Genomic DNA, 72,089 nt, shown 5'->3' on the forward strand with positions numbered 1-72,089 from the left:
GGAATTCTTAACTTGGGAAGAGATCAGGACTGACCCTCCTTTCATCCTTGGAATGGTAACTATGAACACACAGTACTGGCAACCTAATTACTGACCTGATGGATGATTAAGAAGTTCCATAGATGTATAGTATCTGGCTTGGTGTGCTGATGGCAATGTTTTTATTATACACAAGCACAGTCATCTGATATGCTTTGATTAAAATAGACAATTTTTAGATGGAGAGGTTAACATTTATTATTATTATCTCCATTTCTAAAGCAGGCATTTAGTAGCTCTCCACTGGAGTAGGAAGTGACTCCTAGATGGAGGATGTCTTTGTTAACAAGGTCAACACCATTATTTTGTATTGTTTGCATTAATGCTTGTTGGTTTGCATGCAGTGCAGGGTACGCTGCATATTTTAACTTCAAAACAGTGGTGTGGCACTGTGTCAGAGAAAAGCAGAGGGACTAGGAGAGCATGGGGGTGCCTGAATGTGAATATTACCACTATAAAACCACAGTTTTCATAGCAAACTACTGATACTATGAGCAAACGGTCCCCATACCATGAACCAGCGCAAGGTCACTTTGAGTCTGTGTTTTAGCTTCCTTCAGAGGGCATCTGCTCCATAAATAAATCTCTTTGCATAGTGCATTAAATTAAAATGTAGTGCAGCGTGCTGAATGCAGGAAATATGGTTTTCAATTAAAAACCTCTTCACAGTGCAAAGATGCTGAGTGCTGGGATAGGGACTTACCAAACAATTTGTGAGATCATCCTACCAACTGTATATTATCCCCTTGATGCGCACACCTCCTGTTAGCTGCAGTGGGTGCAACAAGACTGTGCTAGTGGAGAGAATTGACAAACTGAGATGCTTCCCATTGAAAGTAAGGTGCTTTTAAGAATGTGGGGTTAACAAAAATACAGTCTACACAAAGAAAGTGAATCAAATGTTTATATTATATAATTGCTTTTGCTTGCTTTGACAAGGAAAATTATCTCTGTAAAGTGCCAGTTCTAAAATGCATACTTGCATACACTTGATGAGCGTAAGATCTCTGCACACCTAAGGCTAGATTGATTTTTTTAAAATCACATATGCAATTGAGCTGAATATTTTCCCCCCTTGCAGTTGCTGTCAGGAGCCTTTGAGATGAGGCGTTAACTCTGTCAATTGTGAAAGAAAGCATCAAATGAAAGCTAGTATGTTTTAGTATGTGAACAGGGTGCATCCAGCAAGAGGTTTATTGGAGGAAATAATTTAGGGAACTCAGAAGACAGGTCTCCCTCCTTTCCACCTCCCCCCGCCCTCCACACCCCAACTCCCAACATTTGTCTGGTCAAATCACAGTTCATAGATCACAGAAAGAACCACTGTGTTCATCTAGTCTGGCCTCCTGCATAATACAGGCCCTAAGACTTCCATGACTTAATTCCTGCTTCACATCTAAGAGCTCTGGGTTGAACTACAGCATCTCTTTCAGGAAAAAAAAATCCAATCTTAATTTAAAGATTTATAGTGATGGAGAAACCACCACAGCCATTCGTAAATTGTTCCAATGGTTAATTATTGTTAAAATTCTGCACCATATTTCTAGTTGGAATTTGTCTGGTTTCAACTTCCAGCCACTGGATCTTGTTCTATCTTTGCACACAGCTATAAATCTGTTAATAGAGGACTCTTTAATCAAGCATACTGGATGGTATTGTGGTATTTAGGTAACCCCGAACATAATCTGTTTGGTGGTAAAACCTGGATTAGAGACCAAAACACAAGAGCAACCTTCTGCACTTCCGAGTATGCTGACCTTGTTCAAATCATTTACAACAAGTAACTTGGGACCTAAGAACAAACAGAAAATAACAGAAGCAAGAAGACTTAGATTAACTCTCTGAGACAGATTCTGAGCTAGTGTAAAGTGATGTAGCTTGTTTAAAGTTAATGGAGCTATGCCAATTCACACCATTGCCTCATATCTTATTACCTCCTTATTGGTCAGACTCATCATCCCTTCCCCATCTCTCTTCTCTTGGGTACCCATTTTACAAGCATCTTTTAGAAGTGTCATCAGGCTGATGGGGGAAAAAAATCACATTTCAAAACTGTCATGAAAATTTTCCACATTTTTCAACCGGTTCTCCTGGCAGTCATGTCAACTCTTCAGGAGCAGGGAAAATGCTAGTCCTGAAAGGTGTAAGGTTCAAGTTTCAGCTCAGGTATTGATTTGTAATAAACTTTGATCAGATGAAAATAGACACCACAATTGTCAGCAAGGATTGAACCTGACAATATCAGAAAAGAAAATGTTCCTGTAATTTAAGCTAATGGGATAACAATTTCCTGACAGAAGAGCTCATTAAAACCCCCCAAAAAATTTGACTGAATTTTGTCTCAAAAATGTTTAGGGGGTTTTTTTTGGTCAAAAAATCAAATTTTCAATGAACATTTTCATCAAAAAGTCAATATTCAGAATTTTTTTCACTAATTCTAGCTGTCAGTAATAACCGGTTCTTACCCTTGCAGGATCCAGCCACTAAGGGAGACGTGATCGTACTAAGGCCTAGTCTACACTACCACGGTAAATCAATCTAACTTACTCAATTTCCGTTAGATGACAAACGTAATTGAAGTCGACATAGTTAGATCTACTTACTGCGGTGGCTACACTGCACTGTCTCAACAGGAGAGCATCTCCCATCGACTTCCCTTATGCTTCTCGGGGAGGTGGAGTACACAGATCTATGGGAGAGTGCTCTCCCATTGATTTAGTGTGTCTTCACCAGACCTGCTAAATCGACACTCACTGCATCAATTGCAGCAGTGTCGATCTACCGCTAAGTGTAGACATGCCCTAAGCCAATGCATTGTAAAACCATCCACTGTCAGATGGAGACAACTTCCGCAACAATTAAGGTTTTCAGTGGTAGTTGTTTCTGTTGATAAGCTACAGGCTAGGTGGGGAGATTTGCTATTGACTTCAGTGAGGGCTAGGTCCTTTCCCAAAAATCTTCCTTTCTTTGCTTAAGGTAAGTTTTGTAAAAAGAAAAGGAGTACTTGTGGCACCTTAGAGACTAACCAATTTATTTGAGCATAAGTTTTCGTGAGCTACAGCTCACTGCATCCGATGAAGTGAGCTGTAGCTCACGAAAGCTTATGCTCAAATAAATTGGTTAGTCTCTAAGGTGCCACAAGTACTCCTTTTCTTTTTGCGAATACAGACTAACACGGCTGTTACTCTGAAACCGGTAAGTTTTGTGTTTCCTTTTCTTTTTCCTTTTTGTCTTTTATTTCCCCAGCCTTACCAACCACCAATCATCTCTCTTTATGTCTCCTTAATTTATCTGCTTCCTCCCCCACTCCCTGCAATCTTTCTTTCTCTGCTTCTCTCTCACACTTTACCTGCATTCCTATAATCTCCCCATTATGGCTCTCACACTATCTCTATCCCGTCTCCTGTGTCTTCCTGCTTGCGCCATCTTTTACTCTCTTCCAAGTTACCCTATTTGGTAACACACTCTTTTCCCTCCCACATATCTTCCTCTCCACTGTCACTTTTCCTCTGTTGGTCCCTCTCTCACATCATCTTTCCTCTGTCTTTCACTGAGTTCTCCACACCGCACACCATTTCTCTCCTTTTCCCAACACCTCACAGACCTCTCAAGTGGGAAGGGTTTTCAGGACTCAGAGCCCCATTTCCCTCTCCTGCAAACTCTTAAATATTCAAGGCTGACCACCTCACCCCCCTCCAGTTTGGCCCCTCTCAGGATCTGTTGCCAAGTAAGCAATGGAATGTGTAAGGTCCATTAACCCTTTCTGCTGTCCTATGCCTTTCTCCTTCAGGTCACCTCTCTTTCCACACTCCCCACGCTATTGATACTACCCCTAACCCTTCTTGATTCTGACAGCATAGACCTTATAATAAATCTGTCCTGGTATAACAATATTGCATTTTAAATCATCTTTATTTTTATAACTCTATCCCTGCCCTCTTTTTGTGACACACAAACCACATGCGCACTACTCAGATGACTAGTAAAGAGAACACGTTAAAGACTGCTAAACAGAAACTCACTGCATGTAATAAATGCATTTGGACCTGATCCTGAGTGGGCCCAATTTATATAATAAATGCATTTGGGCTTGATCCCGTTGATTTGACAATATGTTTTGGAAGGTACTCAGCACCATGCAGGAATGGGTCTTCTCAGAACAGAACATGAAAATCATGCACTGACAAACTAAACTCTCTTTGTCTTATATGTGCAATTGTATTCTAAATTGGACAAGCTTTTTCAACAAACCAAAGCTGAGGGGAGGGAAAAAAATGTGAAATGAGTTCTTTAAAATTTCACTATGAGGGTTTTGTTTCACATTCATGCAGTGTCTTGATTTCTAGGGCATCCTACAACTTCTGACACAAACAGTAAAAACTGAAAACAATGAGTGGGAGAAGTGTACACACAACCTACTGTATTTTCTTCACAGGTTTTGTGTGTGCACTTCCCTCCCCCCCCCCACAGTGTTGTGTGAAAGCGCTTGCTGAGGTGCTACAACCTGAATATTAGCTGTAGCTTTGTTTCAATATATTTCCTGAGAAACATTGGAAGTGATTTTAAATAAAAATAGTAAATAATAAATAGATAGACAGATAAATAAATAAATAAGGAGGTTGGCTGGGCCAAACAACTCTCTTAGACCCACAGTCCAAAATATTGAACTGTGATGCCTGCGAAACTCATTTGCATTTGAGATTGCACTGATGCAAATGAGATAAGAAGTGAGCCATACAGCATTTGTTTAATTTTTGGTAGATACTGTTTGCCTAGTACCTTGTAACTGCAGCAAGATACACTCATGCCACTTTTCTTATCAAATTATGGTCAGCGTTATTTCCAACATGGATATTGAAAGTTGGTAATTAAATAAGTGGTGTGATTTCCAGAGTGACTTCATACCTATAGCTGCCTTTGCCTATTTTTTGTATGCGTAAAATTTAAAACTCATTGGGTTTCACTGAAATACAGAGATAAATTAACTCTCTATATCATAACATTCATCAGTAGTCCACGTCTCCGAAATAAGGAGTAGTAGCTCTTATCTATTAACAATTCAGCAGCCACAGAGTGGTCAAGAATAAGGATGGGGAGGTCAGAGTTGTGTTGCACAATAATGAGGCTCTTTGAGTGACCAAGAAACTCAACAGACCACAAGAAGCTGCACAGGAGGCTTTCAGCTGGGTCAGGCCAACAGCAAAGGAGAGACCCAAAGAGTCTTCATAGCTGGGGGGAGAGGAGGGAGGGAGGGAGGAAGGAACAGATCCCAGATAGGGGACATACAGTCCCAAGGCATTTCAGCAGAAACAAGAATTCACGTACACAGTAGATGTCATGAGACGTAGAGCAGGGCAAAACATGTTGAGGCAATGATATATGAGACTTCAAGGCATTAGAGTGCATGGACAGTAGGGGGCATGAAGGAAGGGTTGAGATCACTATGTAGTTGAAACACAAAGTAAAAGAAAACCCGAAAGCAAAAGACAAAACCCTGAACCCCTGAAGCTTGAGTAAGTATGCACACAAAAAATTCACAATAAAGTGAAGGCATAAAAACCAAACGTTACCAAGCCCACCCCAGTCAGCATAGGTGCCGACTCTGTGGGTGCTCCAGGGCTGGAGCACCCACACAAAAAAATTATCAGGTGCTTATTACCCACTGGCAGCAAGCTCCCCCCTTCCTGCCCCAGCAACTCCCGTGCATTGGTGTCTCCGACGATCAACTCCTCCCCCTCCCAGGTCATCTGTGGGGACTGGATTTCTGGATCTAATAGCATTGTTCTCTATTGTTCCAGCTAAGAACTAGGTTCATGAGCTCAATGGCAATAGCAGACACCTAAGCATCTATTATGTGATTTGATCACTGATGAGGACAAAAGAATGTGGATTACACACTCTTGGTAGCCAAGGGAGCTTCAGAGGTTCACAGTCTCTCAAATACCTGCAGACAACCAAACTAGGGATGTCATAACACCAACACAATTATAAATCCTGAAAAATATGAAGGAATAAACCCCCACAAGGGATGGACAATGAAAGAATCATTATAGTAAATCAGACTTGAGAAAGGAACAAAAATCCATATGGAAAGAAAAGACTGGAAAGACAGATTTTAAAAGCTATTGGTCATTCCATGTAGATATGTGAATGTCTACAGACTAGGGACCGAATGGCTAGGCAGCAGTTCTGCGGAAAAGGACCTAGGGGTGACAGTGGACGAGAAGCTGGATATGAGTCAGCAGTGTGCCCTTGTTGCCAAGAAGGCCAATGGCATTTTGGGATGTATACGTAGGGGCATCACCAGCAGATCGAGGGACGTGATCGTCCCCCTCTATTCGACATTGGTGAGGCCTCATCTGGAGTACTGTGTCCAGTTTTGGGCCCCACACTACAAGAAGGATGTGGATAAATTGGAGAGAGTCCAGCGAAGGGCAACATGACTTATGAGGAGAGGCTGAGGGGACTGGGATTGTTTAGTCTGCAGAAGAGAAGAATGAGGGGGGATTTGATAGCTGCTCTCAACTACCTGAGAGGTGGTTCCAGAGATCTGTTTTAGAAACTATTTTGGGGAAGTTATATGGTCTGTGTTATATAGGAGGTCAGACTAGGTGATCACAATGCTCCCTTCTGGCCTTGGATTCTATGAATCTGTGAACAGTCATGCAAATAGGGCAACTGATGCATAAAGGTTAATATTTCTGCAGCTCTGTACTATATATGGTATTTCAGTATTTACACTGATAACTCATATTTGCTAAATCTGAGTCCAACGCATATTTTACAGTGACTTCTTTTCATTATAAATTTACTGCATGAAACACCAACACTGAAAGCCTGCAGACACAGGTACAGTTTTCCTTTGAGGATGCTGTGGGTGTTAAAACATTACATTTCGGGTATGTACCTTTGAAAGATCTGAACTCAATTTTACATTACCCTAGAACTTTCACAAAGACTAGAAGTCATGGCAGGAATAAGGGAGAAGTAATGGACTCCCCTTTACTTTAGATTTCTGTGGAAACTTCTTTTCATTGCCAGACCAGGTCCTGGTCTTGCACTCTTTTGCTAAGATACCAAGGTCAAACCACAATTAAAGTTTAATCATCTGTGCTGTTCTTTTTATTTTAAAATATAATCCCTATGGTTAAAAAGAGAGAGAGTAAAGAGTTGACTAACATATATTTATGAGTATTTAATACCTTCAGATCTAACACAATAATGACAATTTCTATTTGGCAAAGTTATGCATGCTAAATACATTACTGATCCAGTCCATACTGCTGACATGTTACAATTATTTCTATATCCGAGCATATTTGAAATGTAAACCTGGAAGAATTTGAAATATTAAGCATGCATAATCAAGCTTTAATGCATCAGGCATTTGTGGTGAAGGCATTTTTTTCTTCTCCAAACTCTCCTGTAACACTGTTAAATAATTCTTTTACTAGGTGTATTCTGTTTGGCTTCATACAACTGATGGATAAAATAATCAACATACTTTAAAGCCCCGGACACATTTGATTCACAGATACATTTCATTATCTTTCCCCTACAGGTAGGCCACTTTTATATCTCTCTTTTCACAAAATAATGGTACACTAGGCATTATTCAATTTAACATGTTGTTCTACCTGGTTCAAAAACTAATTAGCTCTGCCTTCACAAATAGGTGCCTCAGTGAAAAACAAATAGGCTAGGTCTGTTCTCTTCTGAAGAACTAATTAAAAGTTAAATTAAACATACTGTAATCAAAGAAAGAACATGTCAGGTCTCTTCAAGGACTGAGTAGTTTGTGGGTTTGTTTGGATTTTTTTATATTGGGAGATTGTTTTGTTTTGGGGGGGTTTCAATTCTAATTTTTAATAGCTTCAGCTTTTAAACACAGAAAATGTGACTTCTTCTGCTAGCTGAAAAAAAATGGGCAGGATTCTCAACTGGTGTAAATCAGCATAGCTTCTTTAAAATCAGTAGAGATATGCTGATTTATACCTGCTGAGGATCTAGCCCAACTTGTATGTAATCTAGCCAGGGAACCTTCATGGTTTCGCAAATTATGCAGTCTTGTATCTAATGTCTTTCATGATTAACAAAGTTGTCTCATATTGTAAATGTTGCTGTTTTTCTTGTCTAAGAATATATTGGTTAAAGTCATCATATGGAAAAAAACCCAATATCTTGATATAAAAGAGTTCACTTAATTTCCTTCATGGCTATTAAAGAATCCAGCGGTGGTACAGTGCTCAGAAGCCACAGAGTCCAAATGCTATTACTATGCAGAGGTGGGAAATGAACATCAAGTTACCCAAAATCAACACTGTCCAGGCAGAAAACTTGCATCTCACAAAATAAATTACTTGTAACACTAAATGTCTATATGAAATATTAAAGTTTTAAACTGTTCTGTGTTACCCATTTTAAATACAGTCACCCAACTTATGCTGCTACTTCTCCAACCATATCTGAAAGTGAACAGGCACACTGCATCAATCAGATGAAGACTGCAGTGAGAAAAATAATCTGCCATCAAAGCAAAACACATAAATACATAAATAAGGACAGTGTTACATAAAATATCAGCAGTACTGGAAAGTATGTAAACGAGTAGTTAAATACGTAAAGGTATTTTCCTCTTCCCCCTTGCCAACCTGTGCTTGGTTTTATTTGGTAATTTAAGAGTCTGGTTCATTAGGCAAATATTTATGAACTTGTTTTTAACCAAAATCCCATCCATAGCTGCACCTGAGAGTTACTCCAACCTCAAATTGGAGTAACTCTCGGGGATCAGCAAATTGTTTGCATAGCCATGGAGGGGGAATTAAAAATCTTTTTGAATCAGGATTAACAGTCCACAGGAGGAGGTAGAAGAAAGCTCATTTCCATAAACTCTGCATCTCCCAGGCTGCTTCTCAACTCTCCATGGCCTCCAGACATGTGTGATGCCACACCACACACACACCCCACCCCATACACACTAAGAAAGCATTACTAGAGACTGCAAGAACTGGATCCTTGCTAAATCTGCTGGGATGGGGCACAGCCGGCTTCAGCATCAACTCCAGCCTCATGGAAGGTGGCACCTAATATTGACAAGACACATCCTTTCATCACAGCTCACCTTTGCCTGTGTCATAAACGACATTGTCAAACAGGCTGAATGTTGCTGAGAAAACATGCCACCTTTATTTTCTCCTCCTGATTAAAGGTAGAGCACATGATTTTCATACTGTGCATCGGCATTGAGCCATCTACCTGCACTTATTGTGGTCTACGCAAACCTTCTCATCAATGACACACAAACTTTGCAACTCCAAGAACTTCACTGGCAAGTGAGTTAAGCACATCTAATTTTCATACTCGTGGACTTAAATCTCCCCCAAAACGTTCACAGCCACAATATCTGCTTGTGTTTGTGTTTGTCTTCCATGCTAGATGAATGGATAAAGCTGGTTGGGTTCAAAAGCAATTAATACTGTAAGGTGACCCTCACAGCACTGTAACTTCCGAGGAAAGACAGACTAGGGCTGCATTAACTTTGCCGCAGAGTCCTTTTGGATTGTGAATCACCAACCCACACCCACTGAGAGGATTCCAGAGCAGCTACAGACATAATGTGTCCCCAGCAGCATGGCTGCAATACAGCTGCATTGCCAGGGGCACCAGAGCCAAGGTAGAGATACAGGGTCTAAGCCTCCACCAGATCCCCAAGAACCTGGTCTTCCGGGAACAAACTACATGACTCTTTGATGGGGAGAGGAGGGGGAAAAAAATCAAACAGCCCACTCTTAACTGGAGTACTTGGAAGAAACGCCTTGTTGGGAAGCTTGTCATGGCTCCATCACTCCCTTAAGGCTCTCTTCTTCCAGGTTTTACTGTAGAAGGGACCAACCAATCTGGGTCTTATTTTAACTTGTGAAAAATAAACCTACCACCCAGTTGCAAGTGTTGTGAGTACTGCCTGGGTCCTATCCCCAGATTTATTACTCTGGTGCTGGATTCTACACCTTACTCACACTGAGTAGTATCCTGGTATGTAAGTAGTCCTATTGAGTTCAGAAGGACTGCTCACAAAGTAGTACAGGGAAGCATGGCAGAATCAGGTCCAAGTGACTGGAGATCCAGGGGATGGAAGCTAGTATTGTATTGTATAGTACATGTTTCTGGTAATTGTATTTATGATCTTTGGGGAATCAGGAGCACAACATCCATCAGCATTAATTGTGGTTATACAGCTAAATCTCTACAGCACCGTGTAGAGATGTCCCATACTGTACTTCCCTGTGTACTTGCATCTGTTATAAGATCTGTTGATGGATGGATTATAAATGGAATCAGGTGTAGAAATCAATGTTTGAAATGCTCAAAAAAACAAAAATGCAGAACACAGCTGTGGGTGTCTCATTTGAGACTCTGGCTAAAAGTTAACCAGCTTGAGTTCATTTCTCTTGGCGATCCTGTGATTATTCACCAGAGCACCTTTCAAATTTTTGGAATGAAAAATGTATGAGAAAATCTGGCCCGTTTTCAAAAAATGGAAATTTGCTGCTAACATGTTCTAATTTTCTTGCAATTTTTCACAGAAATTTTAAATAAAAAAAAAGATTAGTTCTGTGAAATCTTTGAGGGGTGCTGGTTTTTCATTTTTCTGTATTGCCAATGGTGGTTGATATATCAGTCATTTGGGCCTCAAGAGTGCCAACATTTACACAGGTGTTTTATTTTAAGCACCTGTGTAGTCTGTTGGGTGTTCCTTTACCCTCCAAGTAGAACACCTTGGATGAGATTCTGTGATGCACTTTTTAGAGACTTTAAGCTCCCTTTGTACCCTCTGGATTCTGGGCTGCTCCAGAGAGTGGAGAGGCTCTTAGTGTAATTTAGATAAATAACCCTCAAGGCCTATCTAAACTACAGCACATCCTCAGACTTATGGATGTCTGCCATATCATCTGCATTTGGGGAGTTCTTCCTGAGCCAAATCTGCAGCTTTTATGCCCCTTCATGCCAATCTAGCCCTTTTACCAGTCATAAAGAGGATGAAGCTGGGATGACGATCTCACCGCTTGTGTTTATTGTACCTGTCCCCCAGGCCCATCTCCTCCTTCAGTTTCCTTCCTAAAACCCACCTCTGTAAGCTTGTTTATTAAGAAGGGGCGAGATCCTTGGGCCCTGCTCCATTGCATTTCCATCCCCCCCGCCCTTATACGGCCCTTGCATTGGGATGAAGGATGGCCAGATTCACACAGACCCTCCCAGTCCTTCCATAGACTCCTCATACCCAGAACCCACCTGTTTTTTGCTTGGTGCTTCTCAGGGAGGTCCTATGGAGGTGAGCTTGATGCTGAGCAAAGAATGTGCACCGCTATATATCCTATACAATCTCTGCTCCCCACTCCCTTGCAGCAAATGCAGGAAGGGCAACTGTGTAATTTCAGAAGAACGGTCATATTCGGTCAGACCAATGGTCCATCTAGCCCATCATGTCTTCCGGCAGTGGACAATGCCAAATGCTTCAAGAGGGAATGAACAGAACAGGGCAGCTATCGAGTGATCCATCCCCTGTCATCCACTCCCAGAACCAATGAATATAAGTCTATGAGCCCAAATGTCATTCAGCAGCCTACATTACCTTCCCGGCATTAGCACCATGATACCAGGGTGACTGGTTCTCACCATATATATCTAAAATTGCTAGACTGATGATGATGTGTAATAGGTTATATGCACTTCATAGCACCAGTCTTTTAGGACATTTTTTGCAGATATTTCCTTTGTTATCTTTAGAAACTGTGCAGTGGCATATGGCATCAGTGCAAACTGGTGCTGATACTCAGAGGCCATGCCCACTGTGTCAGGATTTTAAATATTACCACAATCAGCAAGTAAGAAATAAGATATGACAAGGAGTGTGATACTGTAACATAACAATGTACCTCGAAGGACATCTGTGAGGAAGGAGGTGAAACTGAGTGTATTCAACTGCCCAAGGTGTGATTTTTATCTCAAACTATAATGTAATAAGATGTGATAATAAAAAGGCACAAGACTGAAACAAACCAGGTCTTTTTTAAAAATGTCAACATGTTTATGCTGTAAGAAATGTTGTGCAGTTTCCTGCCTCCTAAACAGAATAGTTTTAAAGATAGTGGCTGTAATTTAACATCTCTCTCTTTCTTAACAAATCCATTAGCAGTTGATTCCATTTTCCTTAGCAGGGTTGTGGATCCAACATTCTTTTAGCACCAAAACCTGCCTTGTTGACCTCCAAGATTGCAGGACTGTGTCTGATTTGGGGTGTTTTGTTTGTTTAAAGCATCAAATATTAAGAAATGATTAAAAGAACAAATACAGTATACAGCTAGCTACATATTCTCATGACCCCTTACCTCAGATATGTTCATAGGTGAATTATTAACAATCCCCTAAGCTTCCCTGACCATACAAAATCTAAACAGATTGAAACAAAAACAAAACAATATTTACTAGACTTTAAAAAGCACTGTCACTTTGTTACATGTGTGTACAATAAAATAGGGTCTCTGTCTCACTACCATAGAAACAATATGCAACAATTTTAAACATATGAAAAACACAACAGATACTTAATGAATTGAAGAAAGAATACCCATCATGGCCCTAATTCTGAACGTGCTGAGCACCCTCTATTCCCAGAGACTTTAATTTAACCTCATAGGAGATGTCTGAACATTTGATGATCAGGCCATTAAAATCAAATCTTCCTTCTTTAGCAGTTCTTCCAACAAACCTCATAGTGTTGCTTATTTTCATACGTTCAGTCAAGACTCCTCAATATAATCCATTCATGTCTTATAAAATATGTTTGGAGAATATGAACAAGCATGATATAGATATTGTCACAAATGGCTTTCAAGAACATGCTCAGTTCCGATGTCCACTTTTGGTGCAGACTGGAAACTCTCTATTTCAGTGTTATGAATAGAAAAACCAGGCAAACCCTGATCCTTGTTTTCCCTGAAGCATGCCATAAGTGTCTCCTAGGTCATGTAGACAAGATAACGAGTCGTAACAATTTTGGCACATACAGTCCAATTAGCACCAAATGAAAAAACTGAAGCAAGAGGACAGAAGGATGTGGAAACAAACAAATGCTAAATGCCATGCTATGATTATTGCATTATTTATTTAACTATTCACATCCCATTGAGATGACACATCTCAGTTCTAAAGCCATTCTGCTACTCTCATCAGCTGTGCTTGAGCAAGGGTCTTAGCACATGCTTAACTTTAAGCATGTGAATAGTTCCACAATGGGACTATTCACATAGTTAAAGTTAGACACATGCTTAAATATGTTGCTGAATTGGGGCCATAGTCTTTAAGCTACACATTAAATCCTGCCTGTTTATTTAAGCTTGTGATGGACTCTGAAGCCTGCTCAACATGAGGCATTCTTCCATCAGCACCTTTTTGTGGCTAGCATGCAAAAACGTTAATTTACACCTTTACTCCTTATCATTTCAGCTTAATTTATTTTCCTTGTCTCTCTCCCACATTGGGTTGCCTTACTTCATGTCTTGTCTGTGTAAGATTCACTGAACCTGAAGCTCTGTAAGGCATTATTTCCCTGCTTTCCTTCCCTTTATAAAGCATTCAGTTATCAGGATTCATAAGCTGGGTTTGATCAGTGCTTAGATGGAAGACCTTTACTAGAAAAAACAGGAAGATATGTTTGTGACCCAGTAAGTGGTACTATTCCTTCTGGATCAATATTAAACTCATGCTCCAACTAGGTAGTCAGAAGGGACTGTGCTGTTGGAGGTGCTGTATTTTGGATGAAGCATAAACCTGAATTTCTGACTACTCGACTTCCTTAAAGATCACATAGTAAAATTCACAATAGAAAGATTATTGTCCCCAGTGTTCTACTTTCCAATTTGGATAATTAAATCCTGTGTACCTACATTTCCTCTGTAGTTTCAACTGGATACATTTATTTCTTGCTTCCTGACTGTTTGAATTTTTGTGGCACAATGCACTGTTAAACAATTGTCATACTCCTCTCCAGAGACAGGTGCATAGGAGTTTAGATACTACAATGGTGAGAATTGTAACATTATATATATATAAATAAATTTCAGTCATGGGTGAAGTGATTCATAGATACATATGGGACACTTCAGGATGAGAGGCAGTTAAACATAAGACAGTGATGTTATCATGCTTTGTATGAAGGATGCTATGTAAGATATTAATGTATTTCATTAAAATGACTCTTAATGTCAATACATACTGTGACAGCTCCATGATTTCTTACTTTAGTAGGTGCTTTACTAGAAGTTATAACTTTACATTATTCAGCCACAATATTCTCCATAGTAAATGTTTTGTCTCTGTTGTCAACATACTTATGCCCCATGAAAAACCATTGCTATGGTGATGAGTATTTTATGGTACAGTATTCGCTTAATTATAAAACTGTTCTTGAGCAGATGAACTAATGTTGCTTTCAACTGCAGAATTCATTTTTGAAATTAAAATATATGCAAATAATTGTGCCATAACCCATTCTCAACAGACATCATCTCAAATTGATAATTATTTTTGTGTATTAAAAATGTTAGAGGTAAATGTAAAAGTTATTGCAGTTGATATTTAAGAGGGCTTATTTTTATAACTCTAAGGTAATATATACCTTTGTTATATGCTGAAGTACTGTGTGGTGTTAAAATGCAAAAGTTACAATAGAAATAAAATGCTTTCTATTTCTAGACTGAGCATAAGATCATGCAGAAGAAAAATGTAAGATGCGGCTTTATTAAGCATTTATTTGTAAATAGCATCATCCTAGGAAAAATGACATATTTAGTTTTCTCACTTTATTACCACTTCCACGGAGTTCAATGTTTTCTTCAAATCATTATGATTATTATACTCAGCCTGAGCATTTGACACCTGCTGTTTCTAAACTTGATCATAAATGTTTCTGCATATATATCAGTACACATAAGAGGGAAAAAATCCTGACTACAATAATGAAAGGAGATTATTTGTTAAAAAATGCTTTTCCCAATAAGCAAAATCAGCTAAACCAGAGGGATCTGGAATCTGGAAAGAACAGGGTATGTGCATTCAAATTAGTAACAAGAAAATTATGCTTGTTAAAAAGAGACAAAAAAATCCTGCTACCAGAGGAAGTGAGAGTGGTTGAATCACCTCAATTAACTCTCTGCAGTCTGAAAGAAAAGCAATGAGACTAACACGAAGAAGACTGATAGTAAAATTGTAAAAAAGTTCAGAAATGCTTGAGTGAAAAAGGCTGGGGCAGCTTTACATAACGTGAGTAAGAACAATATGTGTAATGTTGTAGTTTAATTTTTATTCATTATTTCAATAGGAAAAAGAAAAGGGATCAGATACTGTTTAATATCTACTAGGTTCTAACCACCAGAGCTTTGCATTTAAAATCATCTGAAAGCTCTTCTCTCTTGCCTATTCCTCTTAATTTGCCTCTCCTTTTCCTCTTTATTTATAATTGGATAATATAATATTGGAACTGTACGATTAACTCTGTAAGGCCTTTTGAGATACATGCTTTATGGAAGATGCTATAGTATATAAAAGAAGGCAGTATGGTGCCTGTTCTGATCACTAATTAAAATAGACAGTGTGATCTTTTTTTTGGTCTGTGTTTCTTAAAAGTGAGAGTCTGTGTTTCCTTTAAGTTAACGATGGACTCCATTCAGCAAAGCTTGTAAGCACAAGCTTAACTCCAATCATGCTCTCAAGTCCATCGCTATTAGCGAAACACTTAAGCACATGCTTAGTTAAATAGGTGGCATGCTGAATCAGGGCCACAGATCCCAAGACTATGGGCCTGGTCTTCTGAGTTACTGAGGGCTCTCAACTCCCACTGGATTTCAGCACTTTTGTACTGAGACCAGAAGTGCAATAATAAATGATGCGGTAACATACCCAGGGAGGTTTAGATAAGTTCCCTAAAATTGATTGCTATTCATTGGGCCTAGGGTAAGACACATCTGTTGCTTTGATTAGAGGCAGGAGAAAATTAATCTCTTGAATTTGCCAAAATTTGGGGGCAAGGAAGAGGAGGTCAATTTTTGGTGCCTGGATCTGGAAAGGGCACCAGTGGTTCATCCATTTCCATAGCCAATCCCCAATTTCTGTTTCCTGTCTTGGGTTAATGGATGTGGCTTACTGCAGGTAAGTGTTGGTAGAATGAGGCAAGGTTTACTGCATGCTTATATAGAATTTTGCTTTGTGGAGGACAGTTGCCTTCATGTTTTCATACGTTTGCCTGCAATATGAATGCTGTTGTTTGCATTTTATTTTATATTATCCCCCTGACATGGGAAAAAGCATGGGCATGAATTATTTAGAAGAGAAAGGGAAGTTATGTTAGTAAAAATCTGTTACAAGGAAGCAGGGGAAATTTGGAAAGTTACCAAAGAGAAACTTGACACCCCTCACCCCATTTTTCAAAAAGAGGAGATACTCTGCATGCATGAGGCCTCTCCCTTCTCTACATGCAGAACCCAAGGGTATGTTTTGTCTCAAATGTTTTAATTTGATATTACATTTTAAATATATTACATTTTTTAAACCTCCAATTAAAACTAATATGATTCTTTATTAAGATTTCTAGTAAAACAAAAACCCCTATTGAAATTTCAGAACATCCAAACTATAAGGTGAGGCTAACACCCCTTACATTTTAACTCACATTTGTTATTTTGATTTAAAACTTCTCAAATGTGTTCTTTTAAAAAAATTATTCCTCAAAAGATTTTGAGGAGCTTCAGCACTATGGGCAGAAGGTGATATTAAAAGATAAAATATTTGTGTTTTCACTGGTACCGTCCTGAAAAATAAATAGAGGGTAATAAAAAAAATGCAATATATCAACTTGAAACACTCAGTAGGAAGTTAACCTGCAGGTTTACTAAGCCAGGTTTCCTATAGGTGCACACTGCAAGCTGGAAAGATATTTGCATCCAACTTTGTTCAAGTAATGATCACAGAAATACACTGTTATAAAAGCCTAAAGCTCCTGATAGGATGCTGCCAATCTTTAAGGATATCTACCAGATAAATAAGCTTGTCACTCTGAAATCTTATCTTTTTATCAGATTGTTGGTGAATACTATAGAGTTGTTTCTACTTCTGAAACATAGGGAAGGGGGGAAAATCCCATAAATAATAAACATTAAATATGCCTAATACTATTGATTTCAGTTGGAGTTGAGAGCACTCAGCCCCATGCAGGAGGCTCTTGGAATGGCAGAATATGCCCTTAAGCAAAAGGAGATATCTCATTGCTCTTAATTATAAATGCTATCATTTCAGGGGACATAGCATAGAATGTCAAATATGTCCAATTCAAACCCCCATTCTTGCAAACACTTATGTATGTGAGTAAATTTATGCAGGTGAGTAGCCCTATTGAATTCAATGGAGCTACTTGTGTGAATAAAGCTACTCGTGTGTGTAGGTTTTTGCAGGGATGGATCTTTAGTGTGAATATTTTCCTCAAGCCCTTGTTTCCCTGCACTAGCCACTTTCAGGCATGTGAACTAGATGCACAGACATATTCCCTCACTAGCAAGCTTGCAAATGTTCCCACTCCGTGCCTTTCTAAGTCATTTTCACTTTATTTCCTTTTAGTAGCATGAACTTTTCAGTACGCCCAGCACCTGTCCCTTTAATATAGCACACAGGGTTCTTTGCTCCATACTGTACATTATCCTCATTAACACATATCAGTCAAAAGCACTGTTAATTAAACTGGCAAGATGATTACACACGCCTCCATGTGCCCCCTCAGAGCATCCGCTTGCCAAGATTTTTTCCTCCCTCATCTAAAGTGGGTGGAGAAGGCCCTGAGTACAGCAGGATGTAATGTTTAAAAAATATCGAAGCACATTGTTTTCTTTGAGCAAAATGCCCTACACTTCATTACCACTGCCCCAAATAAATAAATGCAACACTGACACCAATCTGTAAAACTAACACATGCATATTTGATCTGTACAAACACTGCATATGATATGACATTTCCTTTCAAAACGCCCTTACAGATACAAAATTCAAATTAGAATGCACTATCCTTGGACTAATGAGTGTGTCATAAATAATTGATTAAAACTGGGCAAAACCCTATGGGATTTTGCTTTTTCAAAAATTTCATGGCAAAAAGCTCAGTCATTGTCCAAATTTTCTGCCCAATTTCATTTCATTGGGCAATTTGGGCTGGAAACTTCATTGGCATCCATCCAACTTTTCCATCGGTTTTCAAAAGTTATAGTTATTTCTGCAACAGTTGTAGGAAACCTGTAAGGAATCTTGCCATTTCAATGGGCTTTGGATTCCTAAACAAGTATTGGGAAAGCAGAGCTGGAGGCTGGGGAAATGGATGTTTCCGCACTGGAGGATAAAAAAAGGCAGGCAGTGGTGAGCCCTGAAGTAATGCTAACTTATTTTTCTGGAACACACACAGTGGTCTGATAGCTACAAGATAAAACATCCAACAATCTTGCTAGCAGAGTGCAATTCAAAGGAGCGACAAGAAAATACTAGCTTCTGGGGAAAGCAATGAATTTACAGGAATCCCACACCAAGATTAAAAATATGTTTGTTTACTTCATAGAGAACATGCATGCTTAAACTCATGGGAAATTGGACCAGTATTCAAGTGATGGCTAATAGCCATAGTCTTAGACAATAGAGACATCTTTGAACACTGAAGAGGCAAATTATCAGCAAACTCCTAAAAATTAGAACTGTGTAGGAAAATGGTTTTGCAGGTCAGCAGGAATTTGAGATTTTGAAAATTTTCCCATCCCAAATCAAGACGGAAAATCAAAAATCTCAGTAATTGTTGTGACTCGATAAGCTGAAATTTTGGGGGAACTGAAATGAAACATTGCAATTGATCCTATCATTTTGAAAGAATTCATTTCAGTTTACTTTTTTAGGGTTTTTTGGGGGGAAAGGGATGTTTGTTTTTAGTATAAATTAAAGAAAAATCATTTCAAACCAAAAAATGAAATGTTACATTTCAAAAACATTAAAATGGAACATTTTTTAAACATTTTAACTTTTTTTCTAATAGGGAGATTTGTTGAAATCCATCCTTTCATTTCAGCTAGCCAGCATTTTCTGATGAAAAATGTTTTGTTGGAGAATTCCCAACCTGCTCTACTGAGAATGTTTTAAAAAGCTACCAGTTCATTGGAGATAATCACTCTCATCTCATTACAGAATAACAGCAGATCTGATGCCTTAACTAATTTCAGAATGGGGAAAAGAATTTTGGCAGAAGGCAAAAAAAACCCTCTACCCCCAAAAATTTCTAAAATTGAGCCTTTTTTTGTGCCGGTTTCATTTTTTTAAACTTCAGAGATGCTCAGTTCAAGGAACAGGCATAGCAGCTCTCAGATTGAAAGAACCAGATTCCTCAGCTCTAGGGCCAACATAGGCTGCTAGGAAGGATTGCATCATCCTCATGTTGTACACATTCCTTCATAATATTTAACAAAAGCAATATCATTATTAGTAATAGTTATTATTATTATTTGTATTATCATAGCACATGGGAGCCCCAGTCATGGACCAGGACCCCATTGTGCTAGGCACTGTACAGAGACAGATTAAAAAAGACACTCCCTGGCCCTAAAGGATTACAGTCTAAGGCCTTGTCTACCCTACAGGGAAAAATCGATCTAAGCTACGCAATATGAGTTACTTGAATAGCGTAACTCAAGTTGACATAGCTTAGATCTACTTACCGCGGGGTCCACATGACGCAATGTCAGCAGGAGACGCTCTTCTGTCGACTCCCCTTACTCTTCTCGATCCGGTGGAATATAGGAGTCAACAGGAAAGCGATCTGCAGCCTTCTTCACTAGCGCTAAATCGCCTGCTGATACATCGATTGCCGTGCATCAATCCCCCGGTAAGTGTAGACAAGCCTTCAGTAGAAGACAAGACACAACAGACTGACAGGGGAGTACAAGGAAATAATGAAACAATATTGATCAGCATGATAGGCTGTGATCTCAGCAAACCAGCAGCCGAGTAATACTGGGCTAAATCCTCAGCTGATGTAAATCAGTGGAGCTCCACTTAAGTCAATTTACACCTGCTGAGGATCTGGCCCACTGGCTTTTGTATTTTAATATTAGATATCTATAAAATGCAGCATTGAGGATTGACTGTTAATTTCCTTTTTAAAGATAAAATTTACTGGACTTTTAATTATTTGAAATTTAGTTGAGAGCTCAGTTTACATGATCAGTTTTAAACAGTGGAGCTCTGCCAGGTTTGAATAATCTGTGTGAGAGAAAAAAACCCAGCATGTGTGTGCACACACACACACATACAACTATTAAAAGGCGGTATCACGTGTGATGAAGATAATGAAAGCTACTTGCAAAATGGATCACAGTTTTGCATCAGTGCAAAATTTATCACTTGACTTTTGTACTGCTTTAAACCTATATGCCTGGCTCAAAGGATAGATTGTAGCAGGGACACCTTCTCAAGGTGATCTTGGGTTATTTTTATAATGCAGGCAGAGGCCGCTAACCATGCCTTTCAGTTTTGTTCTTAAAATTACTATCTTAATATTTTCAACATATTTGCAAGTAGTGAGCGAGACCAAAGCTGTCCTATGTACTAAAATCACTGCTGGGCCTGATTCTATCCCCTTTGCAAGCAATAATAATTTTGACACTGAATTAAACAGAAGCAGACCTATTGTCTAAGGCAGGGGTAGTCAATCGGCAGATAGAGGGCCAAATCTGGACCACCATGTGCTTTTGGACAGACCATAAAATCTTTTTATTTACTGATTATTATTATTGTTTATTATTAATTATTATTATTATTTTCTCTGGAGTCTGCACCTTGATGAAGAAATATGGACTTTGACAAAAAATAATTGACTACCCCTGAGCTACTGGCCGAATTCTGCAATTGACTACAAGCTAGTACAGTGCTGCACCCACACAGAGTTGCAGACTCAAAGCCCAATTCAACACTAAATTCTGAGAGAAGGGTTTAAACTCTTTTCACTAAATCAATCCCCTTCACTCCCCACAACTCCTACAAAGTCTGGATGTTGGAGCATCTATATTATAAATTCTGTAAATCTATTGAAAAATTAGAAAGCCGCAATATATAATGATGAGTAAGCAGCAAGGGATATTGTTAGTTACCTGCCTTTTTAAAGCACTTTGAGGACTATGATTAAAAAGTGCTCCGTCAGAGTTCGGTGTTAAATAATAGATAGTGGTACAATTTGTGTTAGACTTTTTTTTTTTTAATGATCACAGATTAAACTCAAAAACCTTGCCCTTCAGAAATATCTTTATGGAAGAGAATAAAATCTTCCTTGGTAGAGCTATTTTACCAGTAGCCAGAAAAAGGGGGGAGCTGTACCAGAAGTAGGGAAATACTGCCACCCCTACACACACCCACACTTTCATTTGTACACTGGAGATCTGGATCTGTTAATCTTCAGTGCAAGGTGTTTGTGTGTGTATATTTCTTTGAATAAAAACAAACCAAACCAAAAAACAACTTTATTTCAAGTCAAGAAATATTAGGAAGCAGTGAGCTACTATTTTTCTTAACTGTTTAAGCTGGCAAAGAGTGCAGAGAGTGCAGTGAGCTGTGCTGCCATAACCTATTACAGTATTAATATGCACTGTAGTTTTCTCTAGTTATTAGTTCTTTAGTGACTTTTGGTAGCTTTCAGTCTTTATACCAGAGCTCAGATTCATTAACCTACCAGTCAACATCTTTTCCTGGGTAATTAGGGAACGGAAAGTACAAGAGACGAAGGGTCAGATGTATGATCTAGCTTCTTTGCACTAGCCAGATAGCACAACAGAGGTGGATTCTGGCTGAATATGGCCAGCAGAGAATTCCACTTGCAGAAAGGAACTCTCTGCTTGCATAAACCCTGGCAGAGGTGGCTCTGTTACTCCAATGTGTCTGGGATGAGTTGGGCGCAGCATGGAGTTGACATTGGGTGAAATTATTTGTGCAAAACCTTTTTTTCAACAAAAAATGCAGATTTAGGTTTACTGAAACAATCCACAAATTTAGGTCAATACTGGTGAATTGTTTCCGGCAAGATAGACAGATAGACATAGAAAAGAGTGGAAATGTCGTAGCAATTCATTTTAGCATTTCTGAAACAAAACATTTCAACTTTTCAGTTGGAAAGAGATTTTATTTTGGAATTTCCCTCAATTTTATTTTTAAAATAATTTTAAAATGCTAAAAAATTCCCCAAAACAACATGAAATGAATTTTAATGACTTTTTCAAATTTCCTGATTTCTTCAAATTTTATTTTATTTTTGGTTCAGCTACCAAATTGGTTCTTCACACAGTTCTAGGTGCAATTGAGCTCTGCTTCACCAATCCTCCACTTGTGCAAGGTCTCCTACCTAGGCACTTTACACCAGTTGCATATGGTCCAGTAGATCCTAGGCTGCCCTTACTGAGGTTAGGGTCAAGCCAGCACAGGCAGAACTGTCTCCTTGATGGCTCCTCCTCACACCATATGTGTAGAACCATGTGCGTGGACTTCAGACACAACGGATAATTGAGGCCAAAGCATATGAATAATAATAGCTACGTCTTATGTTGTGTTTTTTATCTTTAGATCTGAAACGCTCTGCAAAGGAAGTCACTATCATTATCTCAATTTACAGATGGGGAAACTGAAGTACAGAGCATGACTTGCCCTGGGTCAACCAGCAGGCCAGTGCCAGAACTGAGAATTGAACCAGATCTCCTAAAGTCCAGCCCATGGCTTTATCTGCTAGTCAACACTGCTTGAACATGCATCTTTGTCATTATCGGTGAGTAATAATTAGTTATCGTTATAGAGATTATTATTACATTAGTGAATGTTTTGAATATTGTGTTTTATATCACTGTGAAAGTGCTTAAAGCATCAAAAGCCATAAAAATGGCTAAGGAAACAAATGATATTATGTAGCACTAGGCTGTGTGATGTAATGGAAGCAATAGGTTTGATAGAAGCACAGATCACATTGAAAATGATTTATAATTCTCTGAAGTGTACTGCCAGGGATACAAGTCTTAGCAAGACCTGTTATTCTTCCTTTGAAACCTACTATAAATATATGTCTACATGGACATAGAAAGTCTTAATTTCTCTAAATTACAACTGAGAAAAAGCAAGCTGGAGAAGGCAATGTAGCAAGCCAACCCAATGGGAATTTTCCAATGAATTCCAAGGGAAAGCACATTGGAATAGTAGTGATGGAAAACAGAGCAGAGTGGTGTGAAGGGACTTCAGGCACAGAGGCCATATCTGCCATCTGTTAGTTTTTCCATTTTTACAGGGCTTGAAAAAGACACTCGCCCACTTGCCAGGAGCGAGTGGGAAACATTCTCTGGTGAGCACAGGCAGCAGCAGTAAAGTGAAGTTTACAAGACTGTGATCCATTTTACTAGGAAAGCTTAGAGGCTGCTGCTCTTTAGGAAGAAGAACAGAGGATAGAATGGACAAGAGGAGAAGAGAGACCCTCTTTTCTCCCCATTACTCGAAGGGTGGGTACCAAATTACTAGTATGAGAGTGACTGTAATAAACCAACAGATGGGGTTTAGAAAGAAATTCTCCTCATTCCTTCCCCTGGAAGCATCTGGTCCTGGGCATTGGCAAAGACAGGACACAAAGCTTGCTGCACCATGGCTCTGATTTAGTATGGCAATCCCCGTGCTCCTATATTCCAAATGAGTTAAAATCATGTTAACATGGGAGTGACTATGCTAATAGTGGTGGTAAGGCTCTGAACATGCCCGCCGTGAATGACATCCTCCCAAAAGCCTGGACTGACTCAGGCTGAGCTGAGTCCTTTTGTAGTTTATTTTTAAAAATTCTCTGCTTTTTCTTCTGACAAACCTGGCTTCTGAGTGTTTATTAATCAATATAACTCAAAAGCTGGTATTAGGTGTAGCATTCACATCCTGAGTAGAACAACGTATAGAACACGATCATATCACACTGCTACTCCGTGCTAGTGGTGCAACTTCAGAAAAATTTGGGGGAGGGGCAAAGTTGTGTAGAACATTGTATGCAATTTTATTATATCCTGCAAAGTCAGGGGTGAGGAGTGGAAGACATGCAGACCTATGAAAAGTCAGAAGAGGGCAAACCAAGTTCTGCGGGGGACACCTACTTCCTTACGCCATAGCTGTCAAGGTTCCTCCCCCACTCTGAACTCTAGGGTACAGATGTGGGGACCTGCATGAAAAACCTCCTAAGCTTATCTTTACCAGCTTAGGTCAAAACTTCCCCAAGGTACAAAATATTCCACCCGTTGTCCTTGGACTGGCCGCTACCACCACCAAACTAATACTGGTTACTGGGGAAGAGCTGTTTGGACGCGTCTTTCCCCCCAAAATACTTCCCAAAACCCTGCACCCCACTTCCTGGACAAGGTTTGGTAAAAAGTCTCACCAATTTGCCTAGGTGACTACAGACCCAGACCCTTGGATCTTAAGAACAATGAACAATCCTCCCAACACTTGCACCCCCCCTTTCCTGGGAAATGTTGGATAAAAAGCCTCACCAATTTGCATAGGTGACCACAGACCCAAACCCTTGGATCTGAGAACAATGACAAAGCATTCAGTTTTTTACAAGAAGACTTTTAATAAAAAATAGAAGTAAATAGAAATAAAGAAATCCCCCCTGTAAAATCAGGATGGTAGATATCTTACAGGGTAATTAGATTCAAAAACATAGAGAACCCCTCTAGGCAAAACCTTAAGTTACAAAAAAGATACACAGACAGAAACAGTTATTCTATTCAGCACAATTCTTTTCTCAGCCATTTAAAGAAATCATAATCTAACACATACCTAGCTAGATTACTTACTAAAAGTTCTAAGACTCCATTCCTGGTCTATCCCCGGCCAAGACCCAGCATACAGACAGACACACAGACCCTTTGTTTCTCTCCCTCCTCCCAGCTTTTGAAAGTATCTTGTCTCCTCATTGGTCATTTTGGTCAGGTGCCAGCGAGGTTACCTTTAGCTTCTTAACCCTTTACAGGTGAGAGGAGCTTTCCCCTGGCCAGGAGGGATTTCAAAGGGGTTTACCCTTCCCTTTATATTTATGACAATAGCAAATGAAGAAGCCTCTGCTCTGTGCCTTACAATGACTCCCAATGCAATTCCAGAGAAGGTTTGTGGTTCCATCTCCAATCCTCAAAACCCTCAGATCTAGCCTCGGATCTAGCAATCTCCAGGAGGTCTTCACTTTGCACTCCCCAGAAACGGGATGCTGTAACTAACAGGACCCAGGTAAAGGTTTCTGGGGCAATATATTCTCAACGAAGGGCCCCAACAGTGGCACCTCTTGTCACAAGAGATCAGAGTGAGTTCAAGTTTTACCGCCTTTGCAACACAATGCAAGGCTCTCCTACTTGCACAAACCTTGCCATGATTCTATGGTGAGGGGTGCAATAGAAACTCATATAATGAATAATGGAGTGATCGTTAGAGGGGAAAACCAAAAGAAGTAACAGAGGGTGAGAAAATAAACAGCGTTTAGGGAATTTGAAAAGCCAGGATGATCTGGGAAGAAAGAGAACACCTCTGAATTGCATCAGAGCTCACATCTTACTTGGACACCAATCAAGCAGTGGTGGGGCAGGAGCTATGTGAGAGCTGATGCTTTGGCAAGGAAGAGTAACATGGAGGGGCTCTCAATTAGGTATATCACAGAAACAAACACTGGCTACACGACCTGCATTGGAGCAATAGACTGAAAGGGAACATCCTGATTACTGAGAAACTATAATCTTCTTTGGACTTTCCCTTAAGGGTCAATTGAGTACACTAATCTAATGTTCAATTGTAGCTGTTTAAATTGGTGCGCCTAGGGTATTTATGACATTTTCTGAGAGTCCTAGCTATTTCAGACTGGAAATAAGGCATACATGTTTAACTGTGAAGGTAATTAACCACTGAAATAATTTACCAAGAGATGTGGTGGATTCTTTATTTTTAAATCAAGATTGGGATTGTTGGGTTTCTAAAAGCTATGACAGAAATTATAGGATTGATGTAGGAATCACTGGGTGAAATATTATGGCCTGTGTGATGCAAGTCAGACTAAACCAGGGGTTTGTGGCTTGTTCAGGGTAAGCAGGTATGGCCGCTCGCAGTTCCCAGTGGCGTCGGTTCACCGTTCCCAGCCAATGGGAGCTACGGGAAGTGATGGCCTGGCCCACACTGCTTCCTGTAGCTCCCATTGGCCAGGAACGGTGAACAGCGGCCACTGGGAGCTGCAAGGGCAGTATCTGTGGACGCTCAGGTAAACAAAGTGTCTCGCAGCCCGCCAGGAGTTTACCCTGAACAAGCTGTGAACCACGTTTGGGAACCCCTGGACTAAACGATCATGGTAGTGTCTGGCCTTAACATCTGTGAATCATCTTTCAGTTTGACCCATTTGTTAGAGTGTATGTTGGAATCCACCAAATGATAGCAATCAATGGATCTAGCAGATTGCGCTCCTTCAGCTCTTTCCTGTTATCAGTGGCACTGCACACCTGATGTGCTGCCAAGTAAAGTAACTGAAAAGGGCTGATGTACCCCACAATATTTCAGTCATTGCACTGGTCACTAGGAATGGTAGTGCTGGAAAATTCACCAGAAAACCTATCCTTGCAAACGACCCAGGCTGAATTTACACAGTCAAAAAGTTGAGAAAAGCTTGTGAACTTTGATCTTAGTTAAATTTGAACTCCAAACCATTTAAAGTTCTTCCTACGTCCCACCTCCCCAGGTCACACACTTAGGAAGAGATACTGAAGATGTTGAAAAGCACCCAGGTTATCTAGGAAATTAATATGGTTGTCATTTTCAGTAGACCTTAATCCCGCGCCCCGCACCCCCAATTAAATATGATGGGCTGTGATATCATCACCTTGAACTAAATTTTACACCCCTCTGCAATTTAAATGGCTCAACCACATATGGTACATTGTTTAGACACATTCATTTCTTACAAAACCTGCCAAGTCTCAATATTATACAATTATCTGCTGTACAGATAGAGGCACCTATAGATACAGATTTTTTTTCCAATGTATGCACACAGCCAATTTTACGGTAGAGTCACTAATATCTCTGGATCATTAAAATATTTTTCACTCAGTATATTCATAACTATAACTAAATTTGTGGATTAAATTACATTGGGTTGTTCCAGAAAGCAGCCTAGCAGTTTTCATGACAGACAGAAATAAAAGGCAATGAAATTATGCTGATTTTTAAACATAATTTTCCAGTAGTTTAAAAAGAATAAGTTTTTCATTTAAAAAAGCCAGCAGGATCAGCAGGCAACTAAGTTCTGTTTTAGTTGAAAATCAGTGGGAGGGAATATAAAGCCATATTTTTTTCCCCTAAACGGAAGTGGAGCTGCAGTTGTAATCAGCCAAGATTCTTTTTTAAACATATTGCAAAAGAGGTAGTTTTTAAAAATCCATATAGCAACATATCAATTGCAAATTTGCTTCTAGTAGCTCCTCTTGCCAAAGAAAGCCATATATTTGGGAAGGTAGAAAGGGGGGTGGGATGTGTAAGCCATTTACAAGTATAATTGTGTTTATACATTTATATTTATAAAAATCTCTATAGACAACCATCTTACACCAGGGCCATCCCAAAACTAAATGTAAAGTACTGCTTATCCCTCCTTGAAGATAAAGAAATGTCCACCCACTATGTGAGAATAATAAAACAAAACCAAATTCCTCCAACCCTCAGCTCGACCCTTCCTTAAAAGGACAGGGTGGTGGGGTGGAATGAGCTCTGCAACTTGCTATGAAGGGTAACAAATAAGGACTATGGTGCACCAAATGTGGGAAAGAGCAAAGGACCCACCATAAGGAACGTTGTTCCAGAACCTTCTTCCTGTTTATAAGGCCTGATCCAAAGTCCATTGAAATCAGTTGGCATTCTTCCATGAACTTCACTGGGATTGGACCAGGCACACAGTGAAGAAGTTTCTATCTGAAAGCCTCTACTGATCTCAGCTGAGGAAGCATGACATGGAAAGAGGGGTAAATTTTCAGGTAGGCAGGTCCCAGGCCACTTAGGACTTCATAGGCTAACATCAGCATCTTGGAATCCATCCAGAAATTTACTAGTGCATATTCTAGAGCACTGGTGTAATATACTCTTTAGTTGAAATATCATTTTTAAGCAGATATTGTGCACTAGCCTCAGTTTCTGAGTGGACTCAAGTGTGTAAGAGACAGAGACTTTCCCAAAGCCATAGACGAAGTCAGTGGCAGAGTGAGAATAAGAATTCAGGAGTTCCTGACTCCTATTCCATTAGATTACATTGCCTGTCCAAAACACAAGAATTGTTTATGCAGACTGGAGATATAAAAATCCCCAGGCACAAAAAACTGGAAGCCTCTTGAAATATGTCTCTGTCTATGCTTTTTTTTTTTTTTTTGTTATTAACATCCTAATTTTAAATGTTTTTTAAATGCTGTTAATATAACAGATGTAAGGTTTTATGATAGTCAAGCCACTTGCTGCAGGCTTTCTATGAAAATATGCTGGGCCACTAAACAATAAGGCTAGGGATGCCTGCTTGACAAGAAAAAAAACAAGGAAGAAATAAAAGGGCATCCTTCACACTTTCAAAATGAAATTAAAGGGCTAATTATCTCAAATATTCATAGTGATATAAGATAGAGCTGTTTGAGGTTGTTACTTTTTTTATAAGCATCCTGGAAATCTTATTAATAGATATATTATTCACAAGGTTTAATTTAAAGCAATTTTATCTATTGCTTGAAGGGATTTTAGCCCCAGTGAAGCAGGGGGACAGGATTCCTGAGATACCGGAATTTTTAGCATTTCCACATATTTAGTTGATGTGTGGAAGCTCTGATACCTATCACACAGAAGCACTGAGCTGTTTTTAGATCAGGCTGGAAGACACGTAGGGTTTATAGAACATATTGAAAACTAGAGAAGAGCCTGAACTTGCTATGCGCCATCACTACAATTATACTTCTGGTCAGATTTGAATCCAGATTCCTAACTTTAAAAAGATTGTACCATGCAAGAACTACCAATTTTAAACTTGGAGATAGCTCTGATATAGACTGAGATCTACATGTGAATTTTGCATATTAGGCCCATCTCTATTTTAAACCAAGTTTAAAGGAAATATGTATTTTAAGCTTTAGCCACACTATTGGTTGATTTCCAGGTTGCTGTGTTTGTCTATGCTGGTGCTGAATTTGGCTCAAGACAAGAACTGCCATGTCTTTGGGAAGGTATATATTATTTTGAATCCATGATTTTGGTTATGAAAAAGGCAAGTTTATCAAAGACAGTAAGCATGATATTTACTAAAAGTAATTCCTGTTAGGGTTTGGTCACAGAAAGGTAAAAAAAGAGACAGATGGCCTCCAGGTTTGACACTTAATTGACCTGCAACTGTTCTATAGTCCAGGGAATAATTGTCATGTAAAAAAGCATTAAACTATAGACACTGCGATTCCCCCACCCTGACAATAGCCTTTGACATCATTAAGGTGTAAGCGTGCCCTGCATGGCTAACCAAACCAAGCCTTGAGTCACTTTAATAATTAAAGAGATGAGTAAAATCAATAACCCCAAGCTGTAGCAGTTTACAGCACAATAACTGGTGTCATGTGGTATAAAGGGCAGTAACAACCTCCTACTTATTAAGGCTGGATGAAATTGATTGGTAAAATTGTTCACTAGTTTGTTTTCAAGCTCTTCCTAGTCAACTTTTCATGAAATTTCAATAACTTATTGATTTCTTTTTTAAAGTATTGGGTGTGAAATCTACTTATGCTTTGAAATGTCAGAGATTTCCCATGGCAGCTATCTTTGGCAGTTTCTGGTTTGTGGAGGAAAGACAGGGAGAGCCAGATCCATCCACAAACAGTGCTTCATTCATAGACACATTGATAATAGTACTATACACATAGGCAAAGTAAGCCAGAAACCATGCATTCTGGTTCCACATCCAGAAGAGAAATCGAAAAATGTGCACTCCTACTCAAAACAGAAGGATATATAAATCTAATGGAAAACTTTAAAACAAGGTTCACAGCACAGAGACTCATCCATCCTATCAAATCCAGAAGCTCTCCTTGTCACTCGCTCTTCTGCCCATTGGGAGTAGCACAGGCTCAACCAATCATGGAACCAGAAAGAGTTCTATGTTACATTTAAGACCAATTAAAATCAATTAGCCCTATCATACATTCTAACAAGTATATGTGGAAATGTTCCTCTGAATTTTCCAGGGTCGTCCTACTGGAATGTGAAAATCTCTCATCACAGAACTTGGCTGAAAATTTTCAATTTTTTGTAAAATTTCACCAGTTTGATGAAGGTTCTGGAATCTCAAAAACAGACACATTAAAATCGAGGGGAGGAGGGAAACAAACACAAAAAAACAAAAATCATTGTGAATATTTTGACCACCTCTAATATTTACACGTTTGGAAAAATGAACCTCTAATTTATCATTCTCTGCATCGAAGTTACTCAGATGTATAGCTAACTGGCTAAATTTTCAGCTCATGTAAATTGGCACGAGCTCCACAAAGATATGCTGATTTAAACCACCTGAGATTCTGTCCCCTTATTTCACCTTTGAAATGCAAAAGGCAATTCAGTGGACAGAGCCAGGGGCCAAGGTCTCAGGGTCACCAAGAAACACAGCAACCTGATTGTTTTTTGGTGATTTCCTCCTACTATCCTGTTTTCAGGGCTCATGTTCAACCTGTCAAAGTTGTCATGACAGTAACCTTTTGCCATCAATTTAAACTGGGCTTTTAAAGTTGCTTGTTGTTGAGTAAAGAATCATTGCAGGCCTGTAAATGATAACCCTCAAACCCTAGCTTTTGTTGGCTCACAGACCTCTTAAATGAAATAGAGTGTGCAGCAAAACTGCATCAAGATTAAAGAGCCTAACTGGTGATAACTTTGAATGATATTATCTTAATAAACTTTCTGTACTTGATTAGCCTGGATAAACAAGATATAGATCACTCATGATAAGTAGAAAACTATAGATAAGCTGGTCATCATTTTAAGATTAAAATGCCCATCTGTTCAAAGATTGTAATCAAGAATCCTATGCTGATTTTTAGTCTATTTTCATATAGCCTCTAGCTAATGAAGTACAAAAATGAAATTCAGAGTTAATGCTTTTGCTTTTTCTTTAACTCACTCCATAGTACCTACTCTGTGCATTGCAGATGTCCCAGAATACTGCCTAATCTTATGGTGCTCTAATGTAAGGGTTGCTTCAGCCTAGACATCTCATAGTGTGCTAACAGTAGGCTGGCAAAAGAGGTCAGAATTCCTTTGGGGTGTAGAGATTGGTGAAAATTAGAGAGATGTCCATGATATGCAACTGAATTCAGATTTCTCTCTACCTCAGGGAGTGCGGATGGTTGCATCTGGGGTCCAAGTTTGGGTCCACTTTTGTTAAATTAGAACCTTTCCATTGCCAACATTGCCTTCTTTATTTAGCTATATTTTCAGTGTTATAAAGTTTGTTTTGTTTTTTTCAGTGTCAGGAAGAGGTATTAGCAACACGCCACTCCCCATCATGGTAGACCTTTCAATTCTGCCAAACATAGCTAGAGTATGGAAAGCTGTCCTGCGAGCGACAAGTGGCAAAGCAGCAGGTTCACATGGCATTCCTGCAGAGATCTTCAAATGTGGGGGCCATGGGCTGATCAGGAAGCTCAAAGGCCTCTACTTAAGGTTTTGGGAACAGGAGGCAGTGCCAGAGGAACTTAAAGATGCCAGCATTATTCACCTTTACAAGATAAAAGGCAATCTTGTTTCTTGCCACTGCAGGAAAGACACTTGCCTGAGTCACACTAAACCAGCTTTCAGAGAAGATACTGCTTGAAAACCAGGGTGGGCATGGTACTTAAGATATGATCTTTGCATCTAGCAAATTCAGGAGAAATGTTGTGAGCAGCATCCAGTCATATATATTTTTTCGCACTTTTATTAAGGCTTTTCACTCTGTAAATAGAGTTGCCCTGTGGACAGTGCTCTTCAATAAGTTTGTCAACATTGTTAAATCTTTTCATGCAGGATTGCAGGGTCATGCCCTTGACCAAAGCTGCTTCTTAGATCTCTTTGTAATCACGAATGGAGTAAGACAAGGCTGTGTTCTTGCTCCAATATTATTCAGCATTGTGTTTGCAGCTGTCCTAATAGATGCATGTAGGGACAGTGATTGTGGCATTTATATGCAGAAACATCTGGCTGGATGTGTCTTGAATCTGCATCGCCTGAATGTGAAGACAAAAGTAATGAAGAAAGTTATTTGCAAATTACTGTTCACTGATGATTATGCTTTATTGGCCCATAACCTCAGGGACATTTAGGTGCTCACTGACTGTTTTGCGAGTGCAGGAAAACGTTTTGGCTTAATGATCTGCCTAAAAAAAGCCAGAAGTCATGGTCCAGCCTTGACTGGAAAGTATTGCAACTACTCCATTTGTGTCCATTGACAACGTACTGTTGTTGACAAATTTTGCTACCTAGGCGGTGTCATTTCACGAGATGTAATGATTGACAATGACATTACGAAGTGCATTGGTGCAGCTTAGGGATGACTTCAGAAAACTTCAGCATTGTCTCAGGAATGAACAGACTGCAAACAAAAATTAATGTTTAGCTGACCATCATCATCACCACACTTCTCTATATGTGGATTACTTACCAACACCGCATAACACACTTCCACCTATGATGTCTACAGCAGCTAACAGGAATTCATGGCAAAATTTGGTTTCAAACACAAAGGTCCTTGAGTGCTGCAACATCACAGACATTGAGAATTTCATAGTGGTGCAGTCATACTGTCTGACAGTAGAATACTAAAGGCCATCTCTTATGGAGAATTGCAGAATAGAACTCGTTTTAGAGGCAAACCAAGAAAATATTACGAAGAGACTCTTCAAGGCCAACCTCCAATCTTCCAATGTTGCCCACAACACCTGGGAGCTCTTAGCGCATGATAAGATCCAATGGCAGCAGCTCTGCTTTATCAGACTGAAAGATTTTGAGAACTCTCAGATTACTGCAACCAAAGAGAGACGTTTGAAGCATAAAGCTAAAAGCAGCACACATTCATCTACAATTGTCTTCATTTGTGCCACTTGCAGAGGGGCCTGCCGGTCTGAAATTCATCTTTGGTGTCATCTCAGGACCCACAATAAGTGACTGTAACTCATTTATTGAATGCAACGGGAGATTCAACCACTTACCCAGAAGTGTAAATTAATAAGAATTAGGACTGGAAGGGATTAGGGCTGGAGGTGATTCTAGTCCAATCCTTTCTACTTCATTGCAGGGATCTAATTGAATGAATTATGGCAAGGTAGTAGTCTCTCTATAATTAAGGTTGCAGGTAGTGCTGATGGAATCTATATTGCTCTTCTTCAATTCCTCTATCATGGAGTTGGTTTTGGAGAATTCCTAGATAACTATTTTTTTGTTTCTTAAATTCAACCATGTCCATCTATTTGTGCATTTAGAGTGACCTCGCCCTTGTAGTATCGGAATTCTCCAGTTTAGACCTTACACCTTCTGTCCCATTAGTTAATATTTATACTGTGATTGTAACATGGAAATACTATATGAGATGTGTTACTATTAAAGCAGTTACTATGATAGCTCCTTCCTACAACATTTATTCATGTAATTGCCTTATATTTCCATCTCAACTATACACTATTTATTACCTATGCATTAGTTCCTAATTTTTAAACCCTTATCACTTAGTCCACAAACCATTTCCAATGAAATATGTCCCAATAAAAAGATCAAATCCCATATTTGCTCCAGAAGAAAACTATGATTAAAGTGTTTCTTTGCCTCCTCCAGAAAACATGTAATTCTTCACTCCAAAATACACTACTGCGTCTTCTGCGGCACCATCCACTACTGCTTCTTCAAGACTAGACGGACAGATTCTTTCTTCCTGACATATCAGATCCTGTTCTAGCATAAATTTCTGGGTTATCAGCTGGTTCCTGCCCCAGTGGCTGTTCTAACAAACTTGACAAAGCTCTGATGTCTGATCCAGAGTCCTTGGCATTGCAGTGTTCCATCACTTTTTACTTCTCAGTCTTTAATATAAATGTCTTCCTCACAGAGTAGTAAGCTCTAGTAATTCATGCCCTCATAATTATTCTGGAAACTTCACTGCTTGGTCCATTAGGCATCTTACAAGAAATGGTGTCACCATACGTGAGCTTTAGATCCCAGTATCACTTATTTATTTAAGTCCCATATCATCTCTGTACTAACAGCTTTCAAACACATCTGTGCTGTACACACGGAACCAGGAGATTCTAGTTGTGTGCTTCACTACACTGCCTTTCTCTGTGGTGGCTATTTATCTCAGTCTCTGGTATACCAGGTGTCCCATTCAAATTAGCTCCAAACCTTCCAGGCATACAAGTTTCTGTTTGTCCATCTTCTTTTGGGGGGGGGCAGACAATTTCCATGCAAACCCTTACATCTTATTTATATTACCCCAGAGGTAAGCAGACTTCTAACACAGCTCCAGGAGCTTTATAAATCCATCATCTCCTCCTTCCTTTCTCTCAGCAGCCAACCCAGGCTTAGCATCCCTTCCTCTTCTATCTTGATTTCCTCTACCAGCTATTTTCTTTCTGACCTCTTCTATGCCTCTGTCTTCTCATACCAATTTCCTTTCTAACTCTAATCCACAGTCTCAAAATCACCATCATCAAATTTCACACAAAACTTCTTTTTAATTCATTAGCACCTGTGAGAGCACAGTAACATAAATTAACCCTAAAACTTCCCGGTCTACCTTTTCAAAATTTTAGTCCCGTCTGAGTTCTCTCCCACACACACTATTTATTGTGAAATCATTTATGGGGTTTATCTTTACAGAAGAAAAGAATGAAGCAATGACCATATATCATTTTAAATTGCTCTGGTTTGGTAGTTCTACATTTTATGAATATCAAGAGATACACATACTAACAGGAAAACTAGACGGAATATGACAGAATTTCAAGTGGCTAAAGATGATAAAGGAATTGCAATACCAGATGTGTCCAGTTGCCATTTAGCGGCTCAGCTAGTCTATTTCAAGCAATGGGTGTTAGGTCAGAAATTAAACTACTGGAGACAAATTGAACCTGCCAATTCTGTCCCTCCATATATTCAGTCACTTTCATTGTTATTTTGGATTCAGTGTTGAAATACCCCTTGATGGGCTTTTTTACTGAAATGCTAGATTAAGAGCCATGTGTTATCCCTTCTTTCTTATATATAGTAATGCAGGTTGTCTCCTTGCATAACAAAAACTACCATTGATTCCAATGTGAGCAAAGTTGGGACAATGCTGGACATCAATGAAAAATCCAACCTGGAGACACTATACTGTTCAAGATAATCTTTTTATATGCTCTGCATTAGTTATGGCATATGAATATGAGCAATTAGCTTTAATAACTAAGAGGGTGTGGTTCAGTTGGACAGGCATTCACCAAATCTCCCTAAATGTGGATTTAATATCTTTCCTAATTTACATTTGTTGAAAGGTTTCTCAACCAACAGTTAGTGTCTTCAAGGGGGGGGGGGGGAAAGCATGTTTGGTCTATGTAACTTAGGGTATATGTACATGAACATTTAGTTTGCACCAAGCTGGAGTGTAATCTACCCTGCACTAGTCTGTGTCTGTGAAGATCCTATTGCTGCACTCTAGAAGTTCCTTAGTGCAGTTTAATCTGCCCCACTTTGAAATGGAGTTTGATCAAAGTCCACTAGGGAACTTTTTAGTGCATAGCAGCAGGGTTCACGCAGACACTTAGTGAGCAGCAGGTAGGGAGACCAGATAGCAAGTGTGAAAAATTGGGACGGGGGTGGTGGGTAATAGGGGCCTATATAAGAAAAAGCCCCAAACATCGGGACTGCCCCTATAAAATCGGGACATCTGGTCACCCTAGCAGTAGGTTAGTGCATGGTAGATTTACACCCCTACTTGCTTTAGACTAAGGGTATGTCTACACTATGAAATTAGGTTGATTTTATAGAAGTCAATTTTTAGAAATCGATTTTATACAGTCAATTGTGTATGTCCCCACTAAGTGCATTAAGTCGGCAGAGTGCATCCTCAATACCATGGCTAGCATCGATTTACGGAGCAGTGCACTGTGGGTAGCTATCCCAGAGTTCCCGCAGTCACTGCTGCCCATTGGAATTCTGGGTTAAGCTCCCAATGCCTGACGAAACATTGTCGTGGATGGTTTTGGGTTCATGTGGTCAGTTGCCCCCCCTCCCTCCCTTCTCCCTCTGTGAAAACAATCATTTTGCGCCTTTTTTCCTGGGTTACCATGCAGACGCCATACCACGGCAAGCATGGAGCCTGCTCAGCTCACCGCTGCTGTTGTGAGCATTGTAAACCCCTCACGCATTATCCTGGAGTATGTGCAGAACCAGGCTAAGAGACGCCAGCACGAGGATGATTGTGATGAGGACATGGACACGGACGTTCGTGAAAGCATGGGCTGTGGCAATTGGGACATCATGGCGGCAGTGGGGCTGGCTGATACAGAGGAATGCCAATTCTGGGTCCAGCAAACAAGCACAGACTGATGGGACCGCATAATATTGCGGGTATGGGATGATTCACAGTGATTGCGAAATTTTTGCATGCATAAAGCCACTTTCCTTGAACTTTCTGAGTTGCTTTTCCTCGCCTTGAAGCACAGGAATACCAGGATGAGAGCTGCCCTGACAGTTGAGAAGCAAGTGGCGATAGCCCTGTGGAAGCTTGCAACACTTGACTGCTACCGGTCAGTCGGGAATCAATTTGGAGTGGGCAAGTCTACTGTGGGGACTGCTGTGAACCAAGTAGCCAATGCAATCACTGACGTTCTGTTATCAAGAGTAGTGACTCTGGGAAATGTGCAGGTCATACTGGATGGCTTTGCTGCAATGGGGTTCCCTGACTGTGGTGGGGCGATAGACGGAATGCATATCCCTATCTTGGCACCGGACCACCTTGCCAACCAGTATGTAAACCGCAAGGGGTACTTTTCAATGGTGCTGCAAACACTGGTGGATCACAAGGGACGTTTCACCAACATCAACATGGGATGGCCGGGAAAGGTGCATGACGCTCGTAATTTTAAGAACTCCAGGCTGTACGAGCAGTTGCAAGAAGGGACTTACTTCCCAGACCAGAAAATTACTGTTGGGGATGTTGAAATGCCAGTAGTTATCCTTGGGGTCCCAACTTACCCCTTGCTCCCATGGCTCATGAAGCCGTACACAGGCAGCCTGGACGGTAGTAAGGAGCAGTTCAACTATAGGCTGAGCAAGTGCAGAATGGTGGTAGAACGTGCCTTTGGACATTTAAAATCTCGCTAGCGCTGTTTGCTGACTAGGTTAGACCTCAGCGCAACCAACATTCCCATTGCTGCTTGCTATGTACTCCATAATATCTGTGAGGGTAAGGGGGAGATGTTTATGGCTGGGTGGGAGGTTGAGGCAAATCGCCTGGTGGCCGATTTTGAGCAGCCAGACACCAGGGCGATTAGAAGAGCACAGCTAGGTGCACTGCGCATCAGAGAGGCTTTGAAAACCAGTTTCATGACTGGCCAGGCTACAGTGTGACAGTTGTGTGTGTTTCTCCTTGCTGCAAACCTGCTCTCTTTGTTGATTTTAATTCCCTGTAAGCCAACCACCCTCCCCCCTTTGATCACAGCTGGCAAAGGAAATAAAGTAAGTATTGTTCTGAAACCATGCATTCTTTCTTTATTAATTAAAAAAAAGTGCGCTAACTGACAAGGTAGCCCGGGTGGGGTGGGGTGTGGGAGGAGGGAAGGACAAGGCCACATTGCTTATTGTAGCCACACTACAAATCAAAACTGTTTGAATGACAGCCTTCTGTTGCTTGGGCCATCCTCTGGAGTGGAGTGGCTGGGTGCCCGGAGCCTCTCCCCCGTGTTCTTGGGTGTCTGGGTGAGGAGGATACGGAACTTGGGGAGCAGGGCAGGTGGCTATACAGTGGATGCAGAGGGGGTCTGTGCTCTTGTTGGCTTTCCTGCAGCTCCAACAGATTCTTCATCATGTCTGTTTGCTCCCCCATTAACCTCAGCATCGCCTCCCGCCTCTGCTCTTCGTGCTCACTTAATGCTTTCCTGGCCTCTGCCACTGAATGCCTTCATGCATTAAGCTGTTCCCTATCAGTGTGGGAGGACTGCATGAGCTCAGAAAACATGTCATCACGAGTGCATTTTTTTCACCTTCTAATCTGCAATAACCTCAGGGATGGAGATGATAGGGGGAGCATAGAAACATTTGCACCTGGGGGGAGATAAAAAGGGAGAGTAAAATTTATGATACATTTCTGGGAACAAAAGGGAGACTCTTTCACAGTGAATCAAGCAATTCACAACAGACAGCACATGTGTTTTAGGTACAAGGTCGCATTTTGCCTTTTATATTGAGTGCCTGCCAGTATGGTGACATATCACAAATGGCTGGGCAACAGAATTCGGTTTCCAGGCAGCCATGGTAAGCCTTTTGGTATGCAGGGTTGGCTTCTTATGCCTTCATAACATGTGGGAATGGTTTCAAACTGCAGCACCATTCTTTCCCATAGCAAGCAATGCCGGTTGGGTTTCACATTTAAAAGGAGGGGCTGCGGTTTTTGGGTGGATGTGCAGCACACACCTCCCCCCATCCCACCGCATGGCTATTCTCTGGGATGATCCCTTCACCCCTCCCCCTGCCATATGGCTATTCTCCAGGATGATCCCTTCACCCCTTCCCCTGCCGCGTGGCTATTCTCCAGGATGATCCCTTTTAGCCAAGGGCAAACAACCCAGCATGAATGGGGTCTTTTTACTGTTCCCTTACAAAAATTCCCCTATTTCAAACAGGTGACCATGAATGATATCACTCTCCTGAGGCTAACACAGAAAGATATAGACTGAATGTTGCTTGAATGCAACCAAAACCCAAGACCATTCGCTGCCATGCTTTGTGCTGCAATGTTTCCAGACTACTTTCTACTGGCTTGGCATGGTAAAGTGTCCTACCATGGTGGACGAAATAAGGCAGCCCTCCCCAGAAACCTTCTGCAAAAGCTTTCAGAGTACCTCCAGGAAAGCTTCATGGAGATGTCCCTGGAGGATTCCCGCTCCATCCTGAGAGACATTAACAGACTTTTCCAGTAGCTGTACTGGCCGCGAATGCAACCCGATTCTTCAGGGCAAATCAAACATTAAACACTATTGCTTTTAAGCCCTGTACTGTAGTTACAAATGTGCATTCACTAGAGCTGCCTTCTCCGGCTTCAGGGTTGGGGATCCCGCCTTGGGAGGGTATTGGCTCCAGGGTGATGAAAAGGTCCTGGCTGCTGGTGAGAACGGATTCACCACTTGCCTGCTGCGCATTCTCCGCTTCCTCCTCCTCCTTTTCCGCATCCACAAAATCCTCCTCCCTGTTGCATGAGACTCCCCCCTTGCAGGTGTCCATGGACAGTGGTTGGGTAGTGGTAGGATCCCCTCCTAGAATTCCATGCAGCTGATCATAGGAGCGGCATGTATGGGGCTCTGACCCAGAGCAACCGTTTGCCTATTTTGTCTTTTGGTAGGCTTGCCTGAGCTCCTTAACTTTCACACGGCACTGTTGTATGTCCCTGTTGTAGTCTCTCTCTACCATCCCCTGTGCGATTTTGGCATATATGTTAGCATTTCTTCTCTTTGGTCAGAGTTCGGCCTACACAGATTCTTCTCCCCACACAGCAATCAGATCCAGTGTCTCACTTTTGGTCCACGCTGGAGCTCGTTTGTGATTCTTGGGGGACTACATGGTCACCTGTGCTGCTGAGCATGCCACGCTGACCAAACAGGAAATGAAATTCAAAATTTCCTGGGGCTTTTCCTCTGTACCTGGCTAGTGCATCAGAGTTCAAAGTGTTGTCCAGAGCAGTCACACTGGAGCACTCTGGGATAGCTCCGGAGGCCAATACCGTCAAATTGCATCTGCACTACCCCAAATTCGACCCAGCCAGGTCAATTTTAGTGCTACTCCCCTCACAGGGGAGGAGTACAGAAGTCGATTTTAAGTGCCCTTTAGATCTACGGAACAGGGTTGGTTATGTAGAAGCATTCATTTTTAAATTGACCTAATGCGGCTAAATTCGACCTAACCCCGTAGTGTAGACCAGGGCTAAGTGTTCATGTAGATGAGTCCTTAGCATTTGCTTCTAACAGATGCATTCAAATAGGTGGAAAGATGCAGATGACATGCCATTTTTGTTCATCTTCTGGTGTCAGGCCAGCTGGCTCCATTCCTGGATGATGAAACTTTTATCTCGTCAATAGGCTTTCTATCATCCACTGGATGTCTGATTTAGCTTAGAGCACAAGATTTTTTTCAGACAATCTATCAAAATCAGTGCAGTTTCCACACAATACCTTCTTCCTAAAGTTTGCATAACTACCATTTATTTGACAGTGCCCTGAAGTGTGTTAGGTGCTTTACAGTACACAAAAAAAGCAGGGTTCCTACTTCAACGAGCTTACACCTCAGTATGACAAATGATGAGACGAATGGGATAACAGGCAGTAGTGAAAAGATTAGGTGGAGAAAGATTTCAGCACTAAGGGCTCCAATTTAGCAAAGCATTTAAGCACATGCTTATCTCTGAGCATTAGATTAGACTGTTTGATGAACTGGTACTAAGAAAACATGGCTGCTCATTTTAGTCAAGTGGTCAATTAAAAGTGTTAGATAGACAGACAGACACTGTTGCCCCTTCTTCGAACCCCATTGTGGCCCCTCTGCTAACCAGTAACAGGACTCTGGGCCCTTGCAGGTCAGCTTTCCAGTGGAGGAGAAATCAGTGATACAGGTTCTGGGTATACTCTAAGTGTAACTTATTTCATTTATACATATACACTTTTACTGAAACAGAGGCAGTCAAAAATAGTGGACAGGCAATCCCCTCTTCCAGATATCTCAGTCCACACACTACTGTCCGGTTCCCTAGAAGGTGCTCTGCCCCAAGAACTGACTCTTGTTAGAGTGATTAAGGATGAGACCAAACCTTCCTGAAGCTTACCAGAGCTTCCATTCCCAAACTAGGTGGCCAGTTTTCGACTGGAAAGTTCAGTTGAAAAGGAGACCTGGCAGTGTTGGTCAGATGTGCTGACCGTACACCAAAAGTCCAGTTACTGTGGAGTCGGGGGAGGTCCCAGGTCATTAACCTGTGCCAGCCCCTGCTCAGCTGGGGCCACCTCCTAACTGCAGACAGGTTTCTTATCAAGCTGCAGCACCTCCTATTCCAGCGCCAGAGCAGAGGGAGCCCAGCTGTGGGAGGGAAATGGAGGTGGAGACCATCCAGAGAGCGACAATGGAGGGGGGGAAGAGAAGTGAGCAACAGGCTCAGGGCCTTGGGGGATGAGGTTGAGAAGGGGCATGGCTTTGGGGGAAGAGGCGGAGGAGGGGGCAGGGCCTCGGGGGTCTGATTACCAGCAATTAGAAAGGTGGCAACCTTGCCCCAAACACCCTTGCGTAGCCAAACAATACAGGCATTTCTTTCAAGACTGAAAACTGGCTCGCACACTAAAAAAAGAACTTGGTAGACTACATGCAACAGTGCCACCTACTGACACCTGTCATAACAATATTAATTAGTATTGACTCATTTGGGGCCAGATTGTGACATTTAGCTGTGGGCTGAGTAGGGGGCAGAGCAGACCGCACTGCTGTATAGGAAACTCAAGGAAATATCATGCCACTGGGAAATATAATCCATTCCCAAGTGGCCCGATATTCAGAGGGACTGTTGGGTTACACAATAGCCCTGCCTCTTACCTGTCCCCTTGGAGAATCATTTGCCTCTGGGTCAGATACAGGGAGTAGCCACTGCACTGCAAACAAGACAGGCCCTTGTGCAGGCTGTTCAAAGAGGAGAGAGATTTGTATAAGGGACTGACTGTTACAATCTGGCCTGTATTTTAAGCATTGTGGGAGAAAGGAGAGGAATTTAAATGAGGAGAGGGGAGCCTCTTGGCCATCCAGAGAAGGAAGGGACATTCCAGGCACAGGGGACAGCATACAAAAAGGCACAGGCAACCCTGTGCAGGAAGTGGGTGAATGACTTATCAAACCTTGGGTGTCACTGGCAGAGTGGAGGGTGTCAGGGAAAGCTGTGATAATTTATAAGTATGGAGCAGTAAGCTGAGTGCCATGTCAATAATTTCTTTAAAAAACAGAATCTGGATGTTTATTGATAAAGAACACATAGGATTGTCTATACCAGATTAGATTATTGCTCCACTTAGTCTGTGTTACATCTGTTAGTGCCTGACTCTACAAAGGAAGGTGAAGCCTTTACATAAATGCACCTTAGCAACTGAGAAACTTTGTACAAGGAGTAAAATTTCTTCCTGATCATTGCAGGTTTTGTAATCATCTTATTCCCTGAAGCATGTGGTTTGATTATCCTTATTATCTTAGCTTTAACTATAAAATATTATTAGTGATCATAAATGTATTCAGCCCTTTTTAATCAAACTACATTATTTACCTTGATTACTGCCTGTAGCATTGCATTTTGTAGGTCAACTGTATCTTGCATATCTGAAGCTCATCCAAAACTTTATGTCCTGCAAATGAGGTCCAACATTTTATAAATCTTATAAGAAAAAAGTTTCCTGGCTAGTACTTCCTGCTTGTTTGAGGATGGCAGGAATACTGCAAGAATTGCATGCTTTGAGATATTTCAGTCTTTTCACCACCAGTCCTGGATACAACTGGATAAAGAGGCTGCATGTTTATGAAAATTAAAATATAGTAGATAACAAAAATAAGTTAATCTCAGGTAAATATAGTAATCATAATAGTGCTAGCGATTTCTACAGGTCTGTTGATCTCAAAGGATGTTACAACTGTGGGCAAACATCATTTCTGACATTCTACACATGAGGTAATTGACCTGCAGCCAAATTTTCAATAGCAGGTTTCTAATCTTGGGTGCCCCATTAGACACACCTTGAGCCTGATTTTAATAAATGCTGAGCACCTGCAGCTCCTATTCACTTTTGCTATCACAATAGGTGTTCAGGACCTCAGAAAATCAGGCGCACCAAAATAAAGTGTCACCCAACATTGTTTTGATTTAAGAGAACACAAATTTCCTCAGTGGCAGCAATGTTGCAAATAAATTACGAGTTGTAATTAGCAATTTGAAATAATATTATTCAAGTAGTAGCATTACAAGTAGTGCAACCCACTAGCTGACAAAGAAAGAGTTAACTGTAGCTTCAGCACAGAATTAATGGTCAGTATCAAAGGTCAGAAACAGAGAAACTGCATCCAAGAGGCCAATAGCCTGCTGGGCATAAACTTGACCTCCTGCTGACCTGCAGCTGTCATGGAGTCCTAGGAGTCACGGTCAGGTCCAAAGTGAAGCAATCTGACTCTAGATCTCAGAGTTACCATGACAATGACCTCCAGCTATTATTTATTGACTGGCTTCTCTGCATGCTTGACTAGGTCTCTGGTCAGTGGTGAAAGATGTATTGATTATACATTAGTCTGCTAGGACTGGCTGGCATCATAAGCTTTTGAGAAATGCATACCAACTCTCACACATTATTAGGTTTGGCATAATGCTAAAAGGACACATAGGATGGTTTTATTTTACCTGGCAGCCATGACATTCACTGATATAAAGGATATAATCACAGAAACTGAATAATGTATTAATGTGAAATTTTGTACAACAACTCTGAGAGCTCCAAGCTGGAAATATATACACTGCTTTCTAACACGTCACCATTTAATTTAGCATCCAAAACACTGTATCCATGCATGTTTTCTCAATTTATGTCAGCCAAAACTCTGAAAGAAGGGCATAAAAAAATTGGGGCTATTGTGATCAAAAACCACAGTAAGACATGTGTGATTTTTTAACTGCTTAATTCACATCCTGTTTTCAAAACCAAAGAGTTAAAAAATAAAAGATGATGTGTCAACTAAGGCTTTTTAAATGATCATTCTGTTATGTTTCACTGTGGCTATTGCCTTTATATACTGGGTATTTACAGATACCCTTTCAATTGTAAAGCCATGAGAGAAAAAGGCACTTGCTATGGAAATATGAAATTGAATAAAACAAATCTATTTTTTCATATTCTAAATGCATGTAATAATTGAGAAAATGGAGGTTTAGGGTTTTTATAAAAAATCAGATCACTGAAACTCCTACGTATCAACCTGCGTCTTAATATGAGTCTTCATAATATGTGGAAAATGAGTTTAGAGAAGTACTGATTAAGCAAATTAAGTGAAAAATAAAATTGTCCTTTTTTTTCGTGAATACTCTATGAGAATGACGATAAATTTTACTTAGCCCATTTATTCTGTCACTAAATTCAAAACAGGATTACTCAGTTCTGTTGTGGTTAAAAAAACCATTTAGTTTACCAAAAGAAAGAATCAAGTTCTGACTCTCTACTACTCCCATGCGAAGAACACACAAGCCCATTCTGGGGGATACAAGATAATCAGTGGACACATGCCAGCTGATGGAAGAGGCTGTATTACAGCGTGCCCCAGGGAATCCATATGATTCTCCTAGCCAGGTGATAAGATAATTCCTAAACTGGAACCAGCAGGATAAGGGCAGAGAAATAAGATGGAAAGTTACATGGTCTGATTTTAGGTTGTCCTGCCTTATGAGCAGCCAGATGATTTAGTAGGAGCAGTTAAAGTAGGCCTGGCTTTCAGAAAGTTTGAATGACAATTAATTGTGTTAAGTTAACGTCGGTCTTGTTGAGCCCATAGAACACTTCATTGATTGCTAACAAATAAATTTAAAGCCAAACCATAAAAGTCTCACACATACAGAAAGAAACATTATATGTATGTTTACTAGCAGCATATCAATCATTCTTATTAAAACAAAACACAGCACTAATGGCATAGGGCAGCAGTTCTCAGCCCGGGGTTCGGGGCTCCCTGGGGGAGCGTGAGCGGGTTTCAGGGGTCCACCAAAATAAACCAGACAGCAGGGCCAGTAAGCCCTAACCCCACCACCTGGGGCTGAAGCCAAACCCTAAGCCCCACATCCCAAGGCTGAAGCGGAAGCCCGAGCAACTTATCTTTGTATCTTTGGGGGGCCTCCTAGGGCATGGAACCCTGGGCAATTGCCCTGCTTGCTACTCCATAATGCCGTCCCTGGCTTTTAATCTACTGGATATGCAGGAAAACAGTTGTTGTGGCACAGGTGAGCCATGGAATTTTTATAGTACGTTGAGGAGGCCTCAAAAAGAAAAAAAGTTGAGGCCCCCTAAGGTGCTGCTCACAGCCAGTCAGATGTTCAAATCCCCAGCTGAACTATGGGCCTGAACCACCTCACTAAGTGAATATTAAGGGAATCTATATTTGCTGGGAATGGCATCTTTTAGCTGAAACAATGGACTAATGGCTCCCATGTGGCCCTTGGAACATAAGCCATGTTAGGGGAGAGGAGGGGAGGTGGGATTCTGCCTGCGTGAATTTCCCTCTGAAATGCAAAACACCTCTTGGGCATTTGGGGAAAGGTTGTTCATTGCTATATCTTTGTAAGGATGTAGTTAGCACTATGCCAGTGTAGCTCTACCGGCCCACCAAAGGGGTGAGGTCATTTACTGGCTCTTTCTAGACAGGGCAGTGTTTGGGTGAGGTAAGGAGTGGGAGAGCATTAATCCTATAGCTTCAGGGATGAGGACATAGGCAGCATAGTCAAAATTTGCATTGAAGGGCATATCTTCATTGCTTCTACCTCTGGGCCATTATCTATGCTGACAGTGTTAGTGGGCCCTTCCGCTCTTCCTCCTGAGCAATTTGCAAACAAATCAGCGCTGCCTCCTCCATCATCAGCTAGAGGTGGGGACAAGGCCCCCTGTTATCTGCCCTCTTCTAGTGCATTGAATGTTTGTGCATGAGATAACACTGCTTGGTACTCTGGCCCTTCGGAGGATTCCTGCTTCTGGCTGTAACAATCCCAAACTTTCCACATATTTCAAGGCACAAATTCAGGAGCAGGTTAGCATTTGTGCAAATAGAACATCCTATGTTTGTTTGTGCCAGAGTGCAAACTCCTATTTTATAATGGTCTTCATAAACACTGTCTGAGTTTTCCAGAACCCATGATTGTTAGTCTATCACCCGATCATCACTGAATCTGACCTCAAGAATTGCATACAGACAATCATATGACTGAAGATGAACAAAACAGAGTCAGGAATCAGCAGATAAACACATCTCACCCACAGCAAGGTAGCTCAAGGTTCACTGACAAAACAAAAGCATTCTATGGTGTGTAATAGAACCAAAATAAAAGTTGAAGTCACTTCCACCAAAGACAATTTTTACATTTGTAGAACAGACAAATACAACTGTTGTTCTACTATCTGACATAAAATCTGGTATGCACTAAGCCTTGCTAGCTTTAGGTCTTGTGCAACAATAATTCATCCACTATACTTCAGCCTGCTGGCACAAGAAATCTCAGCTACTGGGGGGAAGTTCCCCTTAGAAAGTGGAAGACTATTTTGCACATTTAATAATAATACAGTTAAGACTCTTTTCACTTGGCAAAGTGTATACTGTGTAGGCTTAATTTTAGGCATAGTATACTGTCGACCTCAGGTTAATGGCACAGTACGGATACCAGTGAAATAAACAATGTAAGTTTCCCCTTCTAAACCTGGAAAATACTTATGTGAGGCCAGATACAGAGTAAAAAGGAAAGGCTTCAAAAAGACCTTCAGAAGGTAGTAATTAATACACTAGGCCTACACACACACAAAAATAATAAATAATCATCATCATCAAGGCACCAGTCATTAGGGAACTCACACTTTGTTCCAAAATAAAGTCTGGGCGTTTAACTCTGATGTTCTAGAATTCCCCTGACACCAGAATACAAGCTATGACATTTAATCATTAATGGTCATGATCTCTCACATTAAATAAATGGAAACGTACAATGTATATATTATGGAGGATGAAATGCACTGGCTGTCATGGTTTATAGTATAACAGCAACATTAATACAAAGTGATATTGTTAGGGTAGGTCAGAAATATGATCTAATCTGAATGTACTTTACTGTGCTTTAATTATAACATAAATTGATTATAATCACATAAGTTTTACACAAGTTTCCAGCCAATGAGCTAAATAGAGGCTCAGAGTCAGGAAGGTGCAGGGCAGAAGGCCCGGTGTATTGTGTCCGCAGAGGATAAAAGCAGGCTTAAGTGTCTCTGGGAGTGCTGAGGGAAGGAGCAACAGAGCTAGAGCCAGTATCGAAGCACTAGCCCATGTGCAGTGGGATGGAGTTCTCACCATGTCTGTATCCTGCCCACAGATACTCCCTCTAGACACCGAGCATCTCTGGAAGTACCAGCATCCCATTTACCCCCATATGTTTGCTCACCAGCTGTATGGCTGTCCCCTACATGGATGTGTTGAGAGCCTAGAAAAAGGGCTTCCTGAATCCTCTGTCACCAGTGCACCCACAAAAGGCAGCTATAATTTGCACCTACCCTGATCAGTTTAAAAATTCTGGGATAGGCTGTGAAATCTATAAAGTTTTACACAAGTGATTCTGAGGCTAATGTTGGAGGCAGCCTTCTTGCTAAGAAGTGAGGCTTTTGTTGCTAGTGCCAGTGGCACCACAGTGGGAGAACAGAGAGGGGCAAAAGCCCCCTTCTCCTTGCTCCCAACACATGTGGTAAAATTTTGTCCCCCGGCTGGTGGTGCTGCTGAGGCATCTGAGGCAGCCCACTGCTGAGCTGATACGTCTCCTCCCACCGCCCAGAGAGAATGACAGTGGCTGAGAAGCTCAGGCTGCCACGGATCCCAGCAGGCAGGCGGCGCTGTCTGTCCACAGCTTCCACTTGCTGAACATAGAGGACGGGCGATGCCGAGGACTTGCAGCCAGCTCCAGGAGTGCCGTGGGGAAAGAGGGATACCAAGGAGCTGGCTCTGCAGATGCTGGTTTCAGGGAAGGGGCTATGGTGGTCTGGGGAACGGCATTGCCATTACCAGGTCTTTGTTACTGCACAATCTGCGCAGGCCTCACCCAGAGCCCAAATGCCACTGCCGTCTCCTAGTGACGCCTGAGGCAACGCGGGGCATAACGCCTGAGGCAGAAAAGCACCAACCCTGCCCAGAATTTCAACTTTGTGGCACAGGATCAGATCTGGTAAGGCCCATTCTGCATTCCTCTTGATCCACCTAACTCCAGCCCCTAAATCCTACCTACCTGGGATGTCTACCCCAATCTCCTCCTTCCACTGGAGTCTCTTCCCCCCAAACCCTTTTATCCCACTCCACACCACCAGATCCCCAGCTCCTAAACTAGCCCTCCCCCCTGCCATAGCCTCCATGCCAGCCTCTTATTCTAGTCACACCCTTGCCCTGTAGAATAGAACCCCATCCTGACACCACTGATCCTGTAATAGCCCCCCACATACACGCCACCTCCACCCCATTGCTCTCTCCAGTCCCACATAGACATAGCTCATGGCCACAATCCTGCAGATACAACTCTAGTACCCAGTCCTTCCTGTCAGCCTCCTCAAATGCACTCCACTGCTTGCTCCTCACTTCCCCATGCCCATCCCCAATCTCAGTTTCCTTCCCTGGCCCACTGCTCATATCCATCACTAGTTCCACTTACAAGTGGAAAGATGGTGGGTGGGTATGAGAAATATTTTTAGTTAGCTTGCAAAGCTGATACAATTCAATAAAACTTCAGGAAATGTTTGGTATATTTTTTCACACCCACCCACCACCACCCCCAATTAATATCCCAGGTGTTGCCCTCACTTATGCCAAGAGATCCCACTGAAAGAGGCTGCAAACCAGCTTTTCACCTGCTTTAACAGTGGTGTAATAACTTTTCACTTTCAGCTTTGGTGTAAGGAGCTACTGACTTAAATCTGAAACTAAAAATAGCTTACTAAGACAGAGCTAGATCCTACTCTCAGTGAAGTCAATAATAAAACTCCCATTGACTCCAATGGGACCAAGATCAGGCCCTTGCTTGAATGAAAACCAAGTGATTTGAAAAAGTCTGATCAGGTGAATTACCTTATTAATTATTTATTATTATATTTATTTATTATTATTTTAAACTTAAAATGAATCATCATAGTATGGCAGTATAACCAGCAGCATTTTCAGACAAGGACTACACTCTTTACGGTGCCAGGAGGCCAAGACTGAAGTCAAGATTGAAATCAAGGCAAAAAGAATCAGCATAGGAAATAATTACACAGTGTAATGAAATTTCTATTTGCAAGTTACAGTGCTAAAACTTTTTATTAGGCTGTAATTGAGGAACTCCTTCAGATGTTAAGTACTGCTAACAACATTTAAAATATAAATGCTACCAGCTAACCTTAAGGCTTGTTATAAATCAGACCTGCACTGTATAAAAACTGTTATTTGTGTCCTAATGGGTCAAACAGAAGAGATGCACTCTCTAAAAGAGCTGGATACCAGATTCCCCTTTCATTGATCCAGGTTTCAACTCTGGGTGCTTGAGTTTATGACAAAAGAGTTCACAACACTACTGTCAGGAAGTCGATAGTGTGATAGATACTCTATGCAGTTGGTCCTGTCTCTAGCACTTTAACCACGCTTTCACTCTGACAGTTATTACTGCTGCAATAAATTCTTCAGTAAAACAAATAGGTTCTCCATAAATGTATTAGTCCAGGCACACTATTTTGCTTAATATAACTGCAAGTCTTAAACAGGTAACTACCCTAGCAAATAGACCAATATATTTAGAAAGAATCATGTGTTTATATATGACATTATAGTAAATTACCTATAGTTCTTTTCAGATCAGGTTGCTTAGTATTTATTACATCTTCCAGTTATACTTTTAAAATTCTCAAATAACTGACAGTAGCTAAGATTTTAAAAATCCATTGTATATAATGTATCAAATCTTCCATGTAGGTTCTGAGCCTGAGTCCCATTGATTTTCAGTTAGACTTAGTGTAAGGGGACTATTGCCCCCTTACTAACATTCAGTGGGGGTGTTTTGGTTGGCTAGCTCCCAGTACTAAAAGGGGAAGGGTCTTTGGGAAATCAGGACCCTGAGACTGATAGTCCCCAGGAACAATGGGGAGAGGCCAATGCTCCAGGTCAGCCTGAATGACAGGGCAGGCAAGCTAATCGGGGGAGTCAGGAGGCCAGGGAGGTCCCGTCCTCCATGTGAACTGGAATTGCCTGGGTCAGACAGAGTGGGGCCGAGCTAAGGAGAAAGCAGGGATGCAAGCTGAGCTGGGGAGCAGAGCTGTGCCAGATCCAGAGAGAGACAGACCCTGCCCTGGGAGCAGAGCTGCAGCCCCAAAGCCAGAGGCACAGCCCGGAGAGAGTAATCTTGCCGTGGGAGGACAGCTGCAGCAACCAGAGCCAGAGGGGCCGGAAAAGCAGCCCAGGAAGCAGGTCAGTGCTGGGAGCAGAATCACAGAACCAGGTCTGGGAGCAGAGCTGCAGCAACCAGAGCCAGAGGGGCCAAAGAAGCAGCCCAGGAAGCTGACAGCAGCAGCTGCAGAGACAGAGTGGTGAAGCTGGGGCTGGAGCAGTCCGGAGCTGGGTGCGGTGAGCAGCTGGGGAGAGCGAGGGGGACCTGGGCAGCGGGCCCAGCACAGGGAGACGCCTCAGCCAAGAGGCTCTGCAAGCCAGGCTTGGATCGTAACCCCGACAGGGCAGGGGCGACACTGGGAAGAAGGGTCCTACCACATAGAGCCTGAGAGTGTGTGGCAACCACCAGAGCAAGTGTCCAACCCACAGCATCCCTGCAGCACAGCCAGGGCCTGAGAAGAAGGCCTGGGACTTACAAGGAACAGACTGTGAAGTGCCCGGACATTCCAGAGACACTGTTTGTGATGTTCCCTGCCACAGAGCAGGGTGATGTGTTTCCTTTAACCTTTCCCATTTTCCCTATTCTTTTTAAAATTAATTGTTGATTAAATAACTTGCATTTGCTTTAAATTGTATGTAATGGTCAGTGGGCCAGAGAAGTGCCCAGTGTAGAGAGAGTACCCTGGAGTGGGGACACCCTAGCCCCTATCCTAGGTGACTACAACAAGGTTGGGGGGGGGGTTGCTGGGGTTACGAGGACTCTGCCAGACAGAAGAGTGGAAGGGGAGTCCTCAAGGGCAGGGAGGCCACTGGGTAAAGGAAGTGGGAGCGAGGACTCAGATCCTTTCGCTAGCCCACTTCACCGGGGTAGTGCAGAAGCCAGGAAAGTTCCCAACAATAGCAGGACTATTCCCCCGCTTACATTAGGTTCCTGAGATACTTAGGTGCCTTTGAAAAATTTTACCCACTGAATCCATGTTTGACTTAAGCAGCCACAGAGTCTCCCGAAATACATAATTTTACCATACATTTATGTTCAGTTATTACTATATTTTTGTAGATATGGGCCCCTGCAAGTGACTGCATAATTTTGTATCCAGTTAACTGTTGTCTCAAAGATAACACCCCATTTCACTAGGATGTTTGGTGCTGCATTACATTAAGCCACCAATTAGAACACTCAGTCCCTCCGTTTCCCCTTGTCAAGCTTCTTTGGATTGTTGGGCCCAAGCAAAAACATTAGGTCTGAAGACACCAGGACTCTGCATTGTTTAAAATCTGGATCCACATGGGCTCCAGTTCATCTCGTAGTTTAAATCTTTTGTGAGCAAATTTGTAAAGGCATAATATGTTTCCAATGATAATAAAAGGCATAACAAAGAAAGGAGTGTTTTCTGCTGGTAATTTTTGTCAGTAGGCTTTGCAACTTTTCCCACGCATATTTCAGTATGCAGCTTCATTAAAGTCATAGGTATAAATTTTTACCTAAACTAATTTATTAACTATTGTACAAATTCTCCCTTCCCCACCCCCACTTTTCAAGAAAAAACATCTACATACAGAACCTTTCAGGAGTGCTTCCTATATCAAGAGCCTTTGTGTCACTTAGGCAAGATATCTTGAGACATCTATCCTTCAAGATTAAATGCATACCTTCTGAGTGACAGTTGCCACAATTGAAGTAAGCATTTACTGCTAGTGCTCAGCCATGCAGCTAACTGCTCTGTAGTTGGCTGTGGCCTCTGGAGGTGCAGGACACTCATGGGGGAATGCAGATAATTTTGCTTTACCCTGCAGGCATGCAGTTTCTGGCTGCACTGTGAGGAAATACCATGCCTGCTGCTTAGAGCTCTGATGAAAGGAACTAGAAAGACAAGGGCTCTTCTGACCTTCAAAAGTCACCTTATTTTATGCAATGGATCTTCCAAATATTTGAGAAAACAAGCCCATTAGATCAGCAAGTGGACAGAAAGGATGAAGAGAGTGATAAAATGCTAGAGAGACAAGGTGGGTGAGGTAATATCTTTTATTGCACCAACTGCTGTTGGTGAGAGAGACAAGTTTTCAGGCTTACACACAGCTCTTCTTCAGGTCTGGGAAATGAACATAGAGTATCACAGCTAAATACAAGATGGAAGAGATTATTTAGCATAAATAGTTAACACATATTTCAAGAGACCATTAAGAGGCCTGTTAACACCTCTCCAGTCATAGGTAGGAAAGGGGAAAAAAAAGCTGGGGGAGGGGTGGGTTAAGTGGGTTACAAGTTGTTGTAATGAGCCATAAATCCAGTGTCTCTATTGAGTGCATGATTTTTAGTATCTAGTATCCCAGACTCGTCTTTTGAAGGTGTTGTGGATGGGGACTGAGAGGTCAGATATAGAGTGATCGCTTGTGAGAAATGTTCACCCACAGGTAATATGGTGTTTTTGTTGTCATTTTTCTGAGAGAGTTCATTTGAGAGCGTAGTGATTTTCTCACTTCACCCACATAGGTGTTATTGGGGCATTTTGTGCACTGGAAATGACATGTTGTGATAGGCAAGTGTAGGACCCATGGATCTTGAAAGGTGTATTGTGAGAGCTGTCGATCATCATAGCCGTGGAGATATGTTTATAGGTTTTGCATATTTTGCATACATTTCCCAGACCTGAAAAAGAGCTCTGTGTAATCTTGAAAGCTTGTGTCTCTCACCAGCAGCTATTGGTCCAATAAAAGATATTACCTCACCCACCTTGTCCCTCTAATATCCTGGGACCAACATGGCTACAACAATACTGCATTTGATAAAATGCTGGCAACCAAGACAATGGAACAATCTGTGTTTTATCAAGGGCAGCATACTTGACAGAGCTGCTAAAGTAAGGCCACATCCAGTACCACGGCCATGTAAGGCAGTGCTCACCATCTCCTTACTAATGTTCTATCCCTTCCCCAAGAAATGTCTCCTCTTATCATAGAATCATAGAATATCAGGGTTGGAAGGGACCCCTGAAGGTCATCTAGTCCAACCCCCTGCTCGAAGCAGGACCAATTCCCAGTTAAATCATCCCAGCCAGGGCTTTGTCAAGCCTGACCTTAAAAACCTCTAAGGAAGGAGATTCTACCACCTCCCTAGGTAACGCATTCCAGTGTTTCACCACCCTCTTAGTGAAAAAGTTTTTCCTAATATCCAATCTAAACCTCCCCCACTGCAACTTCAGACCATTACTCCTCGTTCTGTCATCTGCTACCACTGAGAACAGTCTAGAGCCATCCTCTTTGGAACCCCCTTTCAGGTAGTTGAAAGCAGCTATCAAATCCCCCCTCATTCTTCTCTTCTGCAGGCTAAACAATCCCAGCTCCCTCAGCCTCTCCTCATAAGTCATGTGTTCTAGACCCCTAATCATTTTTGTTGCCCTTCGCTGGACTCTCTCCAATTTATCCACATCCTTCTTGTAGTGTGGGGCCCAAAACTGGATACAGTACTCCAGATGAGGCCTCACCAATGTTGAATAGAGGGGAACGATCACGTCCCTTGATCTGCTCGCTATGCCCCTACTTATACATCCCAAAATGCCATTGGCCTTCTTGGCAACAAGGGCACACTGCTGACTCATATCCAGCTTCTCGTCCACTGTCACCCCAAGGTCCTTTTCCGCAGAACTGCTGCCTAGCCATTCGGCCCCTAGTCTGTAGCGGTGCATTGGATTCTTCTATCCTAAGTGCAGGACCCTGCACTTATCCTTATTGAACCTCATCAGATTTCTTTTGGCCCAATCCTCCAATTTGTCTAGGTCCTTCTGTATCCTATCCCTCCCCTCCAGCGTATCTACCACTCCTCCCAGTTTAGTATCATCCGCAAATTTGCTGAGAGTGCAATCCACACCATCCTCCAGATCATTTATGAAGATATTGAACAAAACCGGCCCCAGGACCGACCCTTGGGGCACTCCACTTGATACCGGCTGCCAACTAGACATGGAGCCATTGATCACTACCCGTTGAGCCTGACAATCTAGCCAGCTTTCTACCCACCTTATAGTTCACTCTGACCATCAGAAATCAGGACTATTCCTACTCAGAGACCACCCCTCCTTACCTCCTTATTCTCATCAGGGATCAAACCTGCCCTAGCCTTTGTTTAACTAGTTGTAAGCTAGTGGAATAATTCAGAAAAGGAAAGACACAGATGCACTCAGTCACAGTTTTCCTCAAGGGATAATTGTTAATAACCAGAAATCAAATCAAGTGACCACTAGCATGTGCACACACACGCACAAAATGTAACAAAAACCTCCCACAGCCTGGGGTTCAGCCCAGTAATATAAGCCTGAATTTGAAGACTTTAACAAACACTGTCTCTTCTCACAAGCCGTGGATTTTTACTCCTTCCCCAGTATCTGTGCAAGGAGAGGGGTGAACCAGAACTGCAGTTAACTCTTTGTTCACCACAGACAAGGTAGGACCCCTAACCCTTTGTCACATTTCATAATGTACACACGTACATACACACTAGCACCATCTAAATAGACTTATTTCATTATTGAAGTCTTCATCCATTTGTACACCGAGGCGTCTGGCTAATGTATATCCTATGCCACAGCCTAGATTTTCTGCATGAATAAGACTTTGGAGAGAGAATGAGTGGGGGTCTGTTATGTAGGATGCAGTACAAACATTGCATAGAGGTCCAGGAAGATTAATTTCTAGCTAGTTTTATCAGATATAGGAACAGAAACTTTTCCCCAAAGGGAGAAAAAGCAGCAGACTCCCTCCTTAATACAATGATCAAGGAGAATAAAATAAACTTTGCCAAGATGACACAAAAAGGTTTGCAGCAACGTTCAATTTTATTTTTACAACAGCAGTTTCTTCAGTTATTCTTTATTACAGTCTGAAGAGGTTTTCTTAGTTTTAGCAAGTCAAGATTCATACCATGCTGTTTCAGCTCCTTGTCACATAACTATTGGCCAGAACAGAATCCAGAGGGATATTAGCAGAGCTTTGCAAGTTTCAGGCAGATATTCTGTTGTTTCTGGTAGCACCCACAGAATGCACTGATAGGTGCTTTCCAAACAGTAGATGGCAAAATCACTGCCCAAAGGACTCACAGCTTAAAAACTGACAAACCGACTGAGGGTAGGAGAAAGGTTACAAAGGAGGAACGTTGGTGTTGTGCTTAAGGCTGGGTCAAAGGAGGTCTGGGCTTGATTCCAGATTATGCCCCAGACTTCATGTGTGACTTTGGGTCAGGCACTTAGTTTCTCTGTGTTTCCCATCTATAAAGGGGAATGGTACTACTTCCTCTTTCCCATCCTTTGCCTGTTGTGTCTGTGTAGGTCAGCATCCTGCAATGACTTACACATGTGCTTAATTTTAAGTGTTAGGAAAAGTTCCATTTAAATCAGTGTGACTAAGTATAGCAGGATCAGGGTCTTAGACTGTAAACTCTTTAGAATATAGACTGTCATTTACTTATGGGTATGTGCTCTACCTCTCATAACGGGGCCCTTCTCTGGGGCTATTCTAATACACTAAAGGGGCATTACTGCAGGCCAAGGTTCTGATAGCTGTAAAGTACTCCATGCTGCAATTCATCTCCAACACAAGGATAAGCCATATAGAGAGCAATCACACCGCAGAGTGACAAGCATCACACATGCACCCCAATCTTCTCCTTTAGCAAAAACCATATGAGCGAACACATTCCTCTCACCATAGCAATAGTTTCCTTAAATGTTTATAAAACCACTTCACAATGCAGAGTGATGCCTCAAGTCATGGTCTCTCCTCAATCCTCTCTGTTTCGGGTGTGAACTTGAAACTATTTCAATTTCTTGGGATTTCATACATAGAATTAATTTAGTAAAATTCCACTTCTGGGGTCTTCTTATTCACAAAAAACCAAGATGGAAGAGTTACCAATTTTATTTGCCAAAAACATTTCCTTTCCATCCAGTCCTTGGCTTGTCCTCCTCAAAGAAGGCCAGTAACACCACCCACCCTCCCCCTCCAATCCATCTGCATGGCCTCTCTATGGAGGAGAGTAGGAACTTTGAAGTTCACATCAAACATTGACTCTGTGATTTTTTTTTCTAATTACTCTACAGAGACTTCTACATTCATGCTGCAGCCATTGCTGCAGAAAACTGGACTTCCCTCTTTTTCTAACCATACTGGACTCATATTTGCTGACATGTCTTTTCAATTAAACTAACCGTGAGTTGCACAGAAACAGGAAACCACTTTCAACCTCAAACCAATCCAGACACAGGAAACCAGGGATAGACAGAAGCAAGCTGCAGCTTCATCAACAACTGCCAGAGCAACAAAAAGCAGCACTTGCAGAAGGACATTAGACCGCCCTTTCGTGTATGCCCTGGTGAAAGCCATGCACTCATCAGCTACACTTCGCAATCTATGATGCCTCCACTTCAGGAGCCTTTCCAACTTAAACAGGCCACACTAGCCATCAATGATTTAAGAGAGGATAACCATAGGTTATGTGTAAGGGGACTGTTAGTCCCTTACTAAAACTAGGAGGGGGTGTTTTGGTTGGCTAGCTCCCAGTACGAAAAGTAAGGGGAAGGGTCAATGGGAAATCAGACTGACAGACTGACAGAAATTTACACTGACAGTCCCCAGGAACAATGGGGAAAGGCCAATGCTCCAGATCAGCATGATTCACAGGACGGGCAGCCTAATGAGGGAGTCAGGAGGGGTCCCATCCTCCATGTGAGCTGGAATTGCTTGGGTCAGACAGAGTGGGGCCGAGCTAAGGAGAGAGCAGAGGTCCAAGCTGTGCTGGGAGCAGAGTCACAGAAGCAGCCTGGAGAGCAGACTTGTGCTGGGAGGAGAGCTGTAGCAATCATATCCAGAGGGGCCAGAGAAGTAGCCCATGGAACTGGAAGCAGAGCAGCAGCAGCGCTGAGACAGAGTAGAGCTGGAGTTGGGCCTGGAGCAGTCCGGAGCCAGGTGCAGTGAGCAGCTAGGGCGGGCGAGGGGGACCCTGGGCAGCGGGCCCAGCACAGGGAGACGTCCCCAGCCAAGAGGCCTTGCAGGCCAGACTTGTTGGGGGATCATAACCCTGACGGGGAGCGGGGTGGGGGGCTGGGAAGAAGGGTCCTACCATCTAGAGCCTGAGAGCGTGTGGCCATCGCCAGAGCAGGTATCTGACTCACAGCACCCCTGCAGCACAGCCAGGGCCTGAGAAGGAGTTTTGGGACTTGTGAGGAACAGACTGAACTTCCCTTACGTTCCAGAGATGCTGGTTGTGATGTCCCCGTGCCACAAAGCGGGGTTATGTGTTTTCCTTTAACCTTTCCCAGTGTTTCCTTATTTTTTTTAATTGATTGCTGTTTAATAAATTGTATTTGCTTTGAACTGTATGTAATGATCAGTGGGTCAGGGAAGTGTCCAGTGCGGAGAGAGCACCTAGCTCCTGTCCTAAGTGACCACGACAAGGTTGGGGGTCGAGCCCCCCCAGCAATGCTGGGCCCAGCCTTTTTGGGGTTATGAGGACTCTGCCACACAGGAGAGTGGAAGGGGAGCCCTTGAGGTCTGGCAGGCCTCTGGGTAAAGGAAGTGGGAGTGAGGACTCAGATCCTTTCGCTAGCCCATTTCACTGGGGTAGTGTATAAGCCAGGAAATTTCCCCACAATAGCGGGATCATTCACCCGCTTACTCTTGGATGTGGATGGAACCGTCATTACTCATACAAAGTCAGCTGTGGTATTTATTGCTGCTCACAAAATAAAAATGGGCATAATGTATTTTGTAAGCTATGCTCAGTTCTGCCCATTTACAAAAAATTCACCCTGTACCTATGCAACTGTCCCGTTGAAAAGTTCATCTAAGTTTATATGGTTCATTGAAATATTTCAGCTTTAACAAGACAGCAGAAAAAACTCTTCTGACCAGATCAATTTGTAGAGTACAGACTCTTTGTAGATTACAGAGATGGATATCATAGGCAGAGATGGGCAGGAAACTGATTTCCTGTTTTGCAAGAAAATGTGAGATTTCAAAACATTTTATCCTGATTCAGGATGGCAAAAAAGTTCAAATCTCAAAAACTTTTTCACAATCCAAACACCTTCCAAAAAATTCGTAACTATTTTGTTTCTATTTTGACTATTTGGGATTTTACTTTAATTAACTTACATTTCAAAACGAAAGGTAGATCTGAATTGGAAAACCAGAATTTTTCTATTTGAAGATGTCAACATGAAATATTTTTACAATTTTAAGACTTTTTTCAATAATTTTTTAGTGAAATTTTTTGGTGAAAAAAATACTTATGGGGAAATGGGGCACTTGTCATCGCCATCACATTAACTAAATGGAGAGGCAGTTTGGTCTTGTTATTAGGGCACTGAATAGGGAGTCAGGAGGGATGAGTTCTCCTGCTGGCTCAGATACTTACCTGCTTGGATAAGTCACTTCATGTCTCTGCTTTCCCTCCTTTGCCCCTCCTGTCTATTTAGATCGCAAGCTCTCTGGGGGAAGGGACTATCTGTATATGCCTAACACAATGGGTACTATTGTTGGTTGAGTCTTCAAGGCTCTACTGCAATATAAATACATAATAAGGGACACTAACCACATGTTAGGTGGTCATTGTGTACTTATTAATTTCCCCATTGAACTTTCCAAAGGTAAACTAGATGCACTAATGATATGGAGGGGGGTTGTGTGAACCCCCTGTTAACACAGAAGTCTTCTGGGCCAAGTAACTGAGAATGACAGCTAGCATTCAGTTAAGAAATGAAAGTAAGTTCTCGACTATTAAACCAAAACTGAAAAGAGTATGCAGCTAGCCTCTGCTTTGGCAGCATGGCGGTGTGGGTGGGGGGAACATGAAGATTCCCCTGTACAGCATTTTATAATTGCAAGCAAACATCTGACTAACTCTCTCCACAATCCTCAGACCAACCCTGTGCATAGTGACATGATAATCACAGAGGGGAATTAGCTATAATTGTGTGGAGACAGCATACTATGTTTCATATCAACTCCAGAATGCTACATTTTGCTCCGCAAAGTAGTAGGTGATCAGGGTGTTCTGGACCAACTTTTTGCTTAGAGAAAATAAGTCAGCTTGGGGATGCAGTAATAATCCTTCCTGACTGTGCTAACAAGGGTGCAAACCCTTTATACTGAAAATCTGTGCTTTGCCTTATTCACAAATCATAAAACAGAAGCTCTTAAAATTAACCTCCAGTGTGTTTAAGGTTTGAAAGTTGAAGGCCTCACCTACATTACAAAGGAGCCACTTACAACATGGTTGGCCCCGACCTAGTGAAGATTGAAATTAACAGTGTTGTAAAGTGTTGCATAACCAGGGTTAAAGCCGTGGGTATGTGAGATCTGTGGTTATGTTGGGCACATCCAAGGCTCTAGCATTCTTATAACAAAGTTAGTTAAAAATCTGTGGTGTGACTAAGATCTACACTGTAACTGGACTGCCTGACAAGGTTACATTTGTTTGCAGTTGTTGTAGCCATTTGGTCTTAGAATAGGAGAGACACAAGATGGGTGAAATAATATCTTTTACTGGACCAACTTCTATGATTTAGTTAGGGATTGGTCCTGCTTTGAGCATCGGGTTGGATTAGATGACCTCCTGAGGTCCCTTCCAACCCTGATATTCTGTGATTCTATTGGTGGAAGGACAAGCTTTTGAGCTTCACAGAGCTCTTCTTCAGGTCTGGGGAAGGTAACCAGAGTGTCTAAGCTAAATACAAGTTGGGAGAGATTGTTAAGTATAAGAGGTTCAAAAGATGAGCCTGGGAACTTAAATTTATAACTCTGCTAAACATTAAAAACAATGGTTTTATGGCTCATTACAACAATTTGTAACAATCTACTGCCTGCTCTCCCTTCATTGCCCACTTGATTTTAAGTGGTCTCCTGCAGCATGGGTGAACCCCTTATACTTAAACTGACCCAACTTGTATTTAGCTTAGATACTCTGGTTACTTTCCCAGATCTGAAGAAGAGCTCGGTGAAGCTCTAAAAGCTTTTCCCTTCCATCAACAGAAGTCGGTCCAATAAAAGATATTATCTCACCCACCTTGTCTCTCTCAAGGTTATATTTGAACTCGAAGTAGCAGTACCATTGAGGCACCATAGATGTCAATAATGATATCGAGATAGCAGAACATGTGAGACAAGTTTCTAAGCATCACTTAGCAAGGCAAAGCTACATAAAGGGAACAATGTCATCATTAACATTATCATCATCCTGGCTGACAATGTTCACACCCACAGCAGAATAGTGTCATTTATCAAGATGTCAGGGGTGGCACAGTGCTTTAAGCTTTAGAGGGAGAAGGGCCAGTCTCATCCCCATGTTTCTGTGAACGCTAGGCTGTAGTTTGGACTTTGTAGATATGACCTTCTGGAAGGTAGTAATAAGATACACTCTTGTCAACAACTAATCATGTAATCAAGTACATTTTTGAAGTTGTAAGTAGTGTTATTCTTTGCTTATGTAGGTCTCCTCTTTGCTTTGGGCATCAGACCTGCTGTATTATACATTACTAAAGATGGTGATTATTTGGGAATAAACCTGTAATCCATTTATTTATGGCAGTCATTTCTGGCATACCCCATCTTCTGCGCATCTTGAAACGTACATACTATCCCAGGAGTAACCGCCACATCCATGGAAGACTTTATTTTCAAGTAGTTATCTATAACTGTGAAAAGCAAAGATGGCCCTTTGCTGCACAGTTTGGATCTGGATCCAATGTATGATAAAGATAAAAGGCCAGACACATAGGGTGAGGTTTTTTTTTTTTTTTTTTTTTTTTTTTAAGTATTTAGGTGCCTAAAGACTCAGATAGACATTTAGTGGGATTTTCAGAAGTGCCAAGGTGCCTATCTTCCACTGATTTCAATAGGAGTTAAGTGCCTAGGTGACTAGGGTATTAAAATATAGAGATGTGCTTCTGGTCTCTCTCTAGACGGCAGGTGCTGTTTGTTTTGAGAAAGGGGCATTGCTGATCATGAAGAGAGCTAGGAGTGGCAGCTGAATGTGGTGAGAGAATGTGAGGCAAATGAATATAGAGTATTTTTTTTTTAGGAATGAAAATATCATTTGAGAAAATAATTGGCAAAATGTTTTTAGCCAGGTGTGGTAGATTGAATAGTTAGGAATGTGTCTATTGCTAGCAGAAGTGAAAGCTGATGCTGTGTGGTTTAGCTCTTACTCCTTTTGGGGAGTAGCATCTCAGTGACATGACAACACTGAATGTTGTTGATAATCTCACACTGAGATGGTAATTCCTAAACAGATTTTTGTAGATGTGAGCTGTGTCAGAGGATGACAGAGGATGACATTAAAGCTTATTGGACACCACAGTCTCTAAGGGTACGTCTACACTGCAAGTAGACACCCGCAGCTGGCTCGTGTCAGATGACTCAGGGAGCAACGCCAAACATCTACACTGCAATTAAATAGCCCTTTAGCCTGAGCCCCACGAGCCTAAGCTTTGGGACTCTCCCACTTAGCAGCATCCTAGACCCATACTCCAGCCCACACCCAAATGTCTAAACCGCAGTTAAACAGCCCCTTAGCTCAAGCCCTGCAAGCCTGAGTCAGCTGGCACAGGCCAGCTGCAGGTCTTTAATTGCAGTGTAGACATACCCTAACTAAAAATTTAGCCTGCAGGAGGATCAGAATTATTGAGCTCAGGTACAGGTATTTCTACGATGGTTTATCTCTAGCCCCAAATCAGCCATGAATGAAGGAGTGCATACAGTAGCTCGAGAGCCTAAATGGTTGTATCATATCATGTATGTCAAATATATACAGGCAGCATCACTCCTCTTTTCTACCTCTTCTAAGTCCTGTGTTCAATTAAGAATACTTCAGTTACCAACAGATACATGTTAAACTGCCTATGTATAGAAATGAAAACAAAGGAATATCTCCCTTATTGTATTTTTATTCATAATTTTAAATTTCCATTATTATGAAAAGTTGCTTTTGATTAGAAAAAGGTGAGTTCAATGGCTTGTTTCACTTAAAAAGTATCAGTTTGCGTTTGCATTTCTTGACGTGGGATGTTACACTAAATTATTCATTTTTACAGAATGGAAATTAATTATTGTGTACGAAATCCCAAACACATATGGTCACAGTGCTGTTTAGATCTGCCTCCTGCTATGCTTCAGAGATTCAAATTTGGAGGTAGTATGTTATTTTCCATGCCAAGACCACCTATGGTTTTCAAGATATAAGTATCTGAAAATTAGCATTTTCACAGACAGCACATGTTCCAGCTTTAGTATATACTTATATACTACCGTCTTGTAACTGCATGCATTAGAATGGATGTTAGTGGTCTATAAACGTAATTTCAGCTCTCCTAAAACATACTGACTGACTGCCCTTTTCTACATCTACCTTTAGCACTATATAATATCAATCTCTTCTTTGGAAAACCTTCAAAATGTCTCTTGACTGATAGCAATCATTGGCACTAATTAATTTCAAGGGTCAGTTGCGAATGACAGGTTTGTCATGGTCAAGGACTCACATATGACCAGGAAAGCATGCTGAAATGGTCAGTCATTCTGTGAAAATCAAAGAAAGCCAGTTCAAATGGGAGAGAATTCATGACTCTGTTTATGAATGCATCTAACTCACTTTATGTCTGAAATTAAAGGGTCTCTTGTCATGAAGGTGCTCTGAAGAAAGAGGACAATGTAACTGCATTTTTAGCAATGGGGTCTATAAATAGAAATTCCTCTTCCTTACATAGCTATAGGGAAAGTCCCTCTTCAGAAACAAGTAGAGCCAGAAACTGTAACTCACTAGTTTTTATTGTGCAAACAAAATCAGATTAATTTCTAGTGTACTCATTATATAATGTATACTTATTCCTTAAATCTTCACCCGTGCATCCATATGTCAAGTTATAAGCAAAATAGGGAGAGGGAGATTCTGGATTAAATAGAAAAATAGAGATAATTATTTCCTGTTTACCATTATATTGATACAGCTTAGTGTCCTGATTTGCATTCCCTGCAATATATAACTAAAAGAAGAGTGAAGAAAACGGAATATACTCAAGGGATCTATTCTTCCTTCCAAGAAAAGAGTAGCTCATGATTTTTATGCCAACACACTCATTGATAAAGATTTATGTTGAAAGTATTCTAATCAAACACATCGGTGAATGTTCATTGCATAAGGCTTTTATAATTGTATGCGCTATATATATATAAACTCAGTTAAGACAGTGAGGAAATATATGTAGGAACAATATCTGGGAGTGTTTACTGTAGGAGTTCTTTAAAAGCTTGTGAGACTTTGAGGGTGAAAATGCTACTTGATTTACTCACTCAAGTAATCCCATTGGTATTCTCTGAGTTTAGCGACCAGGATTTGACCAACAAAGAACTTTTAAAAAATATAGCCAGTTACATTTTGCTCATTCATTTCTTTTACTCATTTGACACATAAAATAATAAAATTTGCCATCCATTACTTACTCATGATCCACCATCAAGGAGTATTTGAACTGCAGTATGATAAAATGTAACATATCACATCTTTATATGAGGCTTAGGCCTAATGCCAAAAAAGAATCACTTTACCTCCACATATAATTCTTCTCCACACACACATCTAGGTTCTTAGTCTTTATAAGAGGGGAAGGACCCATTAAATCACCAAATCTATCCCCCACATGAAATACAAGAGAATATAGTCCTACAGATGACATATTTCTAGCCAAATAGCCTGATGTGCATAGAGAACATGTACAAATCTGAACATCAGACTTTGTAGATGCTGGTAGGGCTGTACCAGAAATCTTACAAGAAAGGCTGTTCTCACAAAATATCAAGCCACATGAGACTCAATTAGTTCAGACACTAAGTCTGGTATGCATTGCATACTTACCCAAACCAAATTGAATCATTGTTTCTTTTGATTATCACACATCACTGTTAAAGAAGTTGGACATGACCTACATGCTGCATTTCTTTATCATGCATATAAGATCTTTTTGATAATAAGTGAGCAATTAGAGAATGTATATATGCAAGACTAGAGAAAGGAGATAAATATTTGACTTAAGTGATCCGTTGTACATAGAACTGTGCAGAGAATGGAAGTTATGTTTTGCAAAAAGCTTTAGAGATTTTGAAAGTTGTCTTCTTTCCAAATCAGAGCAAAACCTGAAAATTTCAAAATGTTCCATGAAGGAAAATTCTGAAAAAAATAATTGGATTGATTGAAATGTTTTGGTCTGATATTTGAAACATTGTTTCAATTTTGCCTTTTTAAAAAAATCTTGTATTATAGTATATAAAATAAACTGAAATGAAAAGTAGTCTCAAAATTTAAAAAAAAAAAAAAAAGAATGTTTCATTCTGAAAATGTTGAAACAGGACATCTCAACATTGTTGGAACTTTTTTCCTAGTCTTCTTCTGAAACAAAATTCTGGCAATATCAACCCAATCTCACAAAGCATTTTAATTTAGTATTCTTATAATCACAAGAATAATTAGTGCATTATCCCTCTTCCGTCTTTCGTATAAGTACAGTAGGCTGTACAGAGCAGTGTAAAATATGTATCTGAGGGGCTTTAACCATTGGACAATAAATATCAGCTTAACGTATTCTCTCTCAGGCTAGGTGTCTCAGTTGAAGACCTTAGCAAAACAGAATAGAAAAGTCCATGTAAGTGATTATGGATTTATTATTTATTTAACAGTAAACCAGAGAGTAATTTGTACAACTGCCATTTCTAATCGATCTATCAAAAACATTAATAAGCAGGTTGAAATGGAAAAAAATTGAAGGTAGATCAGTAACAGGAATATGCAATTCATGGTTATTGACAGCCCTATTAAGCATGCTACCAATGTTATCTAGTGTGAATTAACATCTTCCAAAGCTCTATGGACTCATCAGTGTGACCATAAAAAATAGAAATAGTGGTCTCTAAAAAAATAATTTTCTTCTGAACGTACATTCTGTCATACATGAAAACTAACAACCCAGTTTATGCAATACAGAACAAAATTAATAGTTCAGTGACCAGATTTGTAAGCTAATTTCATGAGTTTTGAACTCAGTTATCAGTACAGTTAATTTTTTATTAAGACAACTTGGTGTGAAGACAAGAGTCCAGGAATGTACAACATCCCATCCAGACTCAAGAAGCTGCTAGTTCAGGGCTCTACACATAATTGATTGCATCTCCCCTCACCATTTACATTCATTTATTGTCAATCACAAGATACATTCACTATTTAAAACTTATAAATAAATAAAACACCAACTACTCCCATCTGCCCCGTAATCTAACCACATGCAAATGCCCAGTTTCTTACAGGTATTGCGGCACAAGTGTATCTTTTGTTTGTAAACTGAATTGGATACATAAGGATTTATGCAGTTTCTCTGATAAAAATAACTGATTTTTTAATTAAATTATTTTTAAAATATAGACACCTTTCTTATTATACAGGTGCATAGCAGTCATTCATTTCAGTGGGGGTAGCATGTGTTATTTATTGGTTTTGGTTTTAATTATATTGAAGCAGCACCTAGACACCACAACCAGGTAAGGCTCCATTGTGCTAGGAGCTGTATAAACCTAATGACATTCCCTGCACAATGGTACTTACAATCTTTATAAAGAAGGAGGTATAGAACTGTGTTATTTCTTTTCTGATAATCCCATATTTGATTCACTTATTTTAAATCATTCAATGGACATCATATTTAATGGAAGGAACCAAAGATGGACACTGATGCATGGAAATATGGGCCAGAGAGCGGTCAGGGCCACAAATCATCCTGGACAAGCGTGTCTACTCAAGTGGAGAGGAATTAAAATTACTGGGTGAAATCCTGGCCAAACTGAAGTCAGTGGTAAAACTTCCATTGATTTCAACAGGCTCAGGATATCCATTGTGCATAACTAGATGTGTTCCTGGGTTCAGAACAGCATTTTTGATTCTTGATACATCATATACTACAGTACAGAACTAGCATGAACTGATAGTAAAATCATTAAACAATCTAATGGCCTGTTCCAAACAGGAAAGACTCCCATTGATGTTAGTGGCGTTTGGATCAGGACTTAAAACTGATACTAAAAATATTTAAGCCCAGGGAGTTGAAGTGCCAAACTTGCTCAATAGTTAGGCCTAAGCAGTGAGCAGCATGAGAAACTATGGTGATGAGCACATTAAAAATACTGAGACAGAGAGAGAAAGAAACAGGTTGCTAGATAAGTAACAAGGTTACATGGTATCAGTCTACAGGTGATGTATATTAGAAGACAACAGGTGCATGGAAACATGCAGTACCTTATTAATTTTCACTTTGTTTGGGAAATTGGTATATTTCCAAACCATTGGTGGGAAGCAAAGCAGTGGGCCAACATGCTATAGTTCACATCTGATCCATGAGAGCAGGATTAAATATGCCTGCCATCAACACTTATATTTTGTTGATTACATTTAAGATGATAGCATTGTGTATAAACAAAACTATTATTATTTAGGTATGATATGGTAAGACATTAGTTTTCCTAGCAGAGCACAAGCTCTGGTAAGTATAGGTGGTTGTTTTTTTTGTTTTCTTTTTCTTTTCCTGAGGTAAAATAGCCCAGCTTTAGAGAGTCCAAGTACCAGTGAACCAGTTTAGTCAAACAGCAGGCACAGCAGGTAGAATAATCAGGGATTAGGTAGTGATCATACTAATGATCAGGCAATGTAGGTAAGTGGAGAACTATCAATACACAGCCGAGACCAGAGTTGTAAAGAGCCATCCCTATCTGCTTTCACCATATTCATTTAAAACTTTACTGGCGACAGTGCTGGCCAATGCCACCTTATCAGCAAATTTAGAGGGTGACAGCCTGTGCTGAAAAGTGAAATAGCCTGTAATTTGCTCTGCTGGTACTTTGTCAGCCAAATAGAGAGCAGGGTGTTCAGACAGTTTCTAATTCCAATACCAGCAGGTTGTGCCTAGCAATCAGTCATGAAACAAAAGGGGCCACAAGTCTACCTGTATTTACCTACATCATTACACTCCAAAGGGGAAAATTATGAACTAGCAGTAAAATTTATTTGTGTGGAATGTTTTTCTTTCACTGCTTTCTTATACTGAATGTACTATACTGTTTTGGAATAGTCTGTTTACAATTGTGCTCTCTTTATAGGACCAGATCCTCAGGTAATATAAATCATTGAGGTCAAGGGAGCTACTCTAATTTACACTAGCTAGGGATCTGGCGCAGTATATTTTTCACTATGATCTTTCAAATGTGGATGTCCAGTTTTGAGAACTTGGTAGAGCAGAACATGTGATATAATCCGTAACTTGAAATAACAGCTAATTGAGTCATTCAATGCCTCTTCGTTAGATTTAAGAGACTATGACTCACCCATAAACGAGACTAGTATGATAGCATTTAATAAAGCACAAGTTAGTTACATATTACAAAGGCACAACAACAAAATTGAACAGGCACACTCTCAGCATGAGCCTGTTGACTATTTTGCTCTAAGTTCTGTCAATGATACTGCCTGGATGTGGCAGTAGTTTAGATACTAATTCTAGATCACTTTCTGGACTTGGTTGTTAAGGGAGAAGGCAATCACAGTTCACACTGTATGTAACTGTAAAAATACATGTGTGTTAAGCCAAGAATGGACAGTCATTCTATGTTGACTCCCTAAAAGCCAAAACATATATTTTAAATCTCTGTAAAGAGCCCAAAGAATTGGAGAGACAAAGCAAGAGATTAATGGATCATTTTAGGCATCTAATGAGAATGAGGGTATATCTTAGACACAGGTCATAAAACTGGCTCAAGAATAACAACAATACATAATGACTGTGCAAAGGAGTCCGCATTATCAAGCTAATAGTCAGGAAAAGATAGATGAGGATGGCACAGTATTCATAGGCAGCCCCTTGTGTATCATTTTTTAAATTAATCCTTAACATGCAGAGCTGTAAAAAAGATGATTTGTTGAGACCTAGGGATGATTTCTTTCTTAGATACTTCTGTGTTTTCATTATGGCTGATGATGTGCTTTCTTCTTAATACATGTCTTCAGTGAATAGATACTCTACAACAGTTTCCAATGAGTTAGTGAAGCCTACTTTGGCATAACAGTGTGTTTCAACAAACAACTGAACATGGTGTACTGTACTAGCCTGGCTTCATATACTATACAGTGAATAATATATAAAGGTGTGAGATATGCACATGGAAGTGCTGAGAATGTTCTTTGTTTCCTGGATCTAATCATCTTATGTGGTTCAGAGTTACAGCATTCCACCCTGACCTCATGGTCAATCTCTGACTCCAACGGCTGTGGTTACATATGTGAGAATCCTTAATGTGTGTGCCCATTAAACAAATGAGAGTTTCATATTAAGAAATGGTGACATGGACACTGCAAATACAGGGATACATTGTGCCATTAAGGCATAGGCTCCATGTGGGAGCTGTGCAGAACTGCAAAACCCAAGGGAAAGTGCTGAAGGGCATTGTGCTGTGGTCCTGCCCACTCTGAATTGGCTAATGCTGCAGCAAGACTAACCAGATCTGAAAGAGACTTCTGAGGCTTCCTACACCATTGGGAGTCCTCAGGTGGTGTAAAGCTGGCTACACAGGCTTTATGCTATTCTTTCTGTTGCAGCAAAGAGCATGGGGCTCCTTGCATGCTCCCTTCCCCCATGTAAGGGCCAAGACAACCTGCCCCCTGGCTAGTGCATTTAATTGAAATATTTGGAGGATTTTTTGGACTATAACTTCAGCCCTTTTACTAGAGAAATGGGAGAAGAAACCTCCAGCACATACACAGTATATACCATGGGGCTCATCCTACTTGCCTTTCTCACTTGACTTCAGTGAGACAAGTCATATAGGTGAGTGGGATTTGGCTTTTTGTACACACGGGCCCTGCTGCAAAGGCCTTTCACTGACTTCAGGCCTATATTGTGCATGGTTAAGAATAAAGCAAAATGAGGGCATTGTCTTCTAATGCTGGTTTATGCCAAGCAATTGACTCAAAACGTAAGGACAATGTAAAAAACTTCAGAGAGTTTGTCAGACTATGAAATAAAATTTAAAACCCTTGAATAAAGGTTTAGACCCATCAGGGAAACAATTTAAAGGGACCGTCCAATTATTTTATCATCATGTTTTTAATACTCCTAGTATTGTTCATAATCTCCATTTATAGCACAGGATGAAAAATGAAAATTGTCCCTTCCAATGTTGTCGTCTTCCACTTACTGAATATTGTGTAATCCTGACTTTCTAATGCAGTAAACAATCAATATGGCTTTCTGCGTGTTTACTTACAGCCTGATCCTACTATTTATCTGCACTCAAATCTCCTCTTCACTTCAGTGGGAGTCTCATATGTAAGGACAGCAGGACTTAGTCCTACTGAGTTTCTGCATCAGCATTATCCATTATACATGCAGGATTCTGTACAATTCTGGGAATAGTGTCAGCCAGTTAAATGCTGCTGCATGGCAGCAGAGGGAACCACACATTTTTTATTAGTGTGACCCACTAAAATAGCCCTTGGCACTAACTTATTAACCCATGTGCTAGGTGGGCCAAGGAAAAAGTTGCTAGAAATTAGGAGCAACATCCAGTGGTTAAAGGAGACCTGGGAAAGGGATACAAATAAATGTATATTTCCATTTTATTCTGACTCAGTTGTGTTTTTTGTTACGGGCCCTTTTGATATTCTCTGATGAGTTGGATACAGTGTTTGATGCTGTCAAGGTTCCTCCCCCACTCTGAACTCTAGGGTACAGATGTGGGGACCTGCATGAAAAACCTCCTAAGCTTATCTTTACCAGTTTAGGTCAAAACTTCCCCAAGGTACAAAATATTCCACCCTTTGTCCTTGGATTGGCCGCTACCACCACCAAACTAATACTGGTTACTGGGGAAGAGCTGTTTGGACGCGTCTTTCCCCCCAAAATACTTCCCAAAACCCTGCACCCCACTTCCTGGACAAGGTTTGGTAAAAAGCCTCACCAATTTGCCTAGGTGACTACAGACCCAGACCCTTGGCTCTTAAGAACAATGAACAATCCTCCCAACACTTGCACCCCCCCTTTTCTGGGAAATGTTGGATAAAAAGCCTCACCAATTTGCATAGGTGACCACAGACCCAAACCCTTGGATCTGAGAACAATGAAAAAGCATTCAGTTTTCTTACAAGAAGACTTTTAATAAAAAATAGAAGTAAATAGAAATAAAGAAATCCCCCCTGTAAAATCAGGATGGTAGATACCTTACAGGGTAATTAGATTCAAAAACATAGAGAACCCCTCTAGGCAAAACCTTAAGTTACAAAAAAGATACACAGACAGAAATAGTTATTCTATTCAGCACAGTTCTTTTCTCAGCCATTTAAAGAAATCATAATCTAACACGTACCTAGCTAGATTACTTACTAAAAGTTCTAAGACTCCATTCCTGGTCTATCCCCGACAAAGACAGACTATAGACAGACCCACAGACCCTTTGTTTCTCTCCCTCCTCCCAGCTTTTGAAAGTATCTTGTCTCCTCATTGGTCATTTTGGTCAGGTGCCAGCGAGGTTACCTTTAGCTTCTTAACCCTTTACAGGTGAGAGGAGCTTTCCCCTGGCCAGGAGGGATTTCAAAGGGGTTTACCCTTCCCTTTATATTTATGACAGATGCATTCTCATATATACTTGAAGTTTGCCGGTTTTCCCAAATTTGGCACTTAAATCCTAAGGAACTTCCAGGGGTAACTGAAGCTAATTTCACATCTCCTGTCTTTGGGTGAAGCAAGCTTCAGGAGAAACATTTTTAGGCTCTCATTCTGCAACTTCATACCAACCTCAAATGTTAAAAAAAAAAACCAAGATGTAGGACCTATAATATCATGAGATTGTCTTAATTATCATAAGGCTTTTGAAAATAATAAATTTTGGATTGTTTGTATTTGCCTGGTGGTTTCTGAGCCTTTAGGGTTCGCTGAAGTCAGGTTTTCATGTTTTTCTCTGCAATTATAAGGGCTAGACACTCTTTTTAAAAAGCTGGGATTCTCAGGTATTCAGGCAAGTATAGCAGCGGGAGCTATAAGAAACACCCCAGTTATCATAAGACCGGGCAATACTGGGACTGTTGTGCGAGCATTGAAGCCCTCACAACAGAAATTGCAGGACCAAGGCTTTAGTCAAGATCAAAGACAAAAGAAAATGCTAACCCTTCACTAATTTACCTCAAGTTAAATGGGCAAACAGGCTAAGTAGTACCCAAATATCACAGTCACAGTTATTTTAAGGAGTACTTACTTCTTATATATATAGAATACATTAGCATTCAGCAGAAACTGTAGATATGTTTATTGCAAATATTGTTCAGAAAAAAGTCTGTTCACTGGTCAAATATATTTATAACGAGGGACAGATTTTCTGTGGGTTGTGTAAATATGTGCACCTTCTTGGAAAACCCCCAAAAAGCCCACAGCTGTGCATGTAACACATACAGC

Source organism: Eretmochelys imbricata, chromosome 6, assembly GCF_965152235.1.
Source record: "Eretmochelys imbricata isolate rEreImb1 chromosome 6, rEreImb1.hap1, whole genome shotgun sequence".
Lineage (NCBI taxonomy): Eukaryota > Metazoa > Chordata > Testudines > Cheloniidae > Eretmochelys > Eretmochelys imbricata.